This window comes from Gobio gobio (genome assembly GCF_949357685.1).
Source record: "Gobio gobio genome assembly, chromosome: 16".
Classification (NCBI taxonomy): Eukaryota; Metazoa; Chordata; class Actinopteri; order Cypriniformes; family Gobionidae; genus Gobio; species Gobio gobio.
In genome coordinates, this window is record NC_137109.1 from 45,436,875 (window position 1) to 45,503,359 (window position 66,485).

A 66,485-nucleotide genomic window follows, 5' to 3' on the forward strand; every position below is an offset into this window, starting at 1 on the left:
TGAGCATGCTAAGTGGTCATAAAAAATTACTCCCACTTGTGCTCTTAGGTCAAAAATGACCACCATAGGAAATTAATGGGAAATCTGCAAAAACACAAATTCACAGAAAAGATCTATATTTCTAACAAACAAAAAAATATCTAAAACTTTATAATAAATAGTCTTTGAGATTTTTTAAATGTATATTCAAATCCATCAAAAAAAACAAAACATTAAATGTGTTCAAAAGAGAACTAGGGAATTCTCAAGCCTCTCCATAGAGACCTCTAGTGATTACATCAATGGTTGCATGATTTCTCAAATAATTCCAAAAGAGGGCGCTAATCTGCCTTCAAAAAAAATTATTTTGAAGGCCTGGTCTCTATTTTAACCTGAAATACTGCAATAATTAAAAAATAAATAAAATAAAATTACAAAAAAAATTGTGTATACTTTTCAATGCCAAAAATAGACCATACTTATTGCATAAATATAAAAAAATACCATCAAATCATCTCAAAATACAAAATTAAAAAGAAAAATATTATCGAAGAAAAATAAATTGCATTGGTTTTACTGGGGTGGAGGAAGTTTCATTTTTAGGTGTCCGGTCACTTATGACCGGGAAGACAACCAATGCAACCCCTAAACGAAGAGCACCAGAGGGTTAAAAATGTTGGGTTAAAAATAACCCAACAAGTAACCCAACTGTGGGTTGGTAGCACCTTCCCAACTGTGGGTTATTTTTAACACAATGCATTATTTTAATAAATAAAATACACTTTTTCAATACATATGTTTTAAAATATATATTTTAAATGTCAAACTAAATATTGGGGAGTCATTTTTGTAAAATAACCCAACATATTGTTACACCCAATAGGTGTAACCCAACAGTTGGGTTAAAAACAACAACGTTTTTTACTGTGTACATTTAGGCCTACCTATAAAATTTAAAAACCTATAAAATACTGTAGCCCTAATTGGGATTCTTTATTCAATATATAATAAAGTAGCTTTGCCATCACTGCACTCACTGCACAAATGCTGGGTTAAAAATAACCCAAGTTGGGTTGCAAATGGACCAACCCAGCAATTGACTTGTTTTAACCCAGCGATTGGGTTAAATGTTTGCTTAAAACAACCCAATCGCAAAAGAGTGTGTAACATTGGTGGGTTTTGCACGGGCAAGCACCACTCACATTTTCACAAAGTGTAAAAACCTATCTGATCTTTGTAAAAGGGGGATAAAACGGCATCTTACATTTGAAAAGAGGACAGACAGAGTGGCCAGATTGCTTGAAAATGAGAGAGGACAGAGCCCCTGAAAAGTCCAACCAGATGGAAGCACTCAAAGTGACGACTCCAGAGCTGTGACATCATCAGGGCAATGGCTCTGTATGGCATTTACTCTGATTAGTTAAATTGCCATGATTGTCTGCCCAGCAAGTCACACATACACACACACACACACACACACACACACACACACACAGATGACCATGCACTGCGGTAATCAGCAGAATGTGTATCTACATAAGCCTCCTGATTATAGCTCCAGTTGTTGGACGGCAGACCACTTGGACAAATCAAATTCTCATTAAAGTTTCATTCGCGAATCCTGAAATTGGAACAAATGCACAGCCTTGGCATCTCTGTGTTGTCCTGCCAACTACACTTCAAAATCTAAAGTTCTAAGAGTGTTGTGTTCATGTTATCCACCGGCTGGACAGTTCATCGCCCTTTTGGGATTTTTCAATATGGAGTTTTGTAAACAAACTGAAACAGAACACCCTGTGAACTCGTCTCGCTCGCTCCTATATTTCTGTTTTGCTGCACTGTTATTGTTTTGTGAGTGATCTTTAAAACTAAATCCAAGTGAACTGGGTTTATTCAAGTCACATATTTTTAATGTAAGTAAATTAACCCAAATGCATTATGTTATCATCACAAAAATTTGATAAAATACCATCTTACACTTTTACTGTGAACAACCCTTAGTATACAGCCTAAAATGGTTCTTGATCCTAACTTATGAACTAATAACCATTCACTGATCGGATCGTTTTGAAATCTTTATTTTGAAGAGAGCACCTGACCTGTCCGCCTCACTTTTTTAATCGCCACAACATTTCACCAACACTGAAAGAATCACTTGCAAACTCAGATACTTGCAGAGCAGGCTAAATGTCTGTAGCCTATAGGAGCACCGACCCAGCTCTCCAGAAGCTGCTGGTCAGGGATTGTGCATCGATGCGCCTGAGAATGCCCGAGCCAATCACAGCGAGGCAGATGCATGTAAAATTCGCCGCTGAGTTTTGAGGACTGGATTGAGCACATTGTGCTGTGGGACAGCAGGAATCAAGCATCTGGGGTCGCGCTCACATATATTATACTGATGCGCACTAACGCACACACACTGTCTCGCCTGACGCGCGCCTTTGGTTACGCGTCTATCATGGTGGTGCTCGTTTAACGCGAGGATTATTATTTTAGAAAGACTCCGATCGCGAGTACAACGGACATCTACCGCTAGAGCATTTGACAGTTTGTCATTTTTGCCTCATTTGTTGAATGAAATCCTTGGTCTGCTCTTCGGACACCTCTTACGCAGTAGAAAGCTTCTGATATCGCACAAGTTTGTAGTTGGAATTGATTGTCGGACACGTCGCTTTGGAGATTTCTATCAGTCGGACGCTGGTCCCTTTGTATGGATGTAGTGGGTCGGACTGAGTCGGACCGATCCGGGGGTTCCAGACGCGCTTCCCCGAGATTTTCCCAGCAGCATCCCCGTCCAGCCGAGCGTCTCCAGCAGCAGGCGACATGATCCTTCTGGGAATACTTCTAAATCTGATCGTCATTAAGGGTGAGACTCTTTAGAAACAGCCTCCGTGACTTATTTTGACACATCAGGGTCTCACTTTACATGCCAGTGTTTATGCAGTATATTTACATAAAGTATTTACAGGACATAATTACATAAGGAAGTACACGAGTTAATGAACAACGCGCATATTTCATTATTATTTTGTAGCGCTGCCTGCAAATACACTTTGTTAGAACAACTATTGTGATCAATTATATTTATATATAACAAAGTGATAGATATTTTATTTTTTTATGAATGGCTCTTTGGTTGAAGAAGGCAGGCTAAATGGAACTGTTACTTTAGTAAACCTTGGTATTGTACATTGTCTAAGAAAAAAAAGATGGATAGATTGATGTGTACTTTCCATATATAATTGGGGGTGCATTAACAGCCAGGACAGTAGAGCGTACCACAATTCATATCAAAATCTACATTATAAACAAGATTTACCCAGCACACCATATTAAAATAGACCAAACTATAAGAATACGCATTATAGATTTCATAGACAAGAGTGCATCTTACACAACATTCTACCAGTTGTACCTTAAATGCTGTATATCGTTGCATGTTGTGCGTGCATTGAACAGGCAACATATAGTGAATAGCATTGCATCAAGAGCATTAAATTTGGCAAAAAATGATTCAAATACAATTGCATGGGAACTTATCGCACAGGTGTGTTTAAGGGTGACCGCTGTGCCATGTGCTGGAACAATAGAAAGGCTTCATTTTCTAGAGTGCTGTACGCTGAGCAGAACAGATGTGTCTGTCACTCCCTTATTATGTTTAACAAAAACTCTACACTCCTAAGAAAGAATATCCCAAGTATAACCAGATCTCTATATGTGACTTGTAACAATAGCAATGTAAAGCCAACATAAAGAGCTCAACTATTAATATCCTTTACCGTTAGATGTGTACACATGAAATGGCATTTAAGAAAAAAGTTATTTTATTGTAGCAGACTTATTTGGGTACAGATTCATCATAGAATATCATGTTTTAGATTACATTTCATTCACAAATAGTGCTTTTAAAAACCAAACAGAGCAGTGAGATTTGCATTTCAGTCAATTAGATGTACTTTAGCAGCCTTGTGTTTATTTTCTTCACACCTCATATCGCAAACATTTCAGGAGCTCCTCCGAGTGCAGACCAGGTCTAAAAATATAATTCCGTCAACAAATAACAGTGTGTTATGAGACATCTGTCACAGTCAATATTATCCTAATTATGTGATGGCAAGAACACACACACACACACAAACAGAGACAGACTAGGCTGGCAAAGGGCAGCTCCGTGGAGTTTCCGTAGCACAGCAACCAACATTTGAGGGATCTGACTTTCTTTCCCCATCTGGGATGACACGGTGCAATATTGCAATTGTCTTGGGCAAGTGCTTTGTAGCCCAAGTGGCATTCATCATCATGAGTGGTGTTTGTCGCACCCTGGTGCCATGAGAACACGCTGTAATGCGCGCTCTGATCGACAGGTTTATTTATTAGCCGTGTTAATGATTGCAGATTTGATGTGCTCGCTCGTGCTGTGTGTATCCCTGGGGGTCGGGTCGTATATCAGCCGCACCGAACGCAAAGAGACCCCCTGATGGAGATCAAGTGGCAAAAAGATTTCATTTCCACGGTGTATTTGCATAAAGACGTGGCTGTTTGAATATGTTTTTGAGAGGTGGAAAACTGTGCGCAAGCATACAGGATCTCAGATGGACCTGTGGTTCTTGGAAGCGGAAGTTGTCATAGTTGGGTAAACTTCTAAAGTGGTTAACAGCAAACATTTTTAATATCAAAAGGTAAAAAAATCACATAAATCTATGGTCATCCTTTAAAGGATTAGTTCACTTCAGAATTAAAATGTCCTGATAATTTACTCACCCCATGTCATCCAAGATTTTCATGTCTTTCTTTCTTCAGTCAAAAAGAAATGAAGGTTTTTGAGGAAAACGCTCCAGGATTTTTCTCCATATATGGACTTCAATGGGGTCCAACGGTTTGAAGGACCAAATCGCAGTTTCATTGCAGCTTCAAAGGGCTCTACACGATCCCAGACGAGAAATAAGGACCTTATGTAGCAAAACGATCCGTCATTTTCTAAAAAAAAATAAAAATGTATACTTTTTAACCACAGATGCTCGTGTTGAACTAGCGTCCATGACTTTACGCATTATGTAATCCCGTTGGAAAGGTTGTGCGTGACCTTCGTCTGTGCAAGACGAGCATTTGTGGTTAAAATGTAGCTATTTAATTTTTTTAGAAAATGACAATCTTTTCGCTAGAAACCTTGATTCCTTGGCTTTGATTCTACAAGGAAACCTTGATTGAGCCCCTTAAAGCTCCATTGAAACTGAAATTTGGACCTTCATCCCTGTTGAAGTCCACTATATGGAGAAAAATCCTGGAATGTTTTCCTCAAAAACCTTCATTTCTTTTTGACTGAAGACAGAAAAACATGAACATCTTGGATGACATGGGGTTGAGTAAATTATCAAGAAATTTAAATTCTGAAGTGAACTAATCCTTAAAAGCGCAAAAATATTGGTTATTTTAAGAACTGTTCACTAAAAGGTTATTTGGGGAACCGAAAAGGCTTCTTCTCGAGCATCGCTGTGAAAGTCCCCCTTTTGGAACTTTTTAAGAGCGAAGAGAGAAAAATGTCAAATTGGACATCACTCCTTTATCCGTTGTATTAGAAACACTCCAAGGTAATAAAACACAACACAGTCTTATAAATGTACCTTTAAAGGAAAAATGAAAACATAAAAAGCTTTGCTAGATTTAAAATGTTAACAACTGGAATCTTCATCACATTAAAAAAGGTCTATTGTGCGCATGTGCGAATGCGTGCCAGCCGTGTGGCCAGGTGTGTTTGGGAAAAGGTACGCGTGCGCAACTCTGGACTTTGGCAGCTTCGACTCATTTGCCCGCGACAGCTGCTGACAGGTCTGGGAAAAGCATGCCTGGAATAATGCTTTCATCTCATTTTTGCTTTTCGTTTTTCTGTGAAAAGCACAAGCTGCACACGTTAAGAAATGTTTTGGGATGCTTAATACACACAAGTGAACCGGGCTTTGTCAGCGCATATATTAATTGCATGGAGAAACATATGCCATAATGGAATCGGATGCATCCCAGCCAAGGACATACCCAGGGACAGTCTAATTACACGGCCATTTTTAGCAAATCAAAGAGGAATGGTAAGAACACAGGTTCAATAAACCGCACACGACCGGTTAACAAAACGGTAATCTTCCCTCCGGGCACGTTTTCTTCACATATGAGGGGACTTTTAGGGTCGCGTGTGTGTTTTGTTGATAACCAGGATTTGGAAAGGCAAACACTTTGACGGCAGATGGTGTTGGACTCTCTCGCCTCGACTGTAAGATTCAAGCCAAGCGACAGAATCAGAAAGAGCGCGTGCGAGTGTGTGTGTGTGTGTGCGTGAGCTCCACTCTCACACGGCTTTTATGATGATGTTGTAGCCAATTTTCATTAAAGGCGCTGAGCGCTGTGATTTAGGTCCGTCTCAGCATCACGTCCCTGCAGTGAACTCCTTCCTCCCGGGGCTCTCGGATTGTCTTCCGTTTCTCCTCAGTGTCAATCAGACGGGCCCATCCGACCCGGTTCTTTTAATACCACCGTCATGCTTTGATGTGACGTGTCACCAATAGTGAATAGATACGGCGCTCTGACCCACATTTGACAAAACCCTCAATGCAGCAAATAACAGTGTGCGCTGAAAGTCTATATAGCAAACACGGGCGTGTTCACCGTCAGAAAAAGACTTAAATAGAGCGTTAATGGCTTCTTTTTCATTCCTTCGAGTGTCATTCGTGTGCTTAAACGCACTCATTCACTGTTTTAAAAGGGTACGAGGGTTCTGTTTGTGTACGTTTTTGTTGAGTAATTTGTCTAAATTGTTGGTTCGGGCCCTGAGATGTGGCATGCTGTAATTTAGCTGATGGATTCTTCAGTTTTGTGTGGATCGACAGAACAGACGTTTTCTTGATATGTATCTTGATATAGTGGCGCTCGGTTTACCACAGAGGTTCAGACCACAGTACGCATTGATTAGTTAATCACGTTAGACCCGCGTGTATCGACAGCTGGAGCCGGTTTGCTGTCGCCGACCATAAATACAGTCACACAAGGATACTTAGATTTACAGTACGCGCTCGCACTGTCTTTCTCTATTTCACTCATCTCTTAATTTTTTTCACTCCCCTGTACAGCTGAGCTTCACTGCAGAGACGGTGTCTGTCGTTCTCTCTCAGTGTGTGCATGAGACTTAAAGCCTCAAGGTGTGTGTGTAAGTGTGTGTGTGTGTGTGTGTGTGTGTGTGTGTGTGTGTGTGTGTCACTGTCACTTGTTAAATGTGATTTTAGTGCACACACACACACACACACACACACACACACACACACACACACACACACACACACACACACACACACACACACACACACACACACACACACACACACACACACACACACACACACACACACACACACACACACACACACCTCGTAATACCCGGCCAGCATGTGTTTGATTGCCATCAGCCTCCATACTGAGACGGTTTCCTATTGTGTGAGGCGTCTGCTGTCTGTCATTCTGTTTACTTTCTTTCTTTCTGTTTCTTTCTTGCTCACCACTCACTTTTTGACTCCTCTGTGCACTCTTCGTTCTCTGAATCGCTCATTGTTCTCTGAAAAGAAAAAGACACCAAAATGTGACATTTTAGACATTTTTATATATTGATTTTATAATAGTAAATAAACACTTATTATGCTATCGTTTGGAGAGGTCATTCATCCAATATTTTTTACAATTATACAATGAAATTTTAATTAACTATACAATTGTATGCATTCATTGAACTAATTGCATTGTGATGAAGTAATCACATATATCGCTGAGAACAGCCCCCGAATGGAGATCATTTAAAGACATTATTGTGGCAGACGAGTAAAACATGTAATAGACAGAAAGTCAATATATATTTCCATATCATTGATCATAAGTGTGGTCTACAGTCCATAACAATGCATTGTGTTTGTCCTTCTGTCCGATGTGGATATGCTGTCGCATTGAGTCTTGCTATTTTTCAGCATCTAATGCCATGAGCATGTCTTGAAAACTTTGCATTCTGTTCTTTTCCATTGTAGTTCCGTCTGTCTGTAGTAGCAGTTTGTGCTTTTGATGGTACGAAAATGCCCTATTATGTTGAATTTTTATTTTTGAATCAATATTTTTTAATATAATTCATCAGAGTAAAGTAGCCCTAGTAATTGTCACTATAAAAGTCACTATATTTATGTATCTAACTATTTACTACATCTAAAATGTATAAAATATTAAGAAATATTAAAATTAATCAGTGTTATTTTAGTAGAACTGGAATACTATAATATTTTGTTATATATTTTGAATGATTTTTTTGTTTTGATTTTAAAGTTGTAGCAATATTTTGTTCTTTTGTCATTTTTATTAGTGTTTCAATTTTATATTTTTTATTTAATTTTCAGTTATAGTACAGCAACACACTAAATGAGAAATGTTTTTCTGTCAAATAGCTCAAATGATATAAATTAATATAATATAATTATATATTAATATTACGTTTATTTTATTCAGAATCGTATTATAATTCAGTTATTTTATTTCAAGTAACAAAAATATTTTTATGGTTTTAGTTTTAGCTACCTAAAATAACCCCGATATGAATAAATTAGTAAAGTTAATTAATAAAATTAATAAAGTGCATTATTTATTAATGCAAACATAATAATTTAATATTATTACATTTGAAAATAACCACACAAATGTAATGTTTTTTAGCTTTAAGTATGAATATGTTAGCCTTACTGTCATCTATAAGCTAATGTGCAAAAACAATGACAAAATTCACATTCAGAAGATATATGCGTTCAAAACTTACAGTCTCTCACTTCGCCAATATGGATCAATGAATTTGATGACATCACTTCAGCTTCTCATCAGATTTTCTGTCCAATCAAATGCTCTCTAGAATCCAAAGTGTCCCGCCCCTTACATTATAAATAGATACTAAAGCTGCAGCAGAAATGGTCACTCGTTCACACAATTACTCTTTTCTATATGGGGAAAGGCACTTAGTGCACTATATAGGGGATTGGGGTCTGATTCAGACAGCGTAAATAGGCTTCCATTGGGGCGAATGAATCCGCTCTGGTCTGGACACGATAACACAGAGACGGCACAGACCACAAAATGTATCGGACCCATTTGAGTTCTACACAGAATGCTATATTTCAAACTACACAGACTCAGCATGATTATGATCGCTCTTTTGCTTTAGTAACAGTTTAACCCTCATGTTATGTTGCGGGTCAGTTTGACCCATTTTGATTTTTGAGTTGACAGAAATACCGAACCTGTTTTTTTCCCCTTCGTGGCTTTTTCTCATTTAGGGTCATGAGCATGCATGCAAAGTTCAACACACTGATGTTTTTACATATGATGTTCGTGGCTCAATTTGACCCACATATTTTAAGGCAAATGTACAGACCCAAAATAATAATATTTTTTGGTTATATTTTGTTATTTTACTTTTTTACCCTATGAAGCTAAAAAGGAGACTTTCCCCACTTATTTCCACATGGAAAAAATGCAGCATGATTAAACTACATCCTCAGCATGTTTAGCTTTACTAACAGTTTAATATTAAATCTAAAGGGGGAGTCTATTAGACTGTGGGTGTCATAAGCTGTTAAATGCGGCTTTACCAAGCAATACTGTGATATAAAAAAATGCTATTGGCCTGTCCTGTCCTCCTATTTCAGTGGAAGTTACGTCAACACAGTGGGCCTTTAGGTCTGCTACTAGATTAAACAAAATCATTGACTAAATTGCTTTAATATCTTCCTTTTACTATTAGTCACTGAGAGTTTGAACATTGTCATTTTCATGATGTTATAATACTTTCTCATATCCAATCTTTATATTCAGTGTAAAGACATTCAGTGGTTGACTGAAAACTGTAAGAGTTTAGGGCGTGGCTATCTGAGGGCAAATTAAAAACCTGTTTGAAAAGAGTTATTATTAATTTTGCAATTTTGCTTTGTGCCATTAGAGGTGCAGCAATGACACACTTCACCTTTAAGAAGAGACATGAAAACAGTTGCAGAATAAACACCTGCCTTTACATTTAAAATTGCACATAACTGTTTATCAAAGATGTGCGAGATCAAAGTGTGTTTACTTGTCCGTTTAACTTCGGCCGCCACAGTAGATGGTCTTTCATGCATGGATCATCGCTCCATGAGCTGTGGACGGAGGTGCCATTTTGTGGTAGTGCAGTCCTAAGCCATGACCAACGTTTAGTCTGCCGGCCACAGCCGTGGGTTCTCAATCACCACACGCTTTAAAACGAGGCCTAGTGCAATTACAGTCCCTGCCGCTGCGAAGGAAAACAGACACAAAGGGGGATGGGGGTCAGAGGGGGGGTAATACAAGAAAAAGAAACACATGTCTCGTGCTTCTACAGGAGTGCAAGGCTTTTTCTGTTGCTACTTAATGAAAAACAGCAAACGAAGCCATGAAATTACACAGCCCTGTCACAGTTCCCCCTCAGGTCACCCCGGGACCCCGGCTGACGGCGAGGGTCTCTAGAGTTGACGTCTGTCAGGATTGAGCTTGAGAATGGACACAAAGCACAAAGTGTCTGTTGTCAAGGACTCGGGTTGAAACTCTTGATGTATGAAGTTGGTGAATGAAGATTTTCTGCTCGTTTAAGTTATCTGTCCCGTTGCAATTGCGAGCCGGCAAATTCCCCTTCAGAGAAGAGGTCTGTTTTAAATTATTTTACACATTATTAATTCCGCCCTTGGGTGCAAGTTAAGGGACTTTGATCTCCATTTTTACATGGTCACTGTCAGGATGTTTTCTATGCGTGTAGAATGCAGATATTATAACTGTGATGTATTATAGAGAAACAGATGAAAATCCAGAAACTGTAATGTGAATTCCACTCATTCACAAAGTCCTACATAATCCCAGCCCCTTTTCATATTCATTTATTAAATATTTTGGCCAATATGACTGTTTTTATTAACCAATAAGACTATAGTGGTTCCATTTCAATCAGACAACAGCCAACATTCAACGTTCAGCTTGGCAAACTTTGCTTTTTTAGTTCAAAGTTAGCAATTCTGCATCCTGTTTGCTCAAATTCAATTCAAATTGAGAAAAGGATTCTTTATTCCAGGGGTTTTCAAACTGGGGTCCTCCAGAAGGTTCTAAGGGGTCCCCAGAAAATTTCTGAGAATAAAAAAGGCAAAGCAAAAATGGTTAAAGTCTACCGAACATTCTAACTGCTTCATTTCTAAATGCTGTATACATACTTTCCAGAATTGTATGTTTGCTTTGTATCTTTCTAGTGAGTTTCTCACTATAGTCCCCTTTATCTTGCTCACTGGGGTTCTGAAGGAAAATATCTAGCTTCTGCCAGACCACCTTCCGCATTCAACTTACGGAAAAATGTTTGAACTGTGAGAGGCGTTACACTTTCTTCGTAAGTTGAATACAGAAGGCGGTCCGCGGGAAGCTAGATATTTTACTTCATGAAGTTTTAAATATGGATATTTTTCTTACACACACACACCCATCGATTCACTTCAGAAGGCCTTTCTTAACCCCCGGAGCCGTGTGGGCCACTTTTATGATGGATGGATGCACTTTTTTGGGCTTAAAATTTTGGCCAGCCATTCACTGCTATTATAAAGCTTGGAAGAGCCAGGACATTTTTTTTTATATAACTCTGATTGTATTCGTCTGAAAGAACAATATCATATACACCTAGGATGACTTGAGGGTGTGTAAATCATGGGATCATTTTTGGGTGAACTATCCCTTTAAATATAGCCAATTTAAGTTTGGAAACAATATGAAGTATTTATAATGTCACACTTATTATTTATCTACCAGTTTTTAATGTTTTTCATACATAAAAAAATATAAATGGATTTTAGGAAGGGGGGTCCCTCATAAAAGATTTGGGGGTCCTTGGCATCTTTAAGTTTGAAAACCCCTGCTCTATTCAGTCCGGAATGTTGCATCTCAGCTCTTTGTATGACTTTTTATGATAATGGAATATGAAATATATGAAATGAGATATATAAGATATGAAATTTGCATGTAGAAAATGTGAAAAAGCCTGTATTAAAATCTCATCTGGGTCTGCTTAAACCTGTGGCCAAATGTCTGTCTGCAAAATCAATTAGCTCATTGGTAAAGCATATTGTTAATAAATATATAAATCCTCTAGGGTCTGTTACCTCTGTGGTGCCGGTGTTCCCTGGGACTGTGGACTGCACAGAGGCTGTAGAGGAATGTGTGTCGGACTCGGAGTGTAAGCGACAGTTCAGGCACCTGGAGTACTGTGTGGACGAGGAGGCGGTGGCTCCCCTGAGTCTGGAGGCGCGGCAGGCCTGCGTCGACGCCCAGAACAACCTCATGCATTATCAGTCCCTGCAAGACTGCAAGTGTCAGCGAGGGGTTCGCATGGAACAACAGTGCCTGAGCCTTTACTGGACCGTCCGTTTTCCACAGGGTAAGGGTTTCAGAGGGAGTGTTTACCTTTTCTGACTATTGTCAACCACTGCAAAGGAGGAAAAAAAACTATATTTCATCAATTGAATGATCAATAATTATTTTGAATTCATATATATATAGTTTCATATTCATATATATCACGGTTTGCACAAAAATATTAAGCAGCTCAACTGTTTTTCAACACTGATAATAATAAATGTTTCTTGAGCAGCTAATCATCATATTAAAACGATTTCTGAAATATCATGTGACAAGACTGGAGTAATGATGCTGAAAATTCAGCTTTACATCACAGGACTAAAAAGAAAACTGATTTTAAAATGTAATAATATTTCACAATATCCTCCTGGGACCCATAATTTTTTTTTTTTGAGTTTAGTATTTTTTTCATGTCATTACATTATTTAGAGCATAACAAAAAAATGAAGAAAAAAAAAAACATTTTTTCGAAAAATGATATTTTATTCATATGTTATGATATGTCCTCTGTAGTTGACACCAGGGGCCCGTTCTTCGTACGTCGCTAACTCAGTTAGCTGGATTTGATTGTTGACGATTTGACATGATCTCGGATTGTTTGGTTCTTCGAAGCTCATCCTGGACTTGCTGTCATAGTAACAGGTCCGTAAGCTTAAACCTGCTCATGAGCGGCTTATTTCATGTAAACAGGATTAGATTGCATCTTGAGGTGATACTTAAAATCTGTCCCAGCCACTGCTACTTTATTACAAGAGTTCATTACTGAACCAGGGGCAATAATAATCATTTTAAATAATAATAATAATATAAAAATGTTATATTTTATATGCATATGAGAATGTATATAATATTATAATGTTGTATACTAATATAGACACAGCCACTTGATTGAGCGATTTTATTTGTGATGGAATAATTTCTTTATAATTTTATTGGAGGTTTACACACATGTTGTACAGTTAATCTGAGCCGTGCATTAATTTAAGCGATGACAGATATTAAGGGAGTGGCTTGATGCAGCGCAAGAGATGCAGATAATTTGATCTTGACCCTTAAGAAACTTTAATACTGTCACGTTACAAATCTGCTCCGAATTGAATTAAAACTTAAATTACAACATTGAAATAAAAATGTAAAGGGTGTACAAATACTGTATAAAATCGTGAATATAAATAATTGGTAATCATGTTAAAAAAACAAAAAACATTTATCATTTATCTATAATAACTTTTATGTTGGTTTGGTGGTTTGGCTGTTTCCTTATAAAGGTCCAGAAAATCGTGGGGTTTTTATTGTATAATTTGTCAAGTTTTTTGCCAGGTGGCTTTTTTAATTATATGATGTCATTACGTTGCTGTCTTGACGCCAGCCAATCGCTGCATTGCTGATCGTGGTTTCGAGTATCGATGCGTTTGCCCTCTTCAGGGAACACAAGAACGCGCAGTAATCTTAGATCATTTAATCCAGATATTTTAATCCAATCCGCAAATACGTTTGAAGAACCAAATTAGCCAGAGATCAGTTATTACGATTAAAAGATCTGGGATCTGTCAAATCATCTCAGATGTAATAAGCAACGTACGAAGAACGGGCCCCTGGACTGAATCGTTTCAAAAATAAAATGACATGAAATTGCATGTATAGGCAAAAACAATGGGATTTATTTTTAATTCACCAATCAATTTTTAGGTTTCAGGATTTTTTTAACTGTTATGAAAGATATAATGAAATGCGTTGATATACCATTTTGTTTTATGCAATATGTGGGTAAAATGGCAATACTTGGATTTTCCCATTCGATACAATGTATCTATACACTGCATCTAATTTGCATATTAATGTGTTCTTGGTGCAACATGTGATGAAAAAAGAAGTGTAATAATTGGCAACATTTTCATAATAATATCTAATATTTCATAGGAATATTGATATGTAATTTCTTTCCCTATTCACTTATGTCTCCAAAATGCCTGATAAACATGATTTAAGTCCTGGCGTCCTCTACAGTGGACATTTATGAAATCAATGCCCTGTTTTGTAACAGAAAGTCATATTTTGATTAGAAACCCCATAACATTTTCCTGAGATGTTGATTTATAACAAACAATTTGAAAATTAATCCGATTTAAATTATAATTAAAAAGTATTATCATATTTCCATAAGAGTGCTAAACATTAATGTCAGCCGTTTTTAAAGACCAAGAAGTTGTTGTTGTCCTGATAAAACCTCCAAACATTTGGTATCTCTGCAAATGCTCTCTACAGGACATCCAGACTGTGACATGTGACATTTATGATGTCAGAGAAATTCCCTAAAATATAACGTCCACTACAGTGGACAAAAGTCTATTCGTGGGTCCCAGGAGGATATTACTGTTATAAAATAAAGCAACGTCTTTCTAAAGCATTATAAAAACCTACACACCCCACACTTTTTGAACGCTGGTGTGTAAATATATGAGCATGTACCGAATATTCAGTTTCACTGAAAAAGATTTCACTTTATAGAAGTTAAATGCATTGCTAATGCGGTTTCATGTTTTTTTAAGACTCCCAAGAATATTCTCTGACTGAGCGGCTCATGTCCTGCAATTCCCGAACCAGTGAACGTCATGATGAAAGGAGCAGGTTTAAAGAAAAGTATAAGAAAGAGTAGGTAGCTCCAGAGAAAAAGTCATGCATAAGGAATTCAGTTAAATCAATTTCAAAACGACTGCCTTTGTTCTGCCGGTCATAAACAGTGAACTCGCAGATCTCAGTGGATGCCGTTCGTTATGTTCTTTCAGGACATGCCAAAACGCTTTAATGAGAGTGTTGAGTGAGCTACCAGAGGATTTAGATTTAGGCAGTAATAGCATTTAATGACTGCTCAGTAATGTGTATGAAACGGCAAGGAGGCATAAAACCCAGTCAGACACTAAACAAACGACTGGCTCAGTGACAGTGGTATCGTGATTAATTTCGCCATTCCCTCATCTGTTCATTACGCTCGGCGGGACAGACGCATACATGCAGGAACCGGAATTCGCTTCGTTCCGTCGAGGGTGTCTGGTTCCGTCTCGTGTGTTTGTTCATGAGCAAAAGAGATTACGGCATGCTGGTGAATGACGTCCGGGGGATCGTCAAGGCACGGCTGTAAAATTAATTGATTCGGAGTCCATATTCCCACCCAATATGGCTTATTAATATTAAATCGTATGAAACAGGAAGATGGTGGGTTCCCACAGCGACTCATCAAGAGTTGTTGTAAATGCTGAATAATCCCAGGCTTCTCCAGCAGCCGACTCGTCATGTGTCTGAGTGTGGCGCAGGGGCCGCAGGGGCCAGAAGGGCCCGGGCTGATCAGCAGTCTCCGAAATAAGTGCTTTTAAAACACATCAACTGGAAATGTCAAGTGTTCTTCTGCAAATGAAAACAGTCTGCGGCAGAATACGCAAGGCATGTAATTGTGAATTGATGTAGGGCCTCCGTAGATTGAAATGTGGCGTGTGTGTCAGCGCGAACAAGACGACAGGAGAGATTCTGCCCGTTTGCATTTGTCTGAAGGGTCTGAGTGTGGGTGGGCAGGTTCTGATGACCAACATTTCAGAAAATGTCCCAAAAAGAATATCGCAACCTCTGACAAAACCCTCCTTCCTGGGGATGTCAACACAAAAATAACAGGCTCGTGAAATGTCAAAATGTGTATTTTGGGGTTAGGCTACGTGTTAAGTAATTATAACAAGCCTTTTTGAAGAAAATATTAGTGATGCTGATCCATTGCTAAAGCATTTTAAGTTGTTGCTAGGGTATTCAGGAGGTTACTAAGGTGTTCTGGGTTTATTTATATAGCTACTGTAGTGCATTTCATACTCAGCGGTATCATGACACTTTACAATAAGGTCTCGTTTGTTAACATTAGTTAATGTATTAACTAACATTAACTAACAATGACCAATACATTTGTTACATTATTTATTAATCTTTCCACTATATTTTGCCACTATTTTTGAATATAGGCTCATTTTCCAACTCCCCTAGAGTTAAACCGTTGAGTTTTACTGTTTTCGAATCCATTCAGCCGATCTCCGGATCTGGCGGTAGCACTTTTAGCATAGCTTAGCATAGATCATTGAATCTGATTGGACCGTTAGCATCTCAAAAAAATGACCAAAGAGTTTTGATAGTTTTCCTATTTAAAACCGGACTCTTCTGTAGTTACATCGTGTACCAAGGCCGTCTGAAAATGAAAAGTTGTGATTTTCTAGGCCGATATGGTTAGGAACTATTCTCTCATTCCTGCGTACTGATCATGGAACTTTGCTGCCGTACCATGAGTTCAGCAGCGCAATGATATTACACAGCGCCTGAAAATAGGTTAACGTCCGTCAACATAACCAACAAGACAACCTGCTTACACAGAGAGCATGCTGGGGACTATTTTCAGGCACTGCGTAATATCATTGTGCCGCTGCACCCATGGCACCCTCGGTCTTAGTACACGATGCAACTACAGAAGAGTCAGGTTTTTGTGTTTTAATTATGTCATCCGGGTATAGCGGACTCACTCTCTCGTTTCATACAAACGCAGCTGCTGCCATTTTGCAAAGATTGTTTTGTATACTGTAATGGATAATAAGATAACAAACAGGTAAGGTTATAAAACAGTTTCATCTCAAATCAATATCTCTTATCCCCATATTTATTTATGTGGCGAAATGCCGTGTAACAAGTGGTATGACTGTACCGTATCCCTTGTCTGTCTAGTTTGAACTTGTCATCTAGTTTAGTTCGAAGCTTTGTGTTTAAAGACCTTATAAAATATAGCAGTGTAATAAGCGGGATAATGTACATCCAGCCGGTTGTTATTGCAGAATAAAACCTTCAGAGTGACGCAAAATTACGTCGGGGTCCTGATCACCCCGTCGGGGTTTATTGTGCGATAACAACCGGCTGGATGTACATTATCCCTTAACAAAATACAACTTTTGATTTTAATAATGTATTAGTAAATGTTGAAATTAACATTTAAATAACCATTAAAGAATAAATAAATACATAAATTTAAATAAATAAATAAATATTTTAAATAAATAAAAATGTAATTTAAAATGTATAATAATGTATTAGTAAATGTTGAAATTAACATTTAAATAACCATTAAAGAATAAATAAATACATACATTTAAATAAATAAAAAAATATTTTAAATAAATTAAAATGTAAATTAAAATGTATAAAAAGAAAATATATTAAAATAATGAAACAATTATAAATTAAAAGGATAATAATGATATAAATTATAATTAAAAATAAAGTAAATAATAATAAAATAAAGTAAAAAATATTATTAAAATAAATAAAACAACTGAATAAAAGATTAATTAAATTAAATGTAAAAAATGTAATTCAAATATATAAAAAGGAAAGAAAACAATATATTAATAAAATAATGAGTGCAATCAATGTAAGTGAATGATATATGTAGCACAAATATGACAAGATATGTGCAAAAGTTTAATACTTGAATCCCTTTCATCCCTATATATTATTTTAAATACAATAGATATAAACAGAAAATCCCCACAGGAACAAATATACAGTACAAGCTTGTGTGTGAGAGTGGTTTCATACTCATCTTGGCATGCAGCGTCCCCAGGGTTGTGTGATACAAATAGAATCGTCGCTATTTTAACTTGATCCAGACCCCTAAATCTGTGGACTGACAGTTCAACAAATGTATAAATCACAAACACTGACCTCTTATTAAAATCTGTGAGTACTATGTGAATCATAATCAACAAAATATCATATGATCTCGGCAATTTGATTATATGCGGTGCTGTTAATTAGGTGTAATGATAAGGTGTGCTTAATTAGCCTCAAACAATCTGATGTCGTTGTGTGTGTGTGTGTGTATGTATTGCAGGTTATGATGACATTGAGACGTCCCCATATGAAGACATTGAACTGGAACTTGTGAGAAACACTGAAACATCAAAACTAGCCTCAATAGTTTCAGGTACTGCAGCCACATCAGTGATACGACCAAATAAAATGTGTTTCCTCCACAGCTGAATGCACTATGATAATGGACGGAGTGTATCGCTGTATGTTTGCATGTTTGTGTTTAATAGTGTTTTCCTTGTCGTGTTGCTGTTGAATTTATGTGTGCAATATAAAAGGCATAACGTGCTGCTTTATACCAAGAACAAAAAGTATTTGGACACTTCATTGAAAGCCTGTTTTCCTCTTTCTCAGTGTCGTCGCTTCCTCTGACGGATCAGAACCAGTGTCTGAAAGCAGCTCAGGACTGTGGGTTGTACGAGAAGTGCGGGTCCCTGCGCTCTGAGTATGCGTTAGCTTGCACTAAGATCATACCTGGCACGAATCACTGTAACCGGCACAAATGCCACCGGGCCCTGCGGAGGTTCCTGGAGCGTGTTCCCGAGGAATACAGCTTTGGTGTCTTATTTTGCCCCTGTTCGGATACTCTATGTGGGGAGAGAAGGAGAAAAACCATCGTGCCCTCCTGTTCCTATGAAGAGCGAGACAGTCAGCCCAACTGCCTTCATCTGGAGAGTTACTGCCTCAAAGACAACCTGTGCAGGTGAGATACATGTCATAAAAATATCAGATTTAGATCTTTTGAATGAATCAGCTGAATTGGTTGAATTATTAATTCACAAATAGAACTAATTTAGATCAAGTCAACATCTCACAGACTCATTTAACCAAACTGATATATATTTTTCTGAAAAGAGAGAAGTCTTTAATACCAGAAATGTTACAAATAAAACATATCTGAAAAATATGTTTACTGCCTATTCCGATCAAATGTTTAAATGTCAAATTAATTCCTATTTATCAAGGATGTTTTCAAGCAACACGCCGACTTTTTGGGACTTTAGCTTATTCACCGTATCCCCCAGAGTTAGATAAGTCCATACATCCCATTCTCATCTCCGTGTGTGCCATAACTCTGTCTGACGCACCCACCGCTAGCCTAGCTTAGCACAAAGACTGGAGGTAAATGGCTCCAGCTAGCCTACTGCTCAATAAGTGACAATATAACGCCAACATTTTCCTATTTACATATTGTGATGTGTGTTACATGTTACATCGTGTACTAAGACTGACGGAAAATGAAAAGTTGAAAAGTTGTGATTTTCTAGACCGATATGGCAAGGAACTAGGGATCGACCGATATGGATTTTTTAGTGCCGATGCCGATTTTCTTGCCGATACTGCTCTTGCTCCCTCAATTTACATCATAAAAATTACACAATGATCATGATGATAATTTAAAATTTAAAAAAGGAACATTTATTGGACAAAAAAAAAAAAAAAATTTAACAAATAGTAAAAACAGGTGAGGTAGAACAGGAAAAAAAGAGTTCAGTGGTGAAACTAAATTCTGAAAATAAATATTTAAGCATAAATAAAATAATTACACTATTGCACACAGTATCAACAAGCAAGCATCATAATAAAGTACACACTTACTGTACTATACTTAAAACTTTTATACTTTTAAAACTATTTACAACCTAGTCATTTAATGCTTAGGTGCACTTAACTTAGGGCGTTTTCACACCTGAAAGTCCGCACCAAGGTCCGAACCAAAGTTCATGTTTTGATACTTTTTATATATTCGGTTAGTTTTGGTTTGGTTTCACATTGCAATGATGTGAGCGGACTAAAGAACTTTACATGACGCACTTGCGTCCACTCGTCATCATCTATGTGGGCGGCATCTGGACATTGATTGGTTTGTAAACGGACGTGCGTCTGACGTCAGCGTCTTTGACAAGTTGAATGAACGAACGTTTAAAAGTGGACATTTCAAGCTTTATATACACGTATTTCTCATGTTTGTGAGGCAAGTAGCCTGCTGAGTTTCGGTTTATTTGAGACCCGCTCCAGTTCATGTGTAAAGCATGTGATCGCTCCCGCGATTATTGTCTGCTATAGACTATTTGCTTCTTATTTATTAAATCCAGGCAATTATCTGATTAAACGTTGATTACAATTAAGATACAATTTATACAAAACGAAATTCCCATTAAAGAAATGCTTTCTAAGCAAAATCATACAAAATTTCGTTCAAAATTATTTCTGACTTTCTGTCTACTGACATATTGCGCATATTTTCACTTTTCATAATCAATGTAGCCTAGATTGCATTTAAAAATAACGTTATAATATCTAAACATAAACATAAACTTCCTATAAATGGTCTGAAAGTCCGAACCATACAGAAAATGCTTTCACACTAGAAACGAACCGAACCTTTGTTCAGTTTGATCCGGACCGAGACTACCTCTTTTCGTCGGACCAAATTTCGTCTGTTTGGTCCGGACCGTGGTACGGGGGAGGTTTCACACCTGCAATTTGATTCGGACCAAGCTGAAAAGTCCGAAAATCCGGACCAAACAAGGTAGGTGTGAAAACGCCCTTAATCTCTTGAAAAAAATATTGGTGAACGCAGCAGCCTTGTAAAAAATTTTTAAAAATTGATATTATAGGCCCGATATATCGGTCTAACACTACTAGGAACTATTCTCTCATTCCTGCGTAATAATCAAGAAACCTTGTGCCGTACCATGGGTGCAGCGGCCCAATGATATTACACAGCGCCTGAAAATAGTCTAACTTCCATCAACATAACCATCATGACAACGTTGTCGTGTAAATGTACCCTGAATCATGGCTGTAACAAACTGCGTTGGGAACATAGGATAACAACAAAACCGTAATTAAAAAAGCTATAAATTGCTACATACAGTATGGCTTTCTTTGAATGTTTTAGAGCATGTGACACGCCACAACAGAATGTCACATGATAATGTAAAGATCTGCTGAATCAGTCCTTTGAAACAAACTGTTTGAAAGAACCAATTTGTGTAACTGGTTCTGACAAAACACACTGTCATCAGATGTTCTACCCCTCATTCAATCTAGACAAGCCTCAGCTTTGATAACAGCACAGCATGATAATTTCTACCTTTCTTCTTGAAGTACAAGACTTCCCTTTTATCTTCTTCTAGAAACAGATGTCTCTGGCAGTAATGCTTATCTAAGCATCATTAATAGCGCAGAACATGCTGAGCTGGATGGAAGAAAGGACAACAGGTCGCATACTATACGATTAGACACGTCTACGGCGTATTTAAACGAGGATAAAAATGAGAAATGTTTGGAAAATGCAGACACTAACCTTCAACATGGACACATTTTAGTTAGTGTGGGTCGTTTTCCCAAAGGAGGCAGTCCTTTAAAAAATATTACGAAATTACATTAAATCTAATCATTCATTAAATGACTAAATCCCTTTTTTTTTTTTAAAAGTTGTTATTGTTAACTAAAACTACAATTGTTTTCATTAATTTAAATAAATATGGATATGAATATTAGATGAAAAATGTATACTTAAAAAACTTCGACGAAATTATGCTTTGGTGACTAACTGAAATAAAATATTTTTAATTTGAAGTTCTAAAATTACTAAAACTGAAATAAACATTAAATAAAGCTAATAAACTAAAAAAAAAAAAAAAAAAAAAGCTGCTTCAAAATATTAGTAAATACTATAATAACATAAATAATGATAAAATCATCCGTTAACTACCTTACTAACTATTAATAAGCAGTAATTAGGAGTTTATTGAGGCAACATTCATAGTTAGATAATTGGACCCTAACTAGTGAGAATTAGTGAGTGAGTTAGTGAGAATTGGACCCTAATCTAAAGTGTGACCAATAATACAATTCTAAAGGAACACTAGCTATATTTCCATCTACCTATTTGTATGCACATTTTGGGATATCGCTTGTCTGGCTATCACCAGACCAAGCTCAAATTTAAGATTGAACATTGGTCTGGGGAGTCTGCTCTGTATTTTCTACTGTACAAGAGGCATGATAAACGAGCATAGTTCAAATGACTCTGTATGCAATTGGATAGTCCTTCAACCAATCAGACCACAAGAGGCGTGATCAACAAGCATAATTCAAATGACTCTGTATGCAATTGGATAGTCCTTCAACCAATCAGACCAATCAGACCACAAGAGGCGTGATCAACGAGCATAATTCAAATGACTCTGTACGCAATTGGATAGTCCTTCAACCAATCAGACCACAAGAGGTGTGATCAACAAGCATAAATTAAATGACTGTATGCAATTGGATAGTCCTTCAACCAATCAGACCACAAGAGGCGTGATCAACAAGCATAAATTAAATGACTGTATGCAATTGGATAGTCCTTCAACCAATCAGACTACAAGAGGCGTGATCAACAAGCATAATTCAAATGACTCTGTACGCAATTGGATAGTCCTTCAACCAATCAGACCACAAGAGGCGTGATCAACAAGCATAAATTAAATGACTGTATGCAATTGGATAGTCCTTCAACCAATCAGACCACAAGAGGCGTGATCAACAAGCATAAATTAAATGACTGTATGCAATTGGATAGTCCTTCAACCAGTCAGACCACAAGAGGCGTGATCAACAAGCATAAATTAAATGACTGTATGCAATTGGATAGTCCTTCAACCAATCAGACCACAAGAGGCGTGATCAACAAGCATAAATTAAATGACTGTATGCAATTGGATAGTCCTTCAACCAATCAGACCACAAGAGGCGTGATCAACGAGCATAAATTAAATGACTGTATGCAATTGGATAGTCCTTCAACCAATCAGACTACAAGAGGCGTGATCAACAAGCATAAATTAAATGACTGTATGCAATTGGATAGTCCTTCAACCAATCAGACCACAAGAGGCGTGATCAACAAGCATAAATTAAATAACTGTATGCAATTGGATAGTCCTTCAACCAATCAGACCACAAGAGGCGTGATCAACGAGCATAAATTAAATGACTGTATGCAATTGGATAGTCCTTCAACCAATCAGACCACAAGAGGCGTGATCAACAAGCATAAATTAAATGACTGTATGCAATTGGATAGTCCTTCAACCAATCAGACCACAAGAGGCGTGATCAACAAGCATAGTTCAAATGACTCTGTACGCAATTGGATAGTCCTTCAACCAATCAGACCACAAGAGGCGTGATCAACGAGCATAGTTCAAATGACTCTGTACGCAATTGGATAGTCCTTCAACCAATCAGACCACAAGAGGCGTGATCAACGGGCAACGACCCATCACTTCTCTTTCCTTCATTGTGTTAAACCCACCAATAGCGTGCCAGGTGGATAAGCCAGTCTGTGATTGGTTCCCACAAAAGTGTAACAGAAGCAGTAGAGATGAATGTACAGGTTTCCTGACTGAGTTGCAGATGGAAATGCATTTACCGAATAATTCCTCTATGCGCATACAAAAAAAAAATCATGTGACTTTCGCGATGTAACAACATAACTGTACTAACCAGCGGAAAAATCTTGTTTGCAAAGTAAATGCAAAGGTCATTCAGAAGTCTGTTGTCAAAGATGCTCGGTATATTTCCCTCCTAGAACTGTCTTACACGACTGCGTTAAACAGCAGCATCTGCCTCAGAAAGCAAGACAACAAGTTTATTGAGACGCAAATAATTAATTATATACGAAAATGATTATATATGGTGGCTTCTCCTATGTTTCTTAGTGATTTTTTAGCGGTAGTTTATCAGGAAGTGATGATTATGTTCTCTTCGACTCACTGGATGGAAACGGTGCTTTATTCGCACATGTTTTATGCGATATTGCAATTTTGCGCACAAGTTAAATTCACAACTTTAGATGGAAACATCGCTACTGTCCCACAGCAACACCAACAGATAAAGTTTCAGAGGGAGTCAGCGAAAAAATCTGTTTCTTTAAATGTATATTTAAAAGTAAAACAATGGCTCAAGACCGAGCAGAAGCCACTGTGAACCAGTTGCATTAGCAAGTGAATGCATAGCTGTCAACATTGAACATTGAAAATAAGGGAAATTTCCCGGAATCCATCCACAAAATAAGGGATTTTTTTTTACACGATTCTTACCCACAAACTTAAAAAAAAAGAGTCTAAAGAGTTTATAACTACACAAAATATTTTGATTTTGGCCGTCAGCGTCCTGATCCATCATTGCACATCACACTCATCTACTCTACTCTCCTTGAAGTTTACTTCCTGCTACTTTTTCCCTCTTCCTCTCGCCCGCCGCTGCAACTGTCTTCTTCTTCTTCGATAGTAGCCTAAGCCAGTGTTTCCCAACCTTTTTTCAGTCATTTTATCATACGTTACGCTAGGGGTGTAACGGTACAGTTTGCTCACAGTTCGGTTTGTATACCGGTTTTAGGTTCACCGTTTCGGTACGGTTCAGTATTTGCTATTTTCAGGGAAAAAAGGACTACTGTCAAATAAAAAAAAAAGAAAATAATAAGAACAAATCATTTAAATACAAGCAGCAGCACAAATAAATACTATCGAGCAAAGATAATAAAATAAACTATGCTTTTCAGGTTTTTCAGGTACGTCTAACACTAGTTTTCAGGTACAGAAATTGATCAAATGTAAAATAACATTGCATATTTGACTGTATAAATTAAAGATTAATCCTATTAAACTTACAAAAGCTATTCAATCAAGAGCAGTGAGTGATGCCCTTGTCTTTAGTTTGACATTAAACAGACAGCTGTAAAGGCTACTGCCCCTTTAAGACCTCGGATATGCGTCGTCTTTTCTGGACTGTGTAAAGTTTACTCAAGGCATATACAGACTATGTCTGCTAGAATATTCATCAAGATGGACATGTTGACATAATTTTTGCGTGAGTTTTTCCATTCAAGAGCAAGCTTGAAAGAGAACTCAATATTTGCGCGCTGAGAGACGTGTGCGCGCTCTCGGATGAGTGCACAGACAAATTTTCTCACAGTGCGCGCGACTTCTCATTCGCGTCTTCTGGCACTACACCAGATAGTTGCGTGTTCTGAGTTAACACAATCAGAACGTAAAAATACGGGATATTTTACGGGAAAATACTAAAACGGGAAGACAGCGGGAAAAGAGCTAAAATACGTGAGAAACCCGGAAAAAACGGGAGGGTTGACAGCTATGTAATGACCAAGTGTGCATTTGGTAAACAATTACAAAAACTAATATAGCAATCACCCACATAATTGTTTGTCAGTAAACCAGTTACAACTATAGAGTGAACTAATTAATATTCCCGAACAACACTGATAAGGTTCTTAATGTTCCCCCCTCACTTTTCAAACCACCTCTGACAAAAACTGTACTCACTACAAAGAACAAAATCGCATAGTATGAATCGATACAAATCAGATTTGAGCATCTGTTCATACATTCTGTGTATACATTTCCTCTGCCAGAATTTGACATACATTTTTGTTCTAGTCATCCAGTGTCCATATTCAAATGTGTCTGGTCCATCAGGTCAAGACTGGCTGATTTCCAGCAGAACTGTCAGCCGTCTTCTGTCTATGCCTCCGGCTGTCTCCGGGAAAGTGGAGCCGTGTGCCTCAAGGCCTACGCTGGGCTCATCGGTGAGAAACCACCTTGGATGACCTTGAAAAAAATGGACAAGCTTAATGAAGAGTACAAAACGCACAAATCGATACGTCACTGCATAGTCTGTACTTAAATAATATTACATTTTTAATGACGAGCACTTCTGCGTCCTGCTGGAGTGAGCTCACTCACTGAAACGAGAACTGGTAACGGGAACGATTGGTCAGAGGAGTTTGGGTTCAACTACATGTTGAGGGTTTACTTTAACCCAGTGTGCCACTTAGATTGAATTAGCGGGACAACCTGAGGCAACATAATTAAAGCGGAGGGGGGTGGATAGACTACACTGCTTGGAGATTCTCCCAGATGGGCTTCGGGCTAATTGGCATGGGATCTTTTCCTCTGGCTGGCTCTCATCCCCTCTTTCTATCTCCCTCCCTCCCTCCACAGGTACCATCATGACACCAAACTACGTGAGTAACAGCAGTACAGAGGTGTCGCAGTGGTGTAATTGCGAAGGCAGCGGGAACCAGTGGCAGGACTGCCTGCGTATCTTGCGCATGTTCACCAGCAACACCTGTCTGCGTGAGTATCCAAGAATATCATTTACAGATCATATTAATGTCAGAGAAAAGAGTGTAAATATGGCACTGCTCTGACATATTTGCAGTATGAATTTCTCAGTTTTTTTTCTTCTGTGATGACACATTTTCTATTGAAATAGGAAGTTGGGGTGGGTTCGTGTTGGAGCGGGATTTTCCTTGGAATCTTTGGTTTAAGTTACAGCTTGGCACAAATCCCAAATGAGATCTCATTTCCATCTCAATTGTTTTTCATAGAGTAACAACATCTCCTGCAAAAAAAATCCCAATAATGGTACACAACTTTTATTCAGCAAGGACGCATTAAATTGATCAAAAGTGACAAACTTTTACAAAAGTCTTTTTTCTGTTTCAAATAAATGCTGTTATTTTGAACAGAAATAGATTACATTTTAAAATATATTAAAATAGAAAACCATTTTTTTCACAGTATTACTGTTCTTACTGTATTTTTGCTCAAATAAATGCAGACCAAGTCTCAGCATAAGAGACTTAGGGCCCTATTTTAACGATCTGAGTGCATGGTCTGACGCACATGGCGCAGGTGCACTTAGGGCGTGTGCTAGTTTAAAGGTGCAATGTGTAGTATTTATGAGGATCTATTGACAGAAATGCAATATACTACACATAACTATGTTTTCAGTGGAGTATAAAGACCTTACATAATAAATCGTGTTGTTTTTATTACCTTAGAATGAGCCATTTCTATCTCCATACACCGCGGGTCCCCTTACAGTGAAAACGCCATTTTGGGCCGTCATGTTTCTACAATAGCCCTAGACGGACAAACTTCTCTACAGAGCGCTAGCTACTCTCTGCTCTCTCAGACGATGACATTTTTGTCCTCTGTCAGCCCCCGTAGCTTCTCTATGTGCTTCGAAATTGAAGGGTGAGCGGTGGCGTTTGTAATTCGCAACCTCACCACTAGATGCCGCTAAAATTTACACACTGCACCTTTAACAACGGAAAAAATGGTGGTCCAAATGATTGTACCTAGTCTCTTAATGAGTCATCATGGGTGTGTTTTGGGCGTAACGTGCAATAAACCAATCAGAGTCTCATCTCCCATTCCCTTTAAAAGCCAGTTGCGCTTGCACCATGGCAGATTCGCTGTTTACATGGCGGAATTTGCGAGCGGAGAGGAATCCTTTTATTTTTAATATTTAAAAATGTTTGTGTGCTGTTGTGCGTCTCTGTGTGTGTAATAAGCAGAGTGTACGCACGTTGTGCACCAGCCTATAGGCGTACATTACTAACGTGCCCTTTAAATAACTAATAATAAATTACTTTAGACCAGGTTTTTGTTGGTCAATGGCGCAGTTGTTTTCAGTTTCCACAAAATAGCAATGCGCCAACAATGCGCCCGGACACACCTCATTTTCATACCAGCACGCACATGGATGAACAGATGGGCGCTAGTGCATTTGCTATTTAAACAATGTGGCGCTGGACATTAAAATGATAACTGCGTCAGGCTGAAACTAGCAAAAAACACTTGCGTCACACCTGCCATCGCATTGCGCAGAGTGTATGATAGGGCCCATAGAGTGTATGTGTATGATAGGGCCCATAGAGTGTATGTGTATGATAGGGCCCATAGAGTGTATGTGTATGATAGGGCCCACAGAGTGTATGTGTATGATAGGGCCCATAGAGTGTATGTGTATGATAGGGCCAATAGAGTGTATGTGTATGATAGGGCCCATAGAGTGTATGTGTATGATAGGGCCAATAGAGTGTATGTGTATGATAGGGCCCATAGAGTGTATGTGTATGATAGGGCCAATAGAGTGTATGTGTATGATAGGGCCCATAGAGTGTATGTGTATGATAGGGCCAATAGAGTGTATGTGTATGATAGGGCCAATAGAGTGTATGTGTATGATAGGGCCAATAGAGTGTATGTGTATGATAGGGCCCATAGAGTGTATGTGTATGATAGGGCCAATAGAGTGTATGTGTATGATAGGGCCAATAGAGTGTATGTGTATGATAGGGCCCATAGAGTGTATGTGTATGATAGGGCCAATAGAGTGTATGTGTATGATAGGGCCCATAGAGTGTATGTGTATGATAGGGCCAATAGAGTGTATGTGTATGATAGGGCCCATAGAGTGTATGTGTATGATAGGGCCCATAGAGTGTATGTGTATGATAGGGCCCATAGAGTGTTTTGTGTATGATAGGGCCCATAGAGTGTATGTGTATGATAGGGCCCATAGAGTGTATGTGTATGATAGGGCCAATAGAGTGTATGTGTATGATAGGGCCAATAGAGTGTATGTATAGGGCCAATAGAGTGTATGTGTATGATAGGGCCCATAGAGTGTATGTGTATGATAGGGCCAATAGAGTGTATGTGTATGATAGGGCCCATAGAGTGTATGTGTATGATAGGGCCCATAGAGTGTATGTGTATGATAGGGCCCACAGAGTGTATGTGTATGATAGGGCCCATAGAGTGTATGTGTATGATAGGGCCAATAGAGTGTATGTGTATGATAGGGCCCATAGAGTGTATGTGTATGATAGGGCCAATAGAGTGTATGTGTATGATAGGGCCCATAGAGTGTATGTGTATGATAGGGCCAATAGAGTGTATGTGTATGATAGGGCCCATAGAGTGTATGTGTATGATAGGGCCAATAGAGTGTATGTGTATGATAGGGCCAATAGAGTGTATGTGTATGATAGGGCCAATAGAGTGTATGTGTATGATAGGGCCCATAGAGTGTATGTGTATGATAGGGCCAATAGAGTGTATGTGTATGATAGGGCCAATAGAGTGTATGTGTATGATAGGGCCCATAGAGTGTATGTGTATGATAGGGCCAATAGAGTGTATGTGTATGATAGGGCCCATAGAGTGTATGTGTATGATAGGGCCAATAGAGTGTATGTGTATGATAGGGCCCATAGAGTGTATGTGTATGATAGGGCCCATAGAGTGTATGTGTATGATAGGGCCCATAGAGTGTATGTGTATGATAGGGCCCATAGAGTGTATGTGTATGATAGGGCCCATAGAGTGTATGTGTATGATAGGGCCAATAGAGTGTATGTGTATGATAGGGCCAATAGAGTGTATGTGTATGATAGGGCCAATAGAGTGTATGTGTATGATAGGGCCCATAGGGTGTATGTGTATGATAGGGCCAATAGAGTGTATGTGTATGATAGGGCCCATAGAGTGTATGTGTATGATAGGGCCCATAGAGTGTATGTGTATGATAGGGCCAATAGAGTGTATGTGTATGATAGGGCCAATAGAGTGTATGTGTATGATAGGGCCAATAGAGTGTATGTGTATGATAGGGCCCATAGAGTGTATGTGTATGATAGGGCCAATAGAGTGTATGTGTATGATAGGGCCCATAGAGTGTATGTGTATGATAGGGCCCATAGAGTGTATGTGTATGATAGGGCCCACAGAGTGTATGTGTATGATAGGGCCCATAGAGTGTATGTGTATGATAGGGCCAATAGAGTGTATGTGTATGATAGGGCCCATAGAGTGTATGTGTATGATAGGGCCAATAGAGTGTATGTGTATGATAGGGCCCATAGAGTGTATGTGTATGATAGGGCCAATAGAGTGTATGTGTATGATAGGGCCCATAGAGTGTATGTGTATGATAGGGCCAATAGAGTGTATGTGTATGATAGGGCCAATAGAGTGTATGTGTATGATAGGGCCAATAGAGTGTATGTGTATGATAGGGCCCATAGAGTGTATGTGTATGATAGGGCCAATAGAGTGTATGTGTATGATAGGGCCAATAGAGTGTATGTGTATGATAGGGCCCATAGAGTGTATGTGTATGATAGGGCCAATAGAGTGTATGTGTATGATAGGGCCCATAGAGTGTATGTGTATGATAGGGCCAATAGAGTGTATGTGTATGATAGGGCCCATAGAGTGTATGTGTATGATAGGGCCCATAGAGTGTATGTGTATGATAGGGCCCATAGAGTGTATGTGTATGATAGGGCCCATAGAGTGTATGTGTATGATAGGGCCCATAGAGTGTATGTGTATGATAGGGCCCATAGAGTGTATGTGTATGATAGGGCCAATAGAGTGTATGTGTATGATAGGGCCAATAGAGTGTATGTGTATGATAGGGCCAATAGAGTGTATGTGTATGATAGGGCCCATAGAGTGTATGTGTATGATAGGGCCAATAGAGTGTATGTGTATGATAGGGCCCATAGAGTGTATGTGTATGATAGGGCCCATAGAGTGTATGTGTATGAAAGGGCCCATAGAGTGTTTGTGTATGATAGGGCCCATAGGGTGTATGTGTATGATAGGGCCCATAGGGTGTATGTGTATGATAGGGTCCATAGAGTGTATGTGTATGATAGGGCCCATAGAGTGTATGTGTATGATAGGGCCCATAGAGTGTATGTGTATGATAGGGCCAATAGAGTGTATGTGTATGATAGGGCCCATAGAGTGTATGTGTATGATAGGGCCCATAGAGTGTATGTGTATGATAGGGCCAATAGAGTGTATGTGTATGATAGGGCCCATAGAGTGTATGTGTATGATAGGGCCAATAGAGTGTATGTGTATGATAGGGCCCATAGAGTGTATGTGTATGAAAGCGCCAATAGAGTGTATGTGAATGATAGGGCCAATAGAGTGTATGTGTATGATAGGGCCCATAGAGTGTATGTGTATGATAGGGCCAATAGAGTGTATGTGTATGATAGGGCCCATAGAGTGTATGTGTATGATAGGGCCCATAGAGTGTATGTGTATGATAGGGCCCATAGAGTGTATGTGTATGATAGGGCCGCAAGCCTTCGCTGACTACGCATGCTCTTCCCCAAACGGATGAGGTGTTTAAACTTGACGCAATTGCCATTGTACTATTCTTTGAAACGTCAGAAGGCGACTCGGAGTAGTTGTTCTATAAACCATCAGGAAACAGCGGTGAGAAGTAGTAAGGTACACACGTGATGATGTTTATTTTTAGTAAACTTCACCAAAGTAAACCTTGAGATTATTACTTGTGACATTATAACAAAATATGGATAGGAGAACATGTATACAACTAAATTAACGATTTCTTAAATATTTTCTAATGTCACTAAACATTTTCATTTAGTTTCATGAACATTTTTATTAAACATGGATCTTTATTTTCATTAAAACATAAGCAACTAATTTAGATGCAAAAACTTGGTGCCGGCGTGATGAGACGTCATGCTCGGCTAGATTTGCCTCAAAGTCGTGCATCTTCGGATGTGGAGCCGCGCGCAAAGTTACAAAATTTGCCGTGCACACCGCCAAGCAAAATGGGTCTCTCAACACGCACTACCGCCCATTCTGTGTATCAACGGGGAGGAGGTGGAGAGGGTGGCAAGCTTTAAGTTCCTGGGAGTGCACATATCAGAGGATCTAACCTGGAGCCAGAACACCTCCCATACCATTAAAAAAGCCCAGCAGAAGATGTTCTTCTTGAGGACCCTGAAACGCAATGGGCTTCCGCAGGAACTTCTGACACGCTTCTACCGCTGCACAATCGAGAGCACACTGACATACTGCTGCACTGTGTGGCATTCCAGCTGCACAGAAGCAGAAAGAAAGGGACTGCAGCAGGTTGTCAAGACGGCTGAGAGGATCATTGGCTCCCCCCTACCAAACCTGGGTGAATTATATTCTAGCCGTCTTCTCACACGGGCCACAAACATCAGGCAGGACACCTCACATCCCGGACACTCCCTGTTCACCACCCTCCCCTCAGGCAGACTGAGAACCCCAAGTACACGCACTAATAGACTTCGGAACAGCTTCTTCCCCAGAGCTGTGAACATATTACAGAAATCATACGCACATACACCCATACAATCATAAAAACATACACACTCCACCTACCCCGAATCGGTGCAATACTGCTGTGTTTAATGCTTACTGTTTTATAGATATTTATTGAGAACAAGGAATGAATGTGTACTGTATGTATCAGACGAATGTGTATGTGTGAGACGTGCTTGGGTGAGAATGTGCTGATGTATGTGTACATATACTATAGTTTTATTTTAAATTTTTACTTCATGCTGCTTTTGGAGAGGATGGCTCCAACAGAATTTCGTTGTATTGCATACAATGACAATAAAGATCTATCTATCTATCTATCTATCTATCTATCTATCTATTCCGCGATTACGTCATTTTTGCCATGCGCATCTTCACGCTTGTGCGGATGCGTCTAGTATAAACCAAGCTTCAGAATTTCAAAAACATTTAAAAAAAAGACAGACCCCAAACTGTTGAATGGTAGTGTATGTCTGCTCTAAAGTTTAAGAAGAGATCTCAACAACGTCTCAAATTGTGCTTAGACTATGATATCAAAGACTGCAATCAAAATTGTAATACGAACTAAAGCATATCTCATCAAATTCTTCTATTCTATTCTTCTAGTATATATATATACCCAGAGATAGTCATACATATTTTAAATCCATGTTTGTAAATTTTGAATGTGAATATGGACTAAATGTATATTCTTCAAATTTTTGTAGTACACTAACTTCAAACCTAACAGACAAAGTAAAATTCACTTTAAATGGTTTAAAAAAATCTTTTATATTTTAGGTCAGTATCTGTATCTATATCTTACTAGCAAGTAAAACGGTAAAAAAAAGCAGTCTTAAACTCACCCGATCTCTTTACCTGACAGGTAATGCCATTGATAACATGGGAAGCTCCACCCCTCGTCCGGTTGAGGGCACGCCCCTTCCTCCACCTCGCCCCTCCCCCCAGGTCCAGCGTGAGGAGCTGAACATCAACCTGCTGCCTGAACCCAATGAAGTGAGTAGTGAACACATTTCCTATCATAGAAACACAATAAAGCTATCAATCTCCTCCAGTTCCAATGCTAACTCAAAATAATTGGTTTACTAGTACATTTAACAAACAATTAGAAAGAAACTGCAAGTAACAGAACATTTTGAGGAAGAAATCGTTTTTTCTTGTTAAACATACTCCAAAACTTTTTTTCACAGTGTTGGAGAACCATTTATATCACAACACAATAAACCTGATTCTTAATTCTTCTTGTGGTCATAGCCTCAATTTAACAACTGAATGACCCACGAGTTTGGCCTTGTGGTTGATTTTGCCCCTTTGATACATCAGATTTACAAAAACAACTTACTGCGCGAGCCCAACAAACCCGCAGTCCTGTCGCTTTGAGCATACTGATGGATCAGAGAACTGAAGTGAAACGTTTATGTGTGGCTGATCGTGTCACTGCAGAAACACACGGTCACACGCCGTCGCCCCTGCAGCCGCTACAATAAGCACAAAAACGCTTGTTCAGAATTCCCACCTTCTGCATTTAATGCGGCTTCCCGTGTGCATAATGGATGCTCCCAAAAAGTTCCTTGTTAATTTACTGTATTGATTCAACTGTGGTGCATATATTTCAGAACAAGAGTAATGAATGCGTGCTTTTGTTGTTCTGTCTCTTTAGGGCCTTTGAAAGAAACCTATTTCTTTCAACTAATCAATAGGTCATGATGCTTTGACCCTTAAGGTCTGACCACTAACCATTACGCACATGACCTTGTTAAAGATGTCCTACTTGGCCTTTATATTACTTTAAAATGGTGATTTCACGGATATGTTCACTTGACGTCATGGTTTTCGGGCATGCACAAAGCTGGTAAACAAATGCCACATGTACCTAAAGAGATCACTGTGGGGTCTGAATCAAACTGCCTGAACTGCCACCTCCAATTCAATCAGAAATAATCACACAACCCACAGGCCCTCAAGAACACAATCATGGAAGGGAATTAAATCTATATCGATTTGCTCTTCCCTTTAGTCAGATTATATTGTGCTTTGGAATGAGGGTGTCAGCTTTATTTTTCTTTCATTATGGCTAACCGCCAAACTTTAAATGACTCAATGAGACTTATTAGGCAGCGTCACTAGATCAGATCTTTAATTTGTCTTGTGGCTACCTTGGTTTTATGCTGTATCTGAAAGTGACTATACACTTTGCAAAGCTTGTGCCTCAATTTCTCTGATCATTTATCAGCAAGCTGGGAAAAGTTATAAGCATTAGGCGTAACCCCTCCGGTCCTACTCACCCCGCTCTGAGCGGGACTCAAACCGGTGTTTTCGGCATGGGAGGTGGCCGCACTAACAAGGACGCTGTCTCTAGCGTCTGTCGCTAATGCGCCACTTGAGATCAGGAGAGTGAGGTTTACCTGTACAGCTTTCACGAACTGGCCTCCTTTACACTCAACCCCCTAAACCTCACTTTCATCAGGGTCATGGCACCAATGTAAAGGCATCAAAGGCATCGTACGCCTAAAGGCCCTTTCACATCGGACGCGTAATGATAAAGCGAAGCGGAAAAACGAATATTTTGTGTGCGAATAGTTTGCATCAAAACCATTCACATCAGCTGCGACGTATTTACTTCAAATGTCCGTGGGACAATTTGTGGAGCTCGAGAGAGACAGTAGCACCGCATCTGACGAGACAACCAGACACTTCAGGAACCAATCGATCCGGAGCAGGTGTGTTTCCAGCTATGTTTCCAGTTGAGTCACAATGTAAACATTTAAGTGCCACAGTCGTACTGACGGAAACACATTCACTTTCCATAGTCGCGGACACAATTAGGTTAGAAAAAAAACAACGAGTTTTAACTCAAAAGGTTATGATATCGTTGTCTGTACATCTACAGTGGGCAAATGCAGCTGCATCTGTACAGCTGTAATCTCATGAGAAATGCGATACCTGACAAAGGTTAATGTTGATTGAATAGCTAATGACATCAACTGGACATTTTGGGACCTTTGTTTCCTTGTATGTGATTGGTTTAAGCCTTTTCTGTTGCTGCGAGTGTTCAAAAAAAAAATCGACATCGAAACGAAAATCGCGTCCAATTTTGAAAGGACCTTAAGTTGATTGTAGAGACCATTGGTGGCAATTATTCTATGATCAATTTAGGCTTACGATGCTTTTGGGAAACGCAGCCCTGGTCCTTACTCGATCCACGTCTCTGCCATGCGAGGTGGACACACTAAAAAAGACGCAGTCTCTAGCACACCTCTTGAGATCAGGGGAGTAAGGTTTACCTGCACAGTAACTGGGCTCAGTTACATGGCACCAATATAACGCTCTGGTCCTTCTCGTCCCGCTCTGAGCAGAACTCGAACCAGCGTCTCCATCATGGGAGGTGGGCGCACTAAGGTTTACCTGCACAGCTCTCACTATCTGGCCTCTGTTACACTCACCCCCCAAAACCTCTCATCCGGGTCACGGCACCAATGTAACGCTCTGGGGTCCTACTCGCCCTGCTCCGAGCGGTACTCGAACTGGCGTCTCCGTCATGGAAGGTGGGCACACTACAAGGATGCTAAAGACCGCAGTCTATAGCGTCAGTTGCTCGTGCGGCTCTTGAGATGAGGGGAGTGAGGTTTGCCTGCACAGATCTCAGTAGCTGACCTCCGGTATATAAGCATAGTATTTGCAAAGTAGTTTCTTAATAGCCAGTGACACCATCCCAATAAACCAACCAACAAAAATAAATAAATCTTGAGTGCAATTAAAAAAAAATTAATAAATTGATTTAACTTGAGTGCAATTAAATAAAAATAACAAAATGCACAGGGCCTAAAAGTAACACACCAGGAGCCAAATTAGGGTAAAATTGGTGTTGACGAGTATGTCAATTGCAAGTTGGCCGGTAACATTTTTATGAATTCTAATGGTGCGTTCACACCGGACGCGAATGACGCGATTTACATGTCAAGTCAATGCAAAGACGCGAATAGACATTCTGCGGTGCAAATGCAATATTACAATACACACATAACATGGACAATGCAATATTATGCGAACATGAACAAACATGGACAATGCTCAGGACAGTTGACTGGCCAGTGCTGCATCATTGCGCAAGTCTAAGCCTTGCCAATTTAAATATTCAAGTGCAAGGTGACGCGCAAGGGAACTCAATTCATCACTCGCGCACTGTGGCAAGTTTTGTGCGTGCACACATCTGAAGCACACTGTCAGAAATCTGCATCTCAGATAGCGTGCGAATACTGAACGGAGTTCTCTTCCACGTCTTCTTGCGCTTGAACATACATGTTCAAACTAAATTGTCAAAATGCCCGTCTTGACAAGTATCCTCATCAAACATAGTCAGTTATGTCTTAATTGACCGTAAACAGTTTAGTAAACACATGTGTATCAGTATATTGGATGAATGCATCAGGTCTTAAAAGTGACAGCAGTCTAATATTCCTGCTGTTTTTAATGTTAATCAAACAACGAAAGACAAAGAAAAAAAATCACTCACTGCTCTTGACTGAATACATTTTGTAACTTTAAAGGGGGGGGGGGGGGGGCACTCAGTTTCAGTCAGTCTCATGTCAATCTTGAGTACCTATAGAGTAGCATTGCATCCTGCATATCTCCGAAAAGTCTTTATTTTTATTATAATTATAAAAGGAAGATGCGCTGTTCCGAGTCTTTCCGAAAAAAGCCGTGCGGCTGGGGGCGTATAGTGTGGGCGGAGCTAAAGAATGTCGAGCGCGCGCCGCTGTTACTGTGTTGAGTGCGTCTGAAAGCTGCGTCATCCCTAAAAGCGGGAAAAAACTTTATTCAACATAAAAAATGGCTTTTAATCAGATACAGCCATACATCTATGATCCGGAATCAGACCCAGAGGCTGAAGTTGAACAGGAGCAGCAGCAAAAACGACTAGAGCAGGACATCTCTATGTGGTATAAGTTACACTAACTATATAATATGCTTAGCGGCTTGTGTTATTTACACATTTATACTTTAATTATATCGTGTGTGTGTGTGTGTGTGTTTACGCGTGGTTTGTGTAGACATGATTTGTAGTAAGCGGACTGGTTTTGCGCGTCAGGCTAGTGTTTACATAGAAAGACATGGAATAGTAGCGCATTTGAATGAAGAAGCGCGCTTATTTAGTTCAACATATTTCCTCATTCTTTGTGTATTGTTTACATTTACATTTACATTTAGTCATTTAGCAGACGCTTTTATCCAAAGCGACTTACAAATGTATTTGTACAAAAGTGCGCGAGTGATGTATTGTTGTTTGGAGTGCTTTTACAATACACAAACATACACATATAGTGGCCAGCTAAACAAATGTACACACTATACATCGCATGCTCCATTGATCAATACGTGGTCATGTTTGGGCTACTTGATGGGCATAGGCAAAAACAGACATTTGAAGCAGTCTTACTCACTGCCTGCGGTTCCAGCGTTGGGACCTTTATCGTTGGGACCGCTCCAACCTTCAGTATTAGGCGATCTGAAAATCTGGAAAAGCAAATTCCATCCACTTTTGCCTTAACACGGGGTTATTTGGCTACGAGCCAGCGCTTTGATGGGCGTAGCCTATTGCTTTCACGCGCTCTCTCTCTCGCGCGCGCGCGCTTTTCCGGTAGAATTGTCCGTACGGCCCATACAAGGACCGTCCGTACGTACCGCCCTGTTGACGTCAAGCGGACCCATGATCGAAAAAAACTTTCCGAAACTTATGACTAACAGGAAGTACTAATTTTGGCAAAGAAATACTCCCATCAAACGTCCACCTTAGCTTTTGAAACTGTGTCCATGTTTAGCATGGGAATCCAAGTCTTTAACAGTGCAAAAAGATCAGTATGCATGAAACAGCATTTCACCCCCCCTTTAATAATGATTCATCTGTTTTATGGCAACGGTCATTGGCAGGAGTGGCAAAAAGTTAGTTTTAGGCCCTGTAAATATATGTATATATAAATCTTGAGTGCAATTGAATAAAAATAAATAATAAATAAAGTCGCTGGTTGAAATCTTTAATAATTAAAATAATAAAAGATTATTTTGTTGGCTACTTTTGAATGAAAAAAGCGATGCAATGTGTTTGCCAACATGATGAGGCAGTTACAGCATCTACCAGACGAGGTGAATTACTAACGCTAACTAGCCAAACCTTGACCCCATTGACAAGCTATTCGAATTTGCATAATATCTGTGCCAAAGTCATTTCTTGATAGACAAATAAGCTACTAGAGCTTCGGGGGGTAACACCATCCGAATAAATCATCTTCTACAATACAGATTTTTTTGTAATTTATATTTCTTGCAAAAAACATTTTGTTGGCTACTTTTTAATGGATGTCAATGAAGAAACATGCTTTTTGACAGCATAATGGTGTAGTACTAAAGCGAATCGGCTAAATCCTGACCCCCTGGCCATGTTATTAGCATTAGCAGTAGCATAATATCCAGCAAAAGTAATTTCTTGATAGCCGATCAGCTTTCGGCGCTTCAGGGAATGACACCGTCTGTGATAGCAACACTTACTTGACTGTGTATTGTAAAATGGATTGTATATTTGCTGCCCACATAGAAGAGAAGCAAATAATCCCTTGGCATCCATAGGCATGCAGACTTTATCAAGAAACGCTGCTCTGATCTGTGTGTCTTTGTGTTCGCATGTCCTCGCTTTGGACTGTGTTCACATCCTCTGTTCTTAGAACACACAGACCACAGCATTCAGCTTAGAGATAATCTGGGCCCGCAGACAAAAAGGATTCAATTCAGTTTCTGCTGTCATTTATTTCTCTCCTAGACTCGCTCTCTCACTTGTGTTCTCCAGCAAATCTCTCCTCTCCAAATGTCCCTGTCTTTCCTGATCTGTCTCTCTTGATGTGCTTCTCACTTTCTTGGCCTGTCTCTCGCTCTCTGAACGGATTAACTAAAGGTGTTTGCAAGCAGCGGTGCATCCGTCAAACTTCATTAATATTAATGTATTCATACTCGTCTGTCTGTCTCTCTCTCTCTCTCTCTAACGCTCTTTTTTCTTTTTCTCCTTTTATCGTTCGTTCCTAATCCCTCTCCCTCACGATCTCTCCGTCCCTCTCCCTGGCAAACGCTCACCATCGTACTGCTCCTACTTTTCTAAAACTGTATTTCTGGGGTGATTAAGAAAAATACTTCCAGAACCAGGGTGCTAAAAAAATGGACATTCACTGGAGCACTCTATGGCCTATAGTTTACACCTGGTATTAAGATGCGTTTTGGTCGATCGGATCACAAGTAGACGAGGTTGACACATACCCGTTTACACCTGGTGTTTTAATTCGTCTCTTTTGTCCCCTATCAACCACTTCTGTCCTGATTTCTTCGAGGGGAGGGTCTATGCGTAATTTACATATGAACCTGCACGGAGACAACGGAAAAACATATGGAGAGCAGCAGCTTTCGTTTCTGCTCTGATAGCCGCAAGACCACGCCGAAAACCTGGAAAATGCTGCCTTTAGAGGACACATTTCAAGGCAGGAAGGCACCAAGGCACGTCCGAATCTAATGTTAGCTTCACTTCCTGCCTCCTGAGATACCTTCATCTGATCGATTTTTGAAGGCAGCATATTTGTATCCTTCGCTGCCTTTGATATCCCACAATCCTGTGCTTTCCATTCTGTGACAGTTGAGCTGGAAAAAAAGATGGCGTCCGAAAGTTGCGTTTGCTGGTCAGTTTGTGTGTAAATGTAACATTTTCCACTTCTGATGTCATTTCCAGCGAGAAATTACTAATGTAGTAATTCAATATTTGTTTAGTTCTCACCAAAGCTCTCTCTATTTTGCTGTAGATCATTAAACGGTAACACTGCCTAAGAAGTCTGTCCGAAATCAGTTTCGTGAGGTGCCTTCATGCACAAACGCTGCCTTACAAGCCATTGTCTGATAAGGCAGTGAGGCAATGAGTGAGCTGCCTAGGTTTTCGGATGCAGCCAGTGTGTGTTAGAAATCAGGAATGGTGAGAGAATATTGTGCTTGGTACATTTTTCCTCTTCAAACCAAACTCGGGTCTTCAGCCGATAAAGTTTAAATCCTGTCTGGCTAGTGCACTTCCCATTATTATGTGATTATGTTGATTATATAATATATTAAATTGTTCACGCATTAGGTCAGTAGGCGAAGAGTAGACATCTTTTGCGGCTGTTCGAACACACTGCTTACACTACAAAAGGAATCCGGTCAAATGCGTTTTCGACTACCTCTGGAAGTGGCTGAAAGTGGACAAGCTCGAAGCATTTTAAACCCGGTTTACACCTGTTTTTAGCGTCGTCCACTTGTAATCCGATCTTTCAAAACGCATCTTAATACCAGGTGTGAAATAGTGTTAATTTTGTCAGACGAGACGAGACTAAATATGTTCGTCAACAACCTTTTTTTCCATGACGATGACGAGACTGCACCAACGTCCAAAAACGCTGACTAAGACTAAATTAACATGCATTATTGTTGACGAAAAAAGACGAGACTAAAATGTTTTGCATAAAATAAAAACTAAGATAAAATCTCTCAATTTTCGTCTACAATCGTCTCTACTTTTTCAGCATGAGATACAGGTCCTCATACTCCTGTTGCTGCCAGCCTGTCATCTCACGGCGGCTCACGTGGTTCCTGGAGTGCTTAATACTTAATAATAATAATAATAATAATTTGTTACATTTATATAGCGCTTTTCTAGGCACTCAAAGCGCTTTACATAGAAGGGGGGAATCTCCTCAACCACCACCAATGTGCAGCATCCACCTGGATGATGCGACGGCAGCCATATTGCGCCAGTACGCCCACCACACACCAGCTGATTGGTGGAGAGGAGACTGAGGGATGATACCAATCGTGTATATATGGGGATAATTAGGAGGCCATGATGGACAGGGGCCAATGGGCAAATTTGGCAAACCTAATACTTCTAGCGCTGTGTCAATGGTCAATACATTTGAATGGCTTAAGCGGATACATAACAGCTTCACTATACAGGTGTTTGCAGCAATTTTTGGTAAACAGTACAGCATAGTGTGCATTGATTATTACGTCAACCACATTTACAGTATCATTATATTATGGAGAGTGATGGAGATGCAAAATTGTTTACATTAATGTTAATGTTTTTTATTGTATTTAGCCCCCAGGTATTCCTTACTAATTGGTCACACTTATACTCATTGGTGGTCAAATGTGACCATACACCTGAATTATTTTTCAAATAAATAGCCTATATTTTAGTTCAATAATATTTATTTAATATTTTGAGGAGATCTTTTGGTACTAAATACTATTTGTGCAATAAGTATGGTTCATTAATGACCACTTAAAACATTTGTCTTCTTATATTTGTATTATTTATATTACAATTAGTGTAGTAATTAAGGTTAAAATAGAGAATTCCAATGCAAAGAGGCAAATTAGAGTCATTTTGTGGCTGGAAAAATAAACATTTTCATTTGTAATGCCATTACTGGCGCCTGTATGGCTCTTTAATAAATATACATGTATAGTTGCTCAAAAATTATTGCAGTTCATAACTGCCTACTTATTTGTGAAATTTAAAAATGTTAATAATAGTGAATAGTAATGAATGCAAGCAAATATAAATTAACCCCCCAAAAAGTTTAAAATAGTGCTAAAAGGCGATATTTATGCCCATCGTCTCATAAGCTAATGCTGATTTTAGGCATCTACGCTGTAAATCAACCAGTTAGCTATGGTGTTGTGGCACATACATTATGCAGGTTATATGTATTTTATGTAACTTATTTTGCCACACAATATATTTTTCCTTTGACTAAAACTAGACTAAAATGATGAGACTTTTAGTCGACTAAAACTTGACTAAGATACCTTGAGTTGTCTTTTGACTAAAACTAGACAAAAATGACGAGACTTTTAGTCGACTAAAACTTGACTAAGATACCATGAGTTGTCTTTTGACTAAAACTAGACTAAAATGACGAGACTTTTAGTCGACTAAAACTTGACTAAGATACCTTGAGTTGTCTTTTGACTAAAACTAGACTAAAATGACGAGACTTTTAGTCGACTAAAACTTGACTAAGATACCTTGAGTTGTCTTTTGACTAAAACTAGACTAAATTGACGAGACTTTTAGTCGACTAAAACTTGACTAAGATACCTTGAGTTGTCTTTTGACTAAAACTAGACTAAAATTACAAGACTTTTAGTCGACTAAAACTTGACTAAGATACCTTGAGTTGTCTTTTGACTAAAACTAGACTAAAATGATGAGACTTTTAGTCGAATAAAACTTGACTAACAAAAAAAGATATGTGAATGACTAAATATGACTAAAACTAACAAGGACATTTGGCACAAGACTAAGACTAAATTAAAAATAGGTGACAAAATTAACACTAGTGTGTGAAAGGGACTAATGGTTGAAACATTATTACAACAACTTAACCCTTACGCTGTGTTGAAGATCCTTTACCTAATTCGGTGTTCCTGGTCAAAAATGAACAGCCTTTTAAATTGCTTGTAAATCTCTCTTATGCTATATTATCACCAAATATTGGATTTAATCTTTTTATCAACTTGTTTTCTTTCAGTTAGGACAGGTTTTGTATTTCCTTTTGGAACTTTTGATCACAGGCCTCATTAATCTGAGCGTATGCATGAAAAAAGTTCTCCCATGCTTTTTTACCTCAAAAAAATGGTGCATAAGCTCAGATTAATGAGGCCTATGATCAAAAGTTCCAAAATGAAATACAAAACCTGTCCTAACTGAAAGAAAACAAGTTGATAAAAAGATTAAATCCAATATTTGGCAATAACATAACATAATGAGAGATTTATTTGAGCAATTTTTGTAGGCCAGACTATTTTGACTGGGAACACCACACTTGTGATAAGGTGGCATTTTTTTTGAGAGACATTTCTCTCTGTTTCCAAAAGGTGGTAGAAAGTGAAGAAGACGAGGAGGAAGAAGAGGAGGAAGTAGAAGAAGACCAAACTGGAGGAGGGTTCAACGTCATCCCTCCTTTCTCGGACAAGGCGACAGTCACTAACCTGGGCTCTGAGGCCGGGAGAGTCCACAGCTCGGCCGCCACCCTCTCCGTCCCTCATTTCCTACTCGTGGTTCAGCTGCTGATTGCCCTCCGCTGGGGGTAAAAACCCTTGCTCTCTCTCTCACACACACACACACACACAACCACACACACACACACACACTCACTCTTACAGAACACACGCCAACACACTTCCTCTTGAAGTACTCGCTTATATCCAGACTCTACGACCTATCATCGAGGGATGACAAGAACGACAGATCAGAGGGCAAAACGAGCGGACAACTGTTCTATCCCTCTTTCCTTCTTTCATTCATTCTTTTTCTCCTTCTCGGGAAGAGGGCCTGCTATAGATATAGCTGCTTGTTCATTAGGGAATCGCTTTCTGAATGGGATTCCCCGGCTGAATCATTTGAATCGCACAGAAGATTCACAAATCCTCGGACTGACTGTAGCCGACGGTAACCGAATGATTTGGTCATATCATGTATCTATTGTATAACGTCAGTGTGCTTCAGAAAAGTGAGTTAAACCAGGAAAACATTGCCGTCAGTCTGCATTGCCTGCGTTTGGAAAACCCACTGTGTTTATTGTCGCTGATCATGTCGTTGTATGAAATGAGACAAAATGTGTGTGTTTGTAAGTACGTGATTTCGCTTGACATCTCTGCTCACCGACATGAGAGAAAAAACTTGTCGAGCACGATTCCCGAATTGTCCGATTCTCGCGCATCCATGTCTCGAGAGTCAGGCCACGCACCTAACCACACACACACACACACGCCTCTGCCCTACTGCGGAGCTGATCGCAGATGCAGGCGGTTTTCATTTATTGCTCTATCTGTGATGTGCTTTCATTTTTTGACTCAGCACAGACTGTGCACTCTTAACCAGGGGCATAAATAAAAAAGCACGTCCGTGACCAGAAAAAAACATGAGTAATAAAGCCGAAAATAAAGAAATAAACACACTAAATAAATAAATATATGGCTGCACAGCAGGTGTCGGAGTCCGGTCTGGGTTTAGAACCCGAGGGGAAGAAACAGGAAGTCATTTTCCAACCGCCTGTCGCCTGGTACCGCTCCCTGTGCCTGTTGTTTTACTTTCACAGAGATAATGGCTTACAACACAAACTGTTTATCTTGTTGTGTGTTCACGCGGACGAATTACTCGTGATGGGAACGAAATAGAAAAAAGAGATCAAGGGAAAGAACAGACGGAGAAGGGGAGAGACTCAAACCCTCCAGCGAAGAAAAAAACAACAACAACATACAGTCTAGAATCACATGCCTTTTCTGTTTCTTATAAATCTTTTGCTGACACCGGTGCTTTTTTTCTCAATCTCGTTTCTTTTACTCTCTCTTCATTCGCTCTCTAGTGCATGTCCATGGAAGCGAGAAAAAGAGAGAGAGAGAAAGCATGGGCGCACTTGTACTGGATTCGATCAAGAACTTACTACTCAAACGTTGATGGAGTATGTTCAGTAGATGTGTAGTAAAAATACAAGATTCGGTCCCTCGCAGAATCCCATTCCACTTACACCGCAATATTGTAATCCCTGTTCAAAAAACATAACTTTGTCAAAATATTGTCATCTAGATCATCAAAATACACTCTTAGAAGAAAAGGTTATGTCAGGCACTTCAGATCATGAGATCATTCTATGGATTTAGTTTGAATGAATGAATTTTGTTCTAATTTTTCATATTAATTCAATTATATGATTTGAACAGCTTGTGAACATACTTTATCACTAGAATCTTTTGATAGCATTAAACATTAAACAGTTATTTCTCCTACCTTATATAAAACCTTTTCGGCATATACATTTTACACTAGCCTTTCTAGCCTTTACATTGGAAGTAAATACTTATTTTTAACATTTCATTTAATAGAATTTTGTCCTGAAACAATTAAAAACAACTAATAAAATCATATGAATAAAAACACATATAATTGAGCATCATTAGATTAGACGGTATTCTACCGTTCAAAAGTTTGGGGTCGATGTTTTAAAAAGTTTTTGAGTCTCCTCTGCTCACCAAGGCTGCATTTATTTGATCAAAAATACAGCAGAAACAGTAATATTGTGAAATATTACAATTTATTTTTGTGATGCAAAGCTGAATTTTCAGCTTCATTACTCCAGTCTTCAGTGTCACATGACCCTTCAGAAATCATTGTAATATGATGATTTAATGCTCAAGAAACATTTATGATTATTATCAAGTTTGAAAACAGGTGTGATGCTTAATATTTTAGAGATTGCGATACACTGTTTTCAGGATTCTTTAATGAATAGAAAGTTCTGTCACTTTCAATCATGCGGCATTACTTTTTTATTTTACTGACTCCAAAACTTTTCGACGGTGCGAATGGAAGTACAGTATGCATATTCAGATGCAGTGTCCGTCTACTTCCTGCCAGATGTTTTTTTAAAGCGCAAGGGCTACTGTTCCCCTCCCTCCTCCGGAAGAAATGGAAGCTTAGCTAAAGTGCTCATATCTCATCTGGTATTCTCATGAAGCACCTTAGATTACCCCGACATGACTTAACAATCAGATTCTGAACTGATCTATTATGCGGAGGAACACAGAGGAGTGCTCTCTGATTGAACAGACGTCGTGCTCCTCGACGTTTTCTCCTACGTGGCAAGGTCAGCGAGCCACACAGCGCGCCCGCTCAATCAGCAGGGTTAATTAAGAGAAGAAACCAGAGCGCTTCTGGATTGATGCGCCTGTCGAAATAGCGGGCAGCCTTTATGATGGCTGTTGTTATTTTTTAATTGTTATCGGGGGCCAGTGTCGTCCGCCCAGCCATAACAGAGGGAGGCAGAGAATGAGTGACATCGGAGGAGGAGAGCAAAGGCATGGGTGTCAGTGATTCACATTACAATATTTCAGAAAAAAATAAACAAATAATCCATGCGTTAAATAAATGCACATTGCAGAAACGTTTCAGGACAGAAGAAAAGTGTTAGAAATGTTCCTAGTGAGCTTCCTACTTAGACAGCATTTTAAGGTTTAGTGAAGGCTGCTCTGAAATGAAGTAAGACCTTTGTTTTGGCCAAATTTTAATGTACGCGGCATCCCACGACAGTTATAAATATATTGAATTCAATACGGCAAAGAACTGATACAAATATTTCAATCTAATTTTAAAAAATCTTAATGAGTTTTTTAATTAGCCTTGTTTTATCTTGTTTATCAGTAAATCATTAAAAAATTCTTAAAACTAGATATTTACTTGAGCAACACTATATAAAGATCTATTGAATAAAATCTAATGAAGAGTTTTAAATCACTAGTGCAGTAAGACAACTATACTTAAAACAAGTATTTGCTGTGTTGGTTATCAAGTAATCTTGTTTCAAGGATTTTTAGATATCTAAACTGGAACACAAGGACAAAAAAACTATTTTATCCAATTATTCTCCATACGCTGTAATAAATGACTTCTTAATGAGTTTTTAATTAGTCATTTTTAGACTTGTTTATCAGTAAAACATATTTAAAAATCCGTAGAAGACGGCAAAACGGCATAAGATAATAAATCTTTGGCAAATGTGTATACGAGTATATCTTAAAAACAAGTGAAAAGTGTATTAACTCGTTTACAGTCTCGTATTCTCAGTAAACAAGTCCTAATATTTTAATGCTGTTGCTTAATTTTGGATTTTTAGATATTTTAACTGGAAAACAAGACAAAAATACTTTTTTGTTGTGCACTAGGCTATATATTTTTTACGCGTATTGGCGTATCATGTAATTAGCTTAGCAACATGCTAACATCAATCTCTATTGAAATCAATAGTAAGGTTTCCATGGTACGTGAAGGTTTGGTGCTGGTAAACAAGCGCAACTTAATTGATAAAGCTGGTTTACCAGCGTGGTTTTGCTGGGGAGGACACATGTCTGAAACTAGCATTCAAAACATGCCAAGTTCTGGAACAGAGCGAGAGAGAGACGGAGCCCACACTAAATTAACCATAACAATTTCCACTGTTTGCTTGCGTGTGCCGCATTACAACCACGACTTGGCCCGTACACAGATTTGCTTAATATGAGTCTAACATTTCCTCCGCGCCCATCTGCGTCTCTGTACACAAGAGAAACCTGCCATTCGCCGAGTGCTAGATTGCAGGGAGCAAGGGACAGGAAGAGAGATAAACACACAATAAGGGATAAAGGGATGGAGAAAGTGGAGGAGAGAGAGCGAGAGTACGGGTTAGAGAAAAAAAGCACCCCAGTGAGAGAGCTGCGAGCGTGATGGAGAGAAAGAGAGGAGCGGGAAGATTGCATGAGAGAGAGAGAGAAAGAAGAGAGAGAGTAGTTTACCCTGTAGGCTCATAGCTTTATTATTATAGTATGCGGACACTGATTTATTTGGCGGCTGCAGGCACCCGTACTGAAACTCATTTCAGTTGTACTGATGTTGATTCTCTCTCTCTCTCTCTCTCTCTCTCCTCTGGCTCTGCATTGTGAGCCCACTGGACTGTGTGTCACTGTTTGTCACCCCACAGTGCACCGTCAATTGCATGAAAATAATCACCACTGCTAATGTTTTTCTAATGAAGATGCCCAAAATAGTGTCTGTATTTAATCTGCTTTTATGGAGTGCACTTTTTTTTTTTTTTCATAGCGCTGTATTTTCACTTTTAATAATGACTTGACGGATTGTCTTTGTCTTGTTTTCGAGTTAATTTTAATGAAACTATCAACACTGAGCACTCTAGTCTACTTAAGCATTTGCAGGCCGGCAGCCATTCACAAATCTGCACATTTCCTTTTGTCTGTTAAAACGCAAATGTGTAATTTCCACACGGCAATTGCAAAAATAACAGGTCGCCCGAACACTGCCATTGGTCGGCCAAAAAAATAGTCCCACCCCAAACTTGCACCATTAATTCGAATGAATTTTTTGCGCCAACCTACAATTTCCTCACTTATAGTCGTCTCTGCATATTCAGCTGGAATAGGAAAGTATTATAACATTGGAATTTAATTAATTTAGGTTAATTTGTGCACAAGTTTCATTCTCTCAACTCCAGATTGAAAGGTGCAGTCAGGCTAATGAACTATGGCAGAATTTTTATTCCGATTATTGAAGTATTTACTGAACATTGGTCCCTTTTATCACAATGCAGTTGTTCTTATTTTATAAAGGCACTCTTGATTGCGTGGCTTTAATTTATTGCACTGCAAACCATTGTATTCTGTCATGTTTTGGGGCGACAGGTCAGAGTTCACCAAATATGAGCACCAACAGATGAATCAACAAACTTGTGTTTCCACTTTCTCAAGTGATTGGAAGGGTAGCTGGACTGCACCTGTACATATTTGACCATGTTTAACTTTAATCCAGTGTAGAAACGTGTGCAGATTTCTGTCTGGGCCTGATTATTTGCCTCAGTGTTGGCGCTGAATGATGATTGTGTCCATGATAGTCCTGAGTGATGTAGCCAATCAGAGCTCCCTCATTGCTGCACATGCTCAGTCATGCAAAACGCTTCATGTGACATTTCATAAGCATTAAGGAACTGAAGTGGGAAAATACTTAAATAGCACACAAGATTACATTTAAATAGTCATTATACTTGAAACACTTGCCATTCGGTGACTGGTCGAGTGGACATGTGGAGTGTGCAGTGGTTCGAGCATGTCTCTCTGTGCCATGTTGGACTTGCCTTTAATAAACCCTGACACACCTGAACTCTTCCTCAGCCACTGCCCTCTGGGTCACTTTTCGGACCTGTCTGACTGTGCCGGATCTTTCCCTCTGCTCATCTTCTGTTTATGTGCCCTGTTTCCTATCAGGTGTAAAAACGAGAATTCACTGTTTCTGTGATCCATGATAATGTACCATCTGAAATAAAAGAAAGAAAACAAATCAGCTGTGCTTGTCTAAATGTCATCTTCTCTGCCTGTGATAATAGCATGTGTCAGCAGGAACAAGCAACAATGAGATTAAATGGTGCTCAAACTGAGACTTTTGCTTAAGTCTCCTGCTTCTCTTCTTTTCTTAAAGGGTTAGTTACGGTGGCCCAGTAGTGCACAACACAACGAAATTTAAAAAGCATACATAAGTTCACAACACAACGAAATTTAAAAAGCATACATAAGTTCACAACACAACGAAATCAAGCCACAACACAACGAAATCAAGCCACAACACAACGGAAATGCTCCCGACCACTAGGGGGCTCTTGGAGTGCCGTAAAGTTAGTTTTCTTTGCCATTGTTCTATAGATTCGCCAGTCTTTTTCAGTATGCAATTGTATATCGACATGAAATATCAATTCAAAATCGCTTATGTGCATTATAGCTGCATATTTATACTCGAAAATGCTGACACGCTACCACGACGGATGACGCCTAAGGGAACGTCTGCCAATTCCACCAAGTGGTTGAAACGTATAATTTTTATTAAAGGGTTAGTTCACCCAAAAATGAAAATTCTGTCATTAATTACTTACCCTCATGTCGTTCCACACCCGTAAGACCTCCGTTCATCTTCGGAACACAAATGAAGATATTTTAGTTGAAATCTGATGGCTCAGAAAGGCCTCCATTGGCACAATGCACGGTTCACTCTCAAGACCTTTAAAAGGTACTAAAGACGTTACAAAGTCCATCTCACTACAGTGGTTCTACAATAACTTTATGGAGTGACGAGAATAGTTTTTGTGCGCAAAAAAACCCTAAATAACAACTTATATAGTGATGATGATTTCAAAACAAGGCATCATGAAGCTTCGAAGCGTTATGAATCAGTGAGTCGAATCATGATTCGGATCGCGTGTCAAACCGCCAAACTGCTGAAATTTGGCGATTTAAACCGCTGAATCGACTCACTGATCGCTTTGAAGCTTCATGAGGCCGTGTTTTGAAATCATCATCACTATATAAGTCGTTATTTAGGGTTTTTTTGTGCACAAAAACTATTCTCGTCACTCCATAAAGTTATTGTAGAACCACTGTAGTGAGATGGACTTTGTAACGACGTCTTTAGTACCTTTTAAGGGTATTTGCCATTGTGCCAATGGAGGCCTTTCAGAGCCATCAGATTTCAACTTAAGTAATTGATGACAGAATTTTCATTTTTGGGTGAACTAACCCTTTAATTAAAATTACTTTTAACATTTAAAAACAGACATTTTAAAATTCCATAGCTTGATAGTATTGGTAAAACTGACTCAGTAACACACAACACAACATTGGAATTTGAACATTAAAAAAGTAATTTTAAAGGGGTGATGAATTGAGAAATCAACTTTCCTTTGAGCCTTTGATATATAAAAGTTCATTGTGATATTCAGAGCTGAAAACATCCTTGTTAGTAAAAAAAAAAAGCTTTTATAGACACCAGGCCCAGAAAACGAGACATCTCAGAATATGTCGACCACTAACGTCATAGGACGCAGAAGCACCGCCTCCAGCCCCACCCACCGACTCGTGGAGCTAAACGATGCAGAATCAATTGTAAACAAGATTAGAGATTAGACTGGATTTGCAGACATATTGAGATTAAAACACAATGCTGTGCCTTCTATATTGGATTCGACAGGAACGGTGCAACACACTTATGTGAGTAAAACATGTTTTTTTATATGTGTTAGTATTGCATTGTTACAGATCGTTGTATATCTATTGATTACATACCTTAGCACGCTGGCACAGGCTGGAGAAGGTGTTATTGGTTCATGCATGATCAGACTCAGACTTGTAACGCCAGCTCCCGGGGCTATATGCTTTTCAGACGGGCTCGCGCTGCGTGTGTGTACGGTTTGCAGTTTTATTCACTGATGATTGCGCGAAATGATACAGAAATAACATTCCAATCAATCGCGGGTGGATGAGAGATGAATCATTGTGTTTGTTTGATAAAGACATTTTGCGAGCCCTGGCTGTGGGCTGGGCGATTCATTCCGGTTGCCGTTTGCCACACGCTGTCACTGACAGGGGAGCAGAAGCTCATTAAATATGCAAATATTATCCAATCCTAGCCGTGGGCGTTTATTTCCAAGTCTTCAGTGCGGCACGCCCATCAAAACCGACCGTTTTTCAGAGAGCCTCAAAACCAAGGCAGAAATAGCCTATTACTTATTCATTATGATGTTTCTGAATGTAAAAACCACGCAAACGTCATAAGTTGACCTCAGACAACAGTATAAAAAAAAAAAAAAAAGCCAGTTCATGACACCTTTAATTAATACAAATTATACATTTCAACCACTTGGTGGAATTGGCAGACGTTCCCTTAGGCGTCATCCGGCATGGTGGCGTGTCAAAGCATTTTCGAGTATAAATATGCAGCTATAATGCACATAGGCGATTTTGAATTTATTTTTCATGCCGATTTACAATTGACCTATCGTTAAGCCCCGCCCCCCTTAGTTACTGTTGCTAACTCGGACAAACAAACGAAGTTGCTATATCTTACAATGACAGCTGTCAGTGTGAAACCCTTATCGAGAGATGTTTTTGGACACAGAATGTAGCGTATATCCCGTCCGAATGATGGCCAAACTTAACTGATGGTTGATCAAATATATTATGTCCTTTTTCACTCCAAAAAATCATCGTAAGAGCTGAAAAAACAAAGCATAAGAAGTGCGCATTAACGTCTTATTCACAAACTATCTCTCTCCGTTGCATTATCATTAACATACACAGCAAATTACACAGAAACACTCAACAACCAACAGTAAACAAACATATACAGACCGTATGACTTTTCAAGGGTGCAGTTAATAACTGGTAAACTTTGTATCTGCAAAACAACTCCGATAAACTGCGTACGAGCTCTTCCTTTCACTACCCGTAGACTATAATACCCATCAAAATAGGAGTCCTCCTTAGTAGGACAGATAATGTAGACCTTAAACATATCTAAAATTAAATTAATTTACATATAACCAGTTTAATATGGAGAGGCACTAAAATGTAGACATTTGTGTTTTTGACCTACAGTTTTACATGACGTGAGAACAGTTAGTTATTACGGTTTGTATGTTAGCAGGGACTTTAATCGTAACTTAACGAGAGTATGACAAACAGAAAATCCTCTCAGGATACCTGGAATCAGTGTTACAGTACCTCAGGCACGACATTTTAGCATTTTTGTAGCATAAACACCATCAAACCGATGAGAGCTTCGGATTTTCCAATGTTTCTCTATGGCGCTGACACCTAAAGACTGCTATTGGCTCATCTGCGTTCGAGGGGAGGGGCTTACCGATAGGTCAATTGCACACTTAAAACTGATCGTAGTGTTTATATAATTTGTAAGACTGGCGAATCTATAGAACAATGGCAAGGAAAACTAACTTTTCCGCACTCCGAGAGCCCCCTAGTGGTCGGGAGCATTTCCGTTGTGTTGTGGCTTAATTACATTGTGTTGTGAACTTATGTATGCTTTTTAAATTTCATGTGTTGTGCACTACTGGGCAGTTCACCCAAAAATGAAAATTCTGTCATTGGTTACTCACCCTCATGTCATTCCAAACCTGTAAGACCTTTGTTCATCTTCAGATCACAAATGAAGGTATTTTTGATTAAATCTGAGAGCTCTCTGACCCCTCCATAGACAGCGATTTAATTAACACTTTAAAGGCCCAGAAAGGAAGTAAAGACCTCGTTCAAATCGTCCATGTGACTCCAGTGGTTCAACCTTAATTTTATGAAGTGAGGAGTACTTTTTGTGCACAAAAAACAAACAATAATAATGATTTCATTCAGCAATTTCTTCTAGCCTGTGTCAGACTCTTGCGCTGTTGAGCTCTCCGATTTCATCAAAAATATCTTCATTTGTGTTCTGAAGATGAACAGCATGAGGGTGAGTAACCAATGACAGAATTTTCATTTTTGGGTAAACTATCCCTTGAAGCTTTTCTTGAGAAAAGACCTCCATAATCTCACATTCTCAGTCTCCCCGTCAACTTCAATTTGAGCTCAAATATTTATCATTAAACTCTTTCAAGACCAAATTATCTGAGCTATGCTCTCTATATTCAATGTATAGCTCTATAGTCTTACAGTACCATTCAAAAGTTTGGGGTTGGAACGATTTTTTATGTTTTTAAAAAAGAAGTCTCTTATGATCACCAAGGCTGCATTTATTTAATCAAAAACACAGTAAAAACAGTAATATAGTAAAATATTATACTTTAAAATGACTGTTATCTGTATAAATTACTGTTTTAAAATGTTGTTTATTCATGTGATTAGAATCATTACTCCATTCTTCAGTGTTACATGATCCTTCAGAATTCATTATAATATTATGTTTTGGTGCTTATGTTGAACACAGTTGTGTTGCTTAATATTTTTGTTGAAACAGTGATTTTTTTCAGAATTCTTTGATTAGTAGAAAGTTCATTAGAATGGCATTTTTTTGAAAGCATTTATTGATTAAAACTATCAACTCAAGTCATATCTAGAGAGACCATAACATCAAACACTTTGGGGTGAATATGATTATGTGATTATTTCTAATATGTGAGATGGTGGTCCAGTGGGTTAAACCATGGAACTGATATGCAGAAGGTTGCTGGTTCGATCTCAGCATTCACCACCAGTGTGTACTTGAGCAAGGCACTTTACTCCATGTTTCTCCAGGGGGATTGTCCCTGTAATAAGGGCACTGTAAGTCGCTTTGGATAAAAGCATCTGCCAAATGCATAAACATTAAAAAAAATTAAATAATCAGAGTAAGGTCTTAATCGCAGTAAGATGTTTACATGACATAACATGAACAGAACTCTTCACTCCACTTTACATGCAATTTTCATTATTCTGATTATTCGCTAATAAGTATGGTTACACCACACTAAGATAGGCATACAGTATGAATGTTACTGGCCATTGTTTTAAACCTACTCGCATCAAATTCAAATGATATTTTCATGGATGCATTGGATATTATTCAGCACCGTGATGAACATTGCCTAGGTCTGCCTGCGCTGCTGCCACGTTCTTCACACCGTCTGGATGAACATAAGGAGCAGAGACTGTGCAGCGAATTATGTTGACAGTGTTTAGCTATTTGGAGAAGAGACAACTTCAGAATAACGTCACATAATTCATTCATGAAGTTGTGTGAACAACACGGCATCAGTGTATGTCCGAATACATGCGCACTTTGGTCAGAGGGGTAATAAGGAGATTAAGGTGTTTACATTCCTGTTTATATGCCACATAGTTTAATGTGAACATGGTTACTACGATTATGAGCAAAGTATTGTGTTTACAGGAATCAAAATCCCATTATAATTGCATTATGAGGGTGCATGTAAACACACTAGAATAAGGTGTCATGGTTATGAAAAAGTTGTTCCAAAAGCCATAGGTTATGAACACATAGGCTGTGGAACACAAAAGGAGATGTTTTAAAAAAAAATGTTTATTTCAATCAGGTCCACTTAAGTCAAAAACACCATAGACAAACTTTTAGTCAACTTTTTTATTGGCATATTTTGATACTATTGGCGATAGGGCTCGGTTCTAAATTCCCCATCCTTTTCATGAGCTCCATGAAAAGCCAAGACAGGGAACAGCTTCTGGGGACAACCTCCCATTTTCTTTAAACTGGGAGGGCAGCGTAAATCCCCCATTGAGAGCAGAGCATGCATCAATGACAACAGAATGACATTGATTAAGTTAAAAACAATTTAAAGGCCCCCTGAAATCAAAATGGAAGTTTTTTAGCTTTTAGTATGATTATGTTAGCCTTAAGGTTAGGAATAAGCTAGTGTGTTCCAAAACAATGACAAAATTCGCATTTAGGAGATATAAGCATTCAAAACTTACAGTCTCTCACTTCCGTTAAAATGGATTACAGATTTTGATGACATCATCGCAGACTTCATCTTCTCATCATATCTTCTGTCCAATCAAATTCTCTCTAGTATCTGAAGCGCCCACCCCATACACTATAAATAGACGCTGAAGCAGCAGCTGAAATCGGCCAGCTGTTCACACATACTATTTTCTACATGGTGAATGGCACATAGCGCAGTATACATGCGATAGGAAACGATTCAGACAGTGTAAATATGCTTTCAGTTGAGGGTAATGAAGTCTGGTTTCATGTTAGTTTCACGCGCACCGCACACACACGAAGTCTAGACCAGAGCCGTTGACTAGAGACACGAGAGCGCAGCGCGGAGTCGGTGCATACAACAAAACATATCGGACCCATTTAAATGCTGCACAGAATGCTTTATTTCAAAGCAATATGGAGAAGATTAAGATGATAAACGGTTAGAGATTAGGAGGAAACTCTGGCTTTACCAAACAGAAAGGCTCTAGTCGAACTGTGGTAATATCGAAACACTATTGGCCGTTTCAAAAAAGGGGAGGAGCTGCTAAAAGCTGGAGCCGTTTCAGGGGAAATTACGTCAACACTTTCAATAATGCTGCGCGTTTCAAGGCACTTCAGTGGGCCTTTAAGGAGGAGCTGGGATGGAAGCAGGCAAGCAGGCAGACTGAACTTAAGCTGCGCTTAAGTAAAAGAAGCCCTGTTTGAGAGTCCCCAATTAGACTCTCAATTCACTCTATGCCGCCCTATACACCCTATACAGGCGATCTGACCAATCAAATCGTCGAATCTGCCGTTTTGTCCGACAAAGCAGTCAGGAGAGTTCGTAGATTAACGTCGGGGGACTTGAACTTGGAAAAACGGTGTGTACTGATGTCTTTCCGCGGTTGAAACAACATTTATTTTAGTGTTCATGTTTATTTCGTGCTTATCAAGGAACTAGAAGGAAGAGATAATTGGTTCACGAGCAGCTTTAACTGAGGCGCTACAACGATCACAACACATTAAAGGGTTAGTTCACCCAAAAATGAAAATTCTGTCATTAATTACGTATCCTCATGTCGTTCGACACCCGTAAGACCTCCGTTCATCTTCGGAACACAAATGAAGATATTTTAGTTGAAATTCGATCGCTCAGAAAGGCCTCCATTGGCACAATGCACTTTATACTCTCAAGACCCTTAAAAGGTAATAAAGACGTCGTTACAAAGTCCATCTCACTACAGTGGTTCTACAATAACTTTATAAAGTGACGAGAATAGTCTTTAGTACCTTTTATGGGTCTTGAGAGTGTGAAGTGCATTGTGCCAATGGAGGCCTTTCAGAGCTATCGGATTTCAACTAAAATATCTTCCTTTGTGTTCCGAAGATGAACGGAGGTCTTACGGGTGTCGAACGACATGAGGATAAATAATTAATGACAGAATTTTCATTTTTGGGCGAACTAACCCTTTAAAAGAGCCACAAAATGTTATTTATTGTTTACATAAAAAAATAAAATAAAAAAAAGACAATTTCTAAGTCTATGTCTAGACTTTGTTTCATATCAAAAGTAACTTGCTCTGTCCTGTCTGTCGGCATGTTGTCAGTGTCCTCTGCTCGGCGTTGTATTTTCTCTACGTGAGAACGTGTGTGTGGCGTGAGAGGTCCATGGCTTGTCGGACATAGCAACAGTAAATAAAGGGGGCGGGTCTTTGCGAACGGTCAATTACAATGAGAGTGTATAGGAATAGGATCAGCTGATATGGGCGGGGTTGGAATTCTGCTTGACTATGTGGCCTGTCTGAACTAACACAGAATACTTAATTATTGTCCATACAATGAACAACATTGGACCCCACTGACTTTCAATATATTCACAAAAACAGTTCTTCATAATATCTTTATGTTCCACAGATGAGATAAAGCCATACAGGTTTGGAACAACATGAGGGAGAGTAGATATAATAACAGTACTATAGATGATGATTTACATTTTTGGGTAAACAGTCCATTTTAATTTACATCTGGGTGTGTATTTAATGTTTGATGTTTTGCATATGTCATCCCTGACACATCTCTGGCACATGAGGTGAAGTGAATGCGGTACGTTTGTTTGTGCAGTCGGTGACCTCCCCTGGGCCGTGTCATTGTTCTAATTGCATCTGGGTTAATCAGAGCATCATCACCTCTAATAAAGGCAGCCGAGGTGCTGGTGGAGTCTCTCTGGCATATGGAAGTCATTGAGAAAACGTTTATTTATTAATCAGATTTCTCTGTGTCCTACTGAGTTTAATCACACAGTCTGCAATCTCTGACTTCCCCCTCCCAGAATACATCTCTGCCTGCAAAAACATACATGAACAAACTCTTGCCATAGCCGCTGCCTTGCGATGAGCCTTGCGACGAGCAATTCGGATCATAATTCTAAAAAGAGACGTCAACTTTTACACACAGGGGAATGTTTGGGCTTTGTGTTTGTGAGGATTTGTCTCTGCCTGACGGCTTGAGAAATCCAGCACCCCTTCTCTGCTTCTCTCTCTTTTGCACTATAATTGTGTGGCGTCTCTTTCCCTGGCCAGAAGGCTGACTTGGTTTTATCATTTAATAAGGCAATCGACTAAATCAGTCAGACCAGCTCTCTCTGTCTTTCTCTATAAAGGGATAGCTCATCCACAATTGAAAACGCTGTCATTAAGTACTCACCGTCATGTCTGACTTTTTTTAAATTCTGAAGAATATAATAGTGAATAATTGCAATATAATGTTAATGATAAAAGTATCATAAAAGCAGTTCATGCACTACAGGGAGTGCAGAATTATTAGGCACGTTGATTTTCTGATCATATTTTTTTTCCAGGCACATTTGACCAATTCCAAACCACAGTAATCCTAATAACTACTATTGATTTAGTATTTAATAATGTATAAGTGATATATAATTGTTCATGAAGGCTGGAAATGAAAATCACCTTATATTCAGGTGTGCAGAATTATTAGGCATGTTTTCTTTTACAGATAAATTGAGCCAAAAAAGAGATTTAACTCAGACTGAAAAGTCAAAAAGTATTAAATGCCCATGAGAAGGATGCAATACTAATGCAATACTAGACATTACAGTTAAGGCATGACCATTGGACAGTGAAATGCTCGTTGGGTCAGCAGGGTCAGACAAAAACATGTGGCGGAGAAAAGACACCTGTTAACTGCAAAATAATTAAGAATTAAGGTGAAGAATTAAGGGTGAAACCATCAGGAACCCTTTAGTCTCCAGCGCCACCATTTTCCAGAGCTGCAACCTACCTGGAGTCTCCAGAAGTGCAAGGTGTCAGGATCTCATAGACTTCAGTTAGGTAAAGAATCCTAAAAAATGACCCCCACTAGATAAGAATCATAAGCTGAAGTGTTGTAAAATACATGAAGAAGGTTTTTTTATAGGCTTTATGTACAGATAGGTTGAGAGTGACTCTTGAAGGACCAGCACCACATCCTCTAGTACCACTGTTTGAAGAATTCATCTTCCAGAATCTGGCAGTACGTTTTGGGAGTTCATTTTAGTCCATCCTGAAGTCCGTTTTGCAGAGATGGACTAAAAATGAACTCCCAAAACGTACTGCCAGATTCTGGAAGATGAATTCTTCAAACAGTGGTACTAGAGGATGAGGAGCTGGTCCTTCAAGAATCCTTTTTGTCAGATCCTGCTGACCCAACGAGCATTTCACTGTCCAATGGTCATGCCTTAACTGCAATGTCTAGTATTGCATTAGTATTGCATCCTTCTCATGGGCATTTAATACTTTTTGACTTTTCAGTCTGAGTTAAATCTCTTTTTTGGCTCAATTTATCTGTAAAAGAAAACATGCCTAATAATTCTGCACACCTGAATATAAGGTGATTTTCATTTCCAGCCTTCATGAACAATTATATATCACTTATACATTATTAAATACTAAATCAATAGTAGTTATTAGGATTACTGTGGTTTGGAATTGGTCAAATGTGCCTGGAAAAAAAATATGATCAGAAAATCAACGTGCCTAATAATTCTGCACTCCCTGTATATTTAAGGTCTTCTGAAGTCATCAGTTTATATATATATTTGTATTCATATTTTGAGTTAGCTTCAGGTTTTATATTTTCAGATTTGATTTTAATTTTAGTTAAAACATTTTTTGTAATTATGCTATGTGCTTTTGTCATTTTTCTTTTTATTATTTTTTAATATAACTATTTAGGTTATTGAATAGTTTTAGTTAGTAATTTCAGTGCCTCAACTTAAACTTATTTAAATTAATTGCCAAGGTAATGTTTTGAATTTTCTTTTAGTTAAAGTTTTTAATCTAATATTTATATTTTATTTCAGCTTTATTTCTACTGACCAAAATAGTCAGAAGATAGCTTTGTGTGAGGAGCAGTCATTATTCACTGAAAGTCATTAGAGTTTTGTGAATGAATCGTTCTTTTAAATCAGATTTTAATGAATCGACTGAAAAAAACCCAGACTGATCCGGTTCTTAATTGCCATTAATTGCTCACTGGAGCTTAGATTATCAGTGAATAATGGCTTTCATTTTAGTTTGTTCCTCACACAAAGTTATCATACGGTTTCCAGAAGACCTGAAAAAGAGTGCTCAAGAAATGATATGGACCAATATGGTGCTTTTGCCTTTTTGAAGCTTGAAAGAGTCAGCCCTCTATTTGATGTGACTCAAAAAAAGAGACAGGTACTGTATCATTCAAAAATTTTCCATGAAATAAAGAAAGTCATATGGGTTTGGAACAACATGAGGGTGAGTAAATGATAATATAGTCTTCATCTTTGGCTGAACTATTCCTGTAAACATCGGAATGATTCAGTCCTGAGATTCCCGCTGTAACCAGCCAGGTTCCCTGGGGAAGCTTTAATCTACTCCGCTCTATCTACGGTCAATTAGAAATGGAGAAATGACGGAGGGAGGTAGAGATGGAGAACACAAGGAGACAATGTAAAGCTTTTAATCTGTTAATGGAGGGATGGTCTGATTCATTTAATAGCTTAAGCACAGACATTGTTTGGGTTTGTATTAAACATTTATGGGGCTAATGCTGCGGAAGACAATAGTGCAAACTTGACATTAGTGTATCAATTTTGATTTCAGACTGCAGGCTGATTCACTTCTAGAGCGACAATACAGTGCCCTTGGCCTTAGCTTGCATACATGAATTATATTTGCCCTGAACTGAAATGTACTAATTGCTGCTCACCTTGACTGTGAAACTTACCAATTACTGCTCACATTAGGATTGGGCCAATTTAGGATTAAATAATTGTTTATCTTTAAGTTTATGAGTTGGAATTGAATTGGCCACACCCCAAAGGAAGTTCAATTAGAATGAGACAAAGAGGAACTTACTGAACTGCAATTCAAACACATTTAACACAGGTAATGCATTCTGGGAAATTAAGTGTTCATCCACTTGGAAAGGTAAATGATTAAATATGAGGAAACAACATACAGTACTGTTCAATAGGTTGTGGTCAGTAAGATTTTTTTTATGTTTTATGCTCACCGAAACTGCATTTATTTGATGAAAACATACAGTAAAAATGTTATATTGTGATTAGACTTATGCTGCCTTCACGTGCTATCGGAATTATCGTGAATACGAGTTTCCAAGGGAAAAAAATGCACATCATTTTGATACCCAAATTCCAGAGATGGGCGTGCCATAAACTTTAAACACAGAACTACTGCTCTGACAGGTATGATTTATTAGTTTTTCCCCCAAAACAGCTAGATTATTCATTAAGCCATTCATTATATGTCATTAATGTAGTGCATATTTACACATACGAGTAATCATTTGAAGCGTAATGTATGTTTTATACACAGCGAAAACAGCCTATTTGACCGAAATTATACAGAATCGGCAGAAAGCGCATAGCATCGTAAATGTTTATGGTTGTCAGTGCATGTGACACTAAATATCATTTTGGTTTTAATAAGATTTTCCCAATAAATAGGCAAGAATAAACCTGGTGTCCTCCACGATTCCTGTTCATTCCAACAACAAAGCACTTGAATGCAACAAGCTCGTACTCACGACTTCTGAAGTGGGAAGTAGGAAATTTCCGATAGCACGTGAAGGCAGCATTAATGCCGTCACAGATCATCCAGGCTCTCTCACTTCCACCACACAGCGATCCCTGTCACCAGAGTTGTGTATATATATATATATATATATATTCACACAGCTCACCTTCAGTCACTGCCTGGCCTTGTAGGAAAGACTCACTTACCTGATCTCCTTGGTTTCCCAGAGTGTGTTCCTGTCTCCTTGCGACTTCATCCCAGAGTGTTGGCTTTCGTTACTCACCTTTCATCCTGGCTGCTGTGGTGTCCGTTTCTCCATCTCCATACTTCCTCTGTAAGACAACCATCAAGACTGTTATTCATCTGCCATCTCTCTCTCTTATTCAAGTGCATCTTCATCACCCCATTCTCTGCCCTGTGTTCCCTAATAAAGTGTGTGTTTGGATCTTCTTTGAATTAAAAAAACAAAACAAAACAAAACATTCTTTTAATGATTTATAGTCCCATTTAAACTTATTTTCAACTTATACTAGTATTACTTTTCTATAAATATATCAGGGATGCAAACGGGTGAGGGGTAAAAAGGAACTTTCGTGGATAGAGAAAATCTTCTCTGAGGTCAGGACAGTTTTTTGTAATTTTTTTATACATTTACTTTTCATGCTCATTTCTAGACACTATTAAGTATATTTGCATCTGCCTGAAAACTAATTCTAACAGCTACGTTTTTGTGTTTTATGCAGGGCAAAACAACCCTTCATAAAACACACAAAAAAAGGATTCAATAGATGTGTGAGCTGAATACATAAACAAACCAGATCAAATGTAACCCTCAAATAACACTCAAAACTGAAAACTGAAGATCCCACCAGAATTTCAAGGGCCCGCTTCCTTTGTTTTGCTGCATGTCTCAGTCTTGCCTGTTTTTCTTAGACGCATTTATTTTATTTTTTTATTTTATTACCTTGTAAGGTCACTCTTCACAAAACGAAAAAAAAAAAAGATCAGCCTGAATGGCTGGAATTTTTTTTACTTCTCCCCAAATCTTCCTAAAAAATATCATTAGAAATTAGTCACTTTAATTAGCCATAGTACTTCCTTAAAGTCAAATTCACATTGCAGTGTGCATCATCCTGTGCTACCTCAATTCAAATTCTACAGCCTGACAAGCCAGACCCACATCAAGGGATGCGTCCTGATTCGTTGCCTCGCTGCCTTATCAAACAATGGCTTGTAAGGCAGCATTTGTGCATGAAGGCACCTCACGAAACTGATTTCGGACAGACTTCTTAGGCAGTGTAACCGTTTAATGATCTACAGCAAAATAGAGAGAGCTTTGGTGAGAACTAAACAAAAATTTTACGTACAATTTACAAAAAAAAACCGTACATTTACACACAAACTGACCAGCAAACGCAACTTTCAGACGCCATCTTTTTTCCCCAGCTCAGCTTTCACAGAATGGAAAGCACAGGATTGTGGGATATCAAAGGCAGCGAAGGATACAAATATGCTGCCTTCAAAAATCGATCAGATGAAGGTATCTCAGGAGACAGGAAGTGAAGCTAACATTAGATTTGGACGTGCCTTGGTGCCTTCCTGCCTTGAAATGTGTCCTCCGAAGGCAGCATTTTCCAGGCTTCGGACGCAGCCAAGATGTTGGGTCTGGGAACTCACCATTGGCAGGGCTCAATCTGAGGGGCGGGATAAACGGGTGTCTTTCAAATTCTCTCTGCACGCAATAGGATAGCGCTACAACCAACCAGAGCAACGAAGCTAGTTGATAGATTAAACTTTCGCTGTATGCAGTCGGCAAAACTCCCAAACACATCTTCCTTTCTTAAGAATGACTTCAGTGCCGTTCTTTGTTCTTTCCTCAAAGGAAAGCTTAACTCCAAGTCTTCCAGAGTCGCGGCCAAAGCCGGTTCGAAAGACCGCTGTTCACCAGCTTTTGTTTTCAAGTAGCACGCGGAACCGCCGCAACTCTGCCGTCATTATGTTAAGCCCGCCCACCGACTCTATACACGATGTGATTGGCCTGACCAGAGTTTGGTTTTTCCAGCTCTTAAACCAACGGAGAGTTGCTAGACTACCCTGGCTGCAAATTATATTTACTGCCGCTAGGGTGCGTCTACATTTCTAGACAAATTCTATTCAATTTAAAGAAATTAACTAAAATTGTATTCAAATTCTGAATGACACACAATCCTGACTCACATTTACAGTAAGCTGGCCAATCGCCCATACGCTCTCGATAAACCGACCAATCACTGCTCACAGTGCACTCACCAATCACAGCACACATTCTTTAGCCAAGCATGTGCAAAATAAATCAGGTTTTTCAATCGTAATTGACACTTGCTCTTGTCCGAGACAAACTTTTCTGTTACTCTGGAAAAAAAGTAAATTCAGTAAGTAAGTCCACTTAATAAGCCACAAAAATGCCATATCTCATTATTTTTCTTTTTGATTGTGTTCCCCCCCGAAACCGGAACAGTGAAGCTGATACTGAAATGACTTGCTGACAAATTGGCGCAGACTTATGTAGGAAATTGACTCCGATTAGTTCCACATCTATCACAATTCTCAAGGTCAAGCAGACTCTCATAAAACTTGTGCAGAAGTCATCCATTTACCTGCCTCAGGTGAGTGTCTCACATTTTATTGCTTATAGTGGAAATTTTTCATTGCATTTTTTCACTGCCCCATGAAATTAGCGTCCACATGTCACATTTTTTTCGAGGTATCACATTACCCAAAGCCCTGAGAAATGTATCTATTATCGTGAGCAAGGCTTTACCTTCGGCATCACGGCTTTGGTCTTGAGTGGTGGCCATCTCTTGGGCAGAGGATTATGGGGTGGGAGGATGATCGGGATTGTTGAGTCATGCTTTTTGAGAGCAGGGCTAGAGGCGGCCGTGCGTCTCCATGGCTCATAGATTTGAGTACACTGATAGGTTGTCACAGGAAACACAGAACACTGCACTGCAGAAAGAGAGAGAGAGCGAGATAGAGTTGTGTTATCAATACTGTCTACTGAAGCGTGTCATAATGTGCTCTTTTATGGTACTTTCAGTATTAAAACCCTTAATTGGTTCACGCACAATGAGAATGATCCAGAATTTTCCTCCTGACAAGGGTCAAAGTGAGCCATTTCACAGAACACAATGAGAACAAAGAAATACTGTGTCATAGACCGATCGACCTGTAGTCACAGACTGAATCCATTTGTCTTTTGTCATTTTAGTTCTGTATAACCTGGTTCATTCGGGGCTGCTAGGTTTCTGCAGCTCTGTATGGATTGGCCGTAGACAGTGTAAATGTGCGTTCATACTGCTGCCGATTTAATTGCTGGAGAGTCAGCATTACATTATTATTATATTATTGAATACGTTATATTAATATTCCACAACAGTATCAAAAAAAGATTTAAATTCGTTGTATAATCTGAAAGGAAACCGGGAAAAATAAAGGTCCATATATATGCATAACATTATGACCACTGACAGGTGAAGTGAATAACGCTGATTATCTCTTCATCACGGCACCTGTTAGTGGGTGGGGTATATTAGGCAGCAAGTGAACATTTTGTCCTCAAAGTTGATGTGTTAGAAGCAGGAAAAATGGGCAAGCGTAAGGATTTGAGTGAGTTTGACAAGGGTCAAATTGTGATGGCTAGACGACTGGGTCAGAGCATCTCCAAAACTGCAGCTCTTGTGTGGTGTTCCCGGGCTGCAGTGGTCAGTCTCTATCAAAAGTGGAACAAGGAAGGAACAGTGGTGAACCGGCGACAGGGTCATGGGCGGCCATGGCTCATTGATGTGGGGAGTGAAGGCTGGCCTGTGTGGTCCGATCAAACAGATGAGCTACTGTAGCTCAAATTGCTCAAGAAGTCAATGCTGGTTCTGATAGAAAACCTTGGGACCTGCCATGCATGTGGATCTTACTTTGACATGTACCACCAACCTAAGCAGTGTTGCAGACCATGAACACCCTTTTCAGCTCTTTCAGCAGGATAATGTACCATGCCACAAATTTGGAGGCCAAGTCAACACCTGCAATAAAAAAAAAAAAGAGTAAAACTAATATTTTAGGATCTCTCAAAAGCTTGTTAAAAACTTTTGTCGTCATTTATTAGGCAAATAACAAACTGAAACAACGAAATAGTCTTTATTCACACATAATAACCCAAACAAATACATATTTTGTATGGCGTACTTTGGCCTTAATAACAGCTTGCAGTCTTGCTGACATTGTTTTATGTACAGTATTTTTCCATAGTCTCTGTTGTTATTGACTTCCAGATCAGGTTAAGTTGTTTCCAAAGACATTCTTAATGAAACTTTTGTGCGATCTATCTTTGAATCCACTAAATCCCACATTTTTTCAATAGGATTCAAGTCCTAGTCCTAGTTAAAGGGTTACTTCAGCGATTAGCATTAAGCTTTGTATCAGTAGAAACCCGGAAGTATATTCGAATGATTGTGCTTGATCAAATGATCAGTTTTTAATTGTAGTGTCTGTTCTCTAACTGAACTAAATGATTTTATTACTATAATAATCAAAACAACGGTGGGGTGTAGCCTTGGTGTCTTTCATGCAAATGGCCAAAAATACATTTTCTCAATGGCTTTTCTCAGTCTAAAAGGCACCAACTTCTAAAATAATTTCACATTTCTTCCACATAAATGACCCAATTTAAAAACACATTCATCTTTCCAGCGGTGAAGCACCCCTTTAAGGGCAGCTGTGGCACAAACCTTACATTGAGTGGTGGTCTAATAAATTAAGCACTGTGTATATATATATATATATATATATATATTATATAATATATATGCTGACATCACAGCTGAGCAACTGCCAGTGAGTTAAACTGGAATGCAGGGAAAGGCTTTCTCTTGGTATTTTACACCTCCATGAGTTTGACCAACCTGAAAAATACAATGTATTACCACGATACCATGTTTGCTCAATTTTATTAGTGATGTGATGTAAGCTAGGCAAACACTACTGGAGGTTTCAGCCTTACCCCGTTCAAACATATACAACAACATAGCTGAGATGACCGCCGAGTGGAGAGACTGTGGTTCAGCCCAGTCCAGCCTGTGAGAGCTTTATTCTGTGAAGATCCCCGCTGGTGTCCACAGCGCCAGGCATCATTCCAGAACATCTTTATTTCATTACAGCAGTTGCTCAGCAGTCGGTCTGTGTCTCTCGGAGGCTCCGTCT

The 66,485-nt window shown here is 39.0% G+C and overlaps 1 protein-coding gene across 1 annotated transcript; it reads left to right on the forward strand.

The window, feature by feature from the left end:
- Positions 1-2,154: 2,154 nt before the first annotated feature.
- On the forward strand, positions 2,155-46,283 carry gfra3 (GDNF family receptor alpha 3). The gene is made up of 8 exons (XM_079839647.1): positions 2,155-2,845; positions 12,173-12,457; positions 18,347-18,439; positions 18,679-19,027; positions 25,821-25,930; positions 26,346-26,480; positions 33,190-33,320; positions 43,269-46,283. The coding sequence occupies exons 1-8, from the start codon at positions 2,803-2,805 to the stop codon at positions 43,482-43,484; spliced, it is 1,362 nt and encodes a 453-aa protein (XP_079695773.1). The 5' UTR covers positions 2,155-2,802; the 3' UTR covers positions 43,485-46,283.
- Positions 46,284-66,485: the final 20,202 nt, after the last annotated feature.

Coding starts and splice junctions, on each gene's coding strand:
- gfra3 (XM_079839647.1), top strand. CDS start 2,803: ATGATCCTTCTGGGAATACTTCTAAATCTGATCGTCATTAAGG. Junction 2,846..12,172: donor AAATCTGATCGTCATTAAGG/GTGAGACTCTTT, acceptor TAAATCCTCTAG/GGTCTGTTACCTCTGTGGTG. Junction 18,440..18,678: donor ACTAGCCTCAATAGTTTCAG/GTACTGCAGCCA, acceptor CCTCTTTCTCAG/TGTCGTCGCTTCCTCTGACG.